This window comes from Chanos chanos, chromosome 1 (genome assembly GCF_902362185.1).
Source record: "Chanos chanos chromosome 1, fChaCha1.1, whole genome shotgun sequence".
NCBI classification, from domain to species: domain Eukaryota; kingdom Metazoa; phylum Chordata; class Actinopteri; order Gonorynchiformes; family Chanidae; genus Chanos; species Chanos chanos.
In genome coordinates, this window is record NC_044495.1 from 17,231,871 (window position 1) to 17,303,671 (window position 71,801).

The 71,801-nt window shown below is 39.5% G+C and overlaps 5 protein-coding genes across 7 annotated transcripts in view; 2 read left to right on the forward strand and 3 right to left on the reverse strand.

Annotated features, from left to right (window-relative positions):
- The window catches only part of napepld (N-acyl phosphatidylethanolamine phospholipase D), a 7,742-nt gene extending 5,086 nt beyond the window's left edge, over window positions 1–2,656 (reverse strand). The window contains exons 1-2 of one of the 3 annotated variants that reach the window (XM_030770024.1): window positions 2,129–2,464; window positions 1,854–2,003 (exon numbers count right to left, since the gene is read on the reverse strand). Coding sequence is in view for 1 of the 3 variants with exons in the window: in XM_030770009.1 (XP_030625869.1) it covers window positions 2,476–2,615 (140 nt within the window). In the remaining 2 variants the exon portion in view is untranslated. The other 2 variants (XM_030770009.1, XM_030770016.1) reach the window with 2 other exon arrangements.
- Window positions 2,657–6,025: 3,369 nt separating this feature from the next.
- stk38l (serine/threonine kinase 38 like) lies at window positions 6,026–16,981 on the forward strand. The gene is made up of 14 exons (XM_030773119.1): window positions 6,026–6,187; window positions 10,341–10,480; window positions 10,840–10,891; window positions 11,023–11,145; window positions 11,414–11,497; window positions 11,605–11,728; window positions 12,218–12,372; window positions 12,755–12,857; window positions 13,166–13,227; window positions 13,553–13,670; window positions 13,993–14,116; window positions 14,328–14,423; window positions 14,716–14,807; window positions 15,832–16,981. The coding sequence occupies exons 2-14, from the start codon at window positions 10,347–10,349 to the stop codon at window positions 15,957–15,959; spliced, it is 1,395 nt and encodes a 464-aa protein (XP_030628979.1). The 5' UTR covers window positions 6,026–6,187; window positions 10,341–10,346; the 3' UTR covers window positions 15,960–16,981.
- A 4,743-nt stretch (window positions 16,982–21,724) lies between these two features.
- LOC115805840 (aryl hydrocarbon receptor nuclear translocator-like protein 2) lies at window positions 21,725–34,861 on the forward strand. The gene is made up of 17 exons (XM_030766571.1): window positions 21,725–21,782; window positions 27,098–27,293; window positions 27,639–27,677; window positions 27,816–27,857; window positions 27,951–28,108; window positions 28,363–28,442; window positions 28,934–29,026; window positions 29,659–29,776; window positions 31,548–31,688; window positions 32,116–32,353; window positions 32,438–32,544; window positions 32,714–32,864; window positions 33,114–33,181; window positions 33,659–33,773; window positions 34,035–34,077; window positions 34,374–34,455; window positions 34,696–34,861. Exons 1-17 carry the CDS (start codon window positions 21,725–21,727, stop codon window positions 34,848–34,850), a joined length of 1,884 nt encoding a protein of 627 aa, XP_030622431.1. The 3' UTR covers window positions 34,851–34,861.
- Window positions 34,862–36,560: 1,699 nt separating this feature from the next.
- On the reverse strand, window positions 36,561–46,426 carry pkp2 (plakophilin 2). The gene is made up of 13 exons (XM_030776499.1): window positions 46,231–46,426; window positions 45,548–45,609; window positions 44,165–45,150; window positions 43,795–43,939; window positions 42,724–42,931; window positions 42,327–42,504; window positions 39,585–39,702; window positions 39,145–39,303; window positions 38,531–38,707; window positions 38,071–38,224; window positions 37,584–37,776; window positions 37,254–37,341; window positions 36,561–36,767 (listed from the first exon to the last, which is right to left on the reverse strand). Exons 1-13 carry the CDS (start codon window positions 46,424–46,426, stop codon window positions 36,699–36,701), a joined length of 2,733 nt encoding a protein of 910 aa, XP_030632359.1. The 3' UTR covers window positions 36,561–36,698.
- A 7,358-nt stretch (window positions 46,427–53,784) lies between these two features.
- Window positions 53,785–57,509, reverse strand: bmf1 (BCL2 modifying factor 1). The gene is made up of 3 exons (XM_030789645.1): window positions 57,337–57,509; window positions 56,543–56,724; window positions 53,785–53,901 (listed from the first exon to the last, which is right to left on the reverse strand). The coding sequence occupies exons 1-3, from the start codon at window positions 57,506–57,508 to the stop codon at window positions 53,785–53,787; spliced, it is 471 nt and encodes a 156-aa protein (XP_030645505.1). The 5' UTR covers window position 57,509.
- Between the last annotated feature and the right edge of the window lie 14,292 nt (window positions 57,510–71,801).

Here is a 71,801-nt window from a genome sequence, read left to right on the forward strand (position 1 = left end):
TGTGAAAAGAGCCCCATTCACTCTATCAAGCCCCTAATATCAAACATCTGATATGCAGTGTAGTATGATGATATGATATCTCATTGGCAGGAAACTTAGTTTACACTCAGTGGCCAATTTATTGGGTACCTCACTGTGTGAATGACAATGAATCACTCCCAAAGACAATGAGAGACATGGCCAAAGCTTGCTGTACGTGAACATGATGCGATGTGACGTGATGTGACAGGACATGATACAGGCAGAGAGGCATTGGGGGGCTCACTTACTGCTCAGCTGAAGAGCAGAAAAACATCAGCTGATTCAGTGGCTCAAGGAATCCCTGTTTTATTGAGTCATGCTGATGCCAGGTGTTAGCAGTAGAGGAATAAATGATCTCCTAATAAATGATCTCCTAACACACCAGCTGAGCAAAACTTGAACACCACAGCACATCTGAACATTGTTACTGATCAGCTACATCAGTTCATAGCTAGAGTTTACCCCTTTTCACATGGATACTTCCTGCAGGATAATGTGCTATATGGAATATATGCCTCAAAGCACATTTTAGAAAAGTTCCAGGAACATAACAATGAATTCACTTTATTGGATCAGCCTATACAATCCCCAGGCAGCAACCAAATACAGCATCTTTGGGATGAGATGGCTGTCTGCAGCATGAATGAACCACCATGTAATCTGCACAAACTGTGTGACACAATCACATTAGCATCAACCAACATCCCGATGGAACACTTCAGACGCGTTACAGCCTCAAATAACTCAGGCCATTCTGGTGCCATAATGAGTTCTAACATGGTAATGGACAGATGAAGCCAGTAAACTGGTCATTGATTGGCAGTTTTCTACTGAACTCTTAATCTCTGGAGAGTAAAAATGAGATGCTAATATTGAGGATTAATATCATGGCCACTGATGAAACACCTGGATCAGTGGTATACTCCTATGGCAAAAGACAGGGAAAACTGGCACTAAGACTACCTCATTACTGGGACAATAAACAGCACATTGTGATCAGATATAATGGCCTAAATCGTATTTAACAATAAGGCAGCTGTTTCAGTCTTTGATGTCACTATTATTTGTCAGTGATAGAGAAGGAACACGATCCCTCTTATCAGTAAAACCAAATCTAATGTTAACACCGGTCAGCAGGGTCAAGAGATAGTGCATCTTTGAACATTTTAATAGTCAGGCATTTGGAAACCTTCCTTCATCACAGCAACAGAGCCAAGGTTCAAAATAATTGGACTCTTAAAATTATTCTTAGAGATACATTTTTTAAATCTATTTTTGGCATGGATGTAGAATGATTTGCGGAATCGGAAAGCACTGAGATAGAAGATAAAAATCTCACGTCATTCCATGCCATTCCATTCACAAACAAATGACATTCATTCTTTCAATGTATATCTACACTTAATTTGTTTGGTGACATATCCGAAACATGACGAATTAGGTAGCAGTAAATGTCTTTAAATATTCCAGCCGTCTGGGCAGTAGCCTGTTTGCCAGATCTTGCGTTGCCCTTCATGTCATTTAGAAGTCAAACTAAGAGGCGCATATTGTGAACTCAAACCACGGAAGTTGCCGAAAGAAACATACAAACATACTCTGTCGCAGAACGCAAAAAACCACACCCTGCAGGTATTTTGAACAGCTGATACCAGCCAGAAGCTGACAAAGGAGATCGATGGCAAACAGAAATTTGGACGTAACGTCTCGAAGTCTACTGATTTAACCACCGATATCATTCCTAAGAAGCTGAGTCGCGGCAAACTCATATAAACATATTAAACATTCAGCAGTTAAACATATTAATAAAACAATACAACAATACAAACAAATACCTGTCTGTAAGGGAAAAAATGTAATCCTCTACTCCGTAGGGATAATGAAACTTTTCACTCGCGAGCCATTTTCGGAGGGTTTATCTTCTCGTTTGCGCCGCAGCCGTTGAAGCCAACAACATCAACGCTGGTTGTGGTATGACGTCAGACCTGTATCATGTGACTGTGCCAGATTAGGACAGTCTAGTAATGGTTCATGGAATTCCCTACGAAAGAGTGCTCAAATCTAGCCTTCACTCGAAAACTGTTTATTTGTCAGAAAAAGAACAACAAACCTCGAGCACAGTATTTGCCGTAATCATCCCAACCATAATGAACCTGCCTCACACAATCCCAACGCTGCAGTGCATAACCGTCAAAATCAGATTCCTGACCTATGGAATGAGGGCGAACTTTGAATAAATTTAGTTCTCTCTAACAATGCTATGTATTTAAACATGGGTGCTGAGTATTCTTTGGGGGTACATGCTATTTTTTTTAATTCCTTTGCAACACGCAGTAATGTTTAATTTAGCATACCGAACAACTTTGTACACGTGTATGTTACAGTACCCTACTCACATGCATCAGTGCATTTCAATAAAACTGCCTGTCAGCTGTGCGTGCGTGTATGTTCCATTACCTTACAGAGTTCTTTCTTTCGTAACTCGTGTATTTGTAGAAAGATGACATCAGAGGACAAAATCGCGTTTTATTTGAAACGCCGAACAGCCCGTCACCTGTACGAGACACCTGTATCACCGGGATGCGAGACGACCACATGATTTAGCTATGCTCTTTATCATTACAGTGGGTAGACCCGTTACTCATGTTTAATCCCTGATATAGATAAACAAATGTAGTGTACTTTCTGCTGTTTGGTGGAACACGGACCACTGAACTTCTTTGGCACTTCCGCGATTATATGACTAGGGCATGTTCAAGGCCATTATAGATGCGCAGGCGCTATGCTCCTTTCTAGGTCGAATTTACGCCAAAACCCAGCCATACCAGCTTGGTTTGATGGTTTCCAAACGAACAGTCATTTCACATGTGCCCAGAGGCATAAAAGAACGCTCTGCACGTTTTATGTGAAAACACCCGAAATTCAGCATTTTAATCACAAAACTTCTGCATGCCATTACCGCGTACCTTTTCCCAACAGGAGTGAATAAAATGTCTGTCAGCCGCTGCTTTGATGAATGGTTTGGTGTAGAGAGACGCTATTCAAATTCATTTTCATGAGTAAGCACTGCAAATAATGAACATTATATTTTTTGCAACCGGCCCAAATCATGGCAAACCAGCCCAAATGTTGTCCACCCGCTCGAGCTAACCAAAAGCACACCATCTGGCCGAAAAATAGACCAATCGATTCACGCCTTCTCCATGGACATATGGAGTTATGCCCTATGTGGATCGCTGTAGCTCTAGTTAAATTCATCGTATTTAATTGCTTGAAAGTACTCAAATCCTGAAAACAAACAAAGGTTTGTCTGGGTTGTGGGTGGGAGGTTTTAAGTTAATTAAAAATCAGTTTTATTCGGATATTCCTGTTTGCAGCTAAAATAGTCACAGAGCAGCTTTACAGTGTACTGGGCCTGAGAGCCACAATAAACCAAACTAATGCGACAGTGGCTTACTGTAGACAGCATTCTGTGTCATAGTCAGGCAGCAGTCTTATAGGGTGTTCAAATGCACTGGAAATAGACAATATCAAATCCAAACGTCCAATTTCAAAAACCTTACATGACAATATGAAAATCTAACGTCAGTTTTTTCAAATTTTGAAATAAAGTGGCAAAAAAAAAAACCTAGGCCGAACTTAAGCATATCAAATGAAGAACAAAATTTAAAAACACAGTATCACATTTTGTATGTTTTATTCTATGAAAAAGAGATTCAGCTCTCATGACCACTTTTCATGTCCAGTTTAGACATAAGCAGTAGGGTGATCTGTTATTTTTTAACGGGGGGGGGGGGGGGGGATGGCCCAATGGTCACTGACACCACTCTATAAAGTATATAGGGGTATGGCAGGTTAACAAGGGGGGTGCGTTTTGGTCATTTTGCTAACAATGGGGATGGTGTCCCCCCTCATCCCTCTACAAATTGCCTGCTGGACATCAATGCCTGTGCCTTAGAAAAGTATGTTTCACAAACAAATTAACAAACAGTCTCTGTATTTATACACAGTTCATACATCTGAATATATTTATTTAAAATATATATATTTATTGATCTCTGCATTTCCTCCTTTGTTTTTAATTAATTCATAACAATGAGTTTACAAGGAATTTTTAGACAAAATTGAAATACACACTTTTACCAGTAGAGGACAGCAATGTGTTGCAGATGAATGCATGTAACATCGCAAGGCCTGGAGGTGTATGTGCCAGGGATCACATCATATTTATTTTCCAACAATAGCCTCGTTCAGTGTATATTGTCCAGTTCATTCTTATTCTGTATCTACCATCCTCTTCTTTTACCATCATCTTTGGTACTCTTCTGTTCTGCATATTGCTATGTCAGCCATCTAGTGAATAGTTTGATTCCCAGCATTGTGGATCCAAACACCCCCCTTGCTCATTCATAAACTGATTTCTGTAACATCTTTTCAGTTTACAATGGCAAACACCAGCAGGTTGCCTATTTTTAATTTATATTTGAATGGTTAATTTATGTAATAACGATATTCAAAACATTAAATAAATTATTATAAAGAATTTCATGGATTATGGACTGTGTATACTGGGCTAACTATCTAGCCAGAGTTCACATGGATTATAATATAATTATGTGTAACACCAGTTTACCGGTGATTAAACTAAAATAGTGACTACTCACTGACCTGTCAGCAAAACCATGGAGTAAGGATATTTATCATTGTGTTTAGTCAATGGAAACCCATGCCTTCACTTAGCTGATCAAGCCCTTGATAATTTGTCTCAGATGATTGATTTTTCATGTTAGTGCTGGGTGAGAATAAAAGGAGGAAATTAGATACATGGGTTAAACAGTTTTCCTGCCATCTTGATATCTTTGGAGAGTAAACTTGAAAAAAAGAAAAAACATTTAGCCAGATAAGGAATTTTAAAAATCTACAGTGCAAGCAGGGGAATTTTTAAATACATGCTATGGCTCTACATATCATATTTTTTGTCTGTTCTATTCCCAAGTGCCTCATCATTTAATCTCAAGAAACGAATGAAAAAAAAATCCTTCTTAACCCCAATCAGACCAGTGAGCTTCATCTGTTTCTAAAAATACCACGTGAGTCACTGTCGCTGCCTTCTCCTGTAAATGGCGCATGAATTGACCATTATTCACCAAAAGAGGGAACACCCTTATACATGAGCTAGAACCACACCCTGGCAGAATGATCTCACAGTCCTTAACTGGATTCTCCAAGCAATGGACTAGACCATACAAGGACAGAATGAGCCCTAGATGTAATGTCTGGCCAAGCATGCCATAGGAAACAGAATAAATTTGAGACACCCAAAAACAGGCCTTTATGTCAATGTTGCTTATGGTACGCCTCCTCCTCCTCCACCAAATTGAATAAACAGACCTGCATAACATAATATCCTACATGTACCGTGTGTGCTTTGTGTGCGATCCAAAAAAATCGTAGAGTATGTTTCCTAAATTTTTCTTCAGAAAACATGCTCATCATAATTAAACGTGATACATTTCTTTTTATCGTTTAATGGTCTACATTATGCCCGGAGAACTGTGAGAACGTCTTACATGTTGTAACACTACATTACAATAAAAAGGAAAGAAAAGAATGCTCCGTCTGACGACAGACCGCTATTTGATGAATCACGTTTGTACACTGAGGACAAATACAGCAGTTGTCAGTACTTACGGCGTTCTCAAACCTTTAGGATAAATCATATTGGCTGTGCCTGATTGGTTGAAAGACATATTACGTCTACCCGTTTCTTCATTGGTGATTGGTACAAATAATGTGTCGTTATTAAATTTTCCTGGCCATTGGCTTTCGTTTCTGTCAATAATGCACGATGGCTGACGTAATAGGAGTATTATGCCTGTGCAACCAGGAAATTTGGTTGTATTATGTTTTACCAGGTCGCCTTGAGGGTGCTTGACACTTTGAATAAGCGTTCGTGTATAGACGAGTATAAATGCATATTTGTAAATTTAAGAGCTGCTCCTGACAGTCATGTGAAACATTTGAGGACTGGAGAGAGTGGCCACCAAGCTGTCATCTTCCTCCTGAACTGACGGGCTATTAATTATTATTATTTGTAGATTTTTCATTTCTCCTGTGAGGAACGCTAGGTAGCTAGCGTGCTATTTGAAGACTGGAGCAGGACGCAGAGGTATGTATAGCAAAATAGTGCCGCTTTCTGTCAAGGTTGCACACCTCTTGCGCGCAGGCTAATGTGTTCGCACGGATTTTGACTTGGCTTTATTTTTGGAATTGCTATTAAAATCCCCGACAAACGTCATATACGTGAAAATAGTAAGTGACATGGCGCATAACTAATTTTAGAATAAATATCACCATTCTGCATGCTGCGCGAACGGTGCACATATTTTTATCGAGGCATTTTACCAGTCAAATCCTAGATTGGTGTTACATGTACGCTATCGCTAGCTGCTTTGAATAGGGAACGAAGGCCTGGGTGTCCCGTTAATACGTTGGTCTATCACCAACAAGTAAACAGAGATTCTTTAAAACCCGTCAAGCTGCATGTTTACGTCCGGAAGGTCACTGTCAAAACAGTGCGCATGTGGCAAATGACGTAGAGTATTGCACTGTGATTATAATTTGCTTTATGCTAGTCCGTGCACTGAATCGCAATTATTTAGGAAGAGCGAGTATAAAAGTGGCTTTTCCCACTTAATGTTTGATCTCTGAATTATCGCTACCTCTACAGACTGCCACTCAGCGTGTTCAGACGCACACAGTGTTGTATTTGCCTTCGCGGTACCACATTTTTGATAAGTTCCTGCACTGACATCTCCATGTGAACTGTCAAGGGCTTGGTTATAAATAGGCGAGTTGAATGGGGTGCGTTACTGCTTGCTTATTAAAACAATAATAACAACAACAACAAATACAAAAACAAGAACAAAAAACAAAAACAAAAACAAAACAAACAAACAAACCAAAAAAAAAGGAGGGGGTTGTTCAGGGCTATGGCAAAGAGCATTTCTCTTTGACAAGAACTCCCTTTACTGGGCACTTCAGGAAAGGTGTTTGTTACTTATGTAGATTCTTGAAAGTTTGACAAAACTGCGTGTATTTCACAGATTTAAGGAAATGCCACATATGTCCTCTGAGGGGATTGTTAGGCAGACTTGATTTTGCATTGGAGATTAGAAGCCATAACCGTGAACTAAAAACAGCCGTTCTAGGATGAGTAGTGGTGTTTGCATTAGTCCAAAAAAATTCTGTAGTGTCAGCCATGTGATTTTGTGATGTTTGACCACTGCCACTCAATGGTCTACTATAGTAAGAGCAACTCCTACTCAGGGACGTATTACATATCTGAGCATTTGTGCGTTGATAGATTTGTGTCTTTCCATGTCATCCTGTCTTTGGTACCATTCTGAGAGAGATGGGCATAGATGCAGACAGTGTTGTGGTGACACCACTCAGCTCAGAGCATGTGTGGTGTCATGTGTTATGAGCCTTTGTGCTGATCACTCTGTAAAGAAGAGTAGGAACTGGATGTGTCCTTTCATTGTAGCTGAGCACAGTGCTGGTCGAGCATTTAGCCCTGCCAGGCATACGGTGGTAATACTGACACTACTTAGCTGGAGAGTCTTATAAACTACACCAGAGATACAGTACCTGAAAGGTAACCTTTCCCCCTCAGAATGTTATTTTTCTTCTGGACTGTTGAGAATAATGAACATGGAGATGAGACAGTTATGTGCTAATTTGCGTAGTTCTGTTCTTGGCCCTGCTGTGTTTCTGGCTCCCACTTAATTTTTTTGAACGGAATGATATTCAGATGTTAAGATTCTAGCTTTCATATTTAGCCTACGTGCTGCTGGTATTTAGGCATTTATATTGCTGTATTGTAATGGTCTGTTATGAGAGCCGTTCTGACCCCTCTCCCCTGCGTATGTGATGCATGTTTTCTCCTCCCTTCCTTCTCCTCAGAAGATGAAGGACAAGTCTGTAAGAAGAAGAGGGCGCGGTGTTGTGTGTGTTTCTTGGCCTGTTTAGCTCACCCCTCATTCTTTACCTCCTTCATACCTCCCTTTCGTCCTGACTGGGTTCTTTTACTGATTTTTTTTCACTCTGGTGGGGAGCAGTTTCCTGTCTGGCAGCAGGGGCAGGGTGGAGGCTGGTGGATCCAGTTTACTGAGTCTCAAACTCCACTAATGGAACATTCACACTGTTGTCCTGTTATATACCAACCTTTACTTAAGAGCTCTTGTAAATACTAAGCACTGCTTTTCTCAAGACCTCTGTTGTACTCCAAACATACTCAAGAGCTCTGATACATTACAAAGGCCAGGTTTACTCATATTTACTAACTAATAGAACACTACCTGTAAAAGTGGTGGTTTAGTAGTTAGGACTGTTTTAAAGGTACAGTGTGTTAGTTAAGTCTGCTTTAAAAGTAAAGGTGTATTAGAAGTCGCTTTTTAAGAGCAGGGGAGTATTAGTTAGGACTGTTTTAAAGCAGAATTGTCTTGAAAGAGTTAGTGAGGTATGTCAAGGATGGTATTTGTATATTACTGAGATCGCTGAATTGAAGGAGATGCAGAAGTGAAAATGTTATTTATACACACTGCACTCAAACACAGACAATGAGACTTATCTTGGCCAGGGGTTTTGGCCAACAAATAGTTTTCTCCACCTGCTTCAGAGGTGTTGATTTCACTGCCACCCATTATTGTTCTCTCTTTAAGTACAACCACAGACCCCCATACAGATAGCAAAGGAATCCTGTCTGGGCTTACAGCATTCTCCTAAAACTACCTCTCAAACGGTCAGAGGATTTTCTCCCCATTCTTGACAAAATACATTTTCAGTCATTCTAGAAAAAGAATTCATTCGCAGTTTGCCTCTAAGCTCAAGGTGCTGAATCTACCAAGAATACATAGAAGTGTTTTACTGGTATGTTTGTGTGCTCTGTTTTCAGTCGATCAGTATGGGGTTTTCAAGGGCAGATACCAGTACAGATTATTAGTAATCAAGGACACTGATAACTGATATTGGGGGACAGTGTTCATTTGCAATATGTATGAAAATGTTACTTTCAAATTTTACAGTGATACAAACTCTAGCACAAAATATCCTTTAAACATATGTGTAATGAAATACTCAGAAAAACTTCTGAAGATTTTTGAACATTTAAACATTGTCTTCACGAAAACAAAAAATGGAGCACACAGAGCTCCCAGAAGGTACAAAAATGTGTAAAAAGGTAAGAAGAACATGCTAAATTTGCAGAACTCATGCAGTAACGGGTGAAAAGAGCATACTAAAGTTACAAAAATCACCTGGTAAGCAGACTTTGCTCGTGCTCTCTTACATCTTATTCACACATACGCAACCATTCCACATTCGTTACAGTCAGAATGACAGTTGGACAGCTATGACCCCCCCCCCCCCCCCCTTTTAACCATCACTACGGGAATGGTTTAAGGTAGGAACACTGTCATTTGAAGACTGTTGAATCATAAACCCAGGCTGAAGGAATGATTTGGAAATTTTCAGCTGATCTGCAGACACAGTACTGTTCAGACGGAATATAAACTAGCCTTCGCTCTACTCACTGAAATGTCATTCTGTGGTTGGGTATTATTGGTGATACCATGATAAAGATAATAAGGAACACTTAGGCAGAGACTGAGAAATAGGTTGTTCTCACCTTTATGGTCAGCAGAGAGAAAGACAGTCCGACCAGCCGTCTGGGAAACTCTGGACGTTGTACCTATCGACAGTCAGTTAGTGTTGATTTTGTATAAGTTGTCATCGTAGTTACTTTGCATTTATTTCTTTGACCGTGGAAAGTGCAGGAGAGCATTCCTGAGAAGAGTTGGCTTGTAACTCTGATTGTCAGGTTATCAGATACAGAAGTCAGTACTGGTTTGTAGAATGTAATCCAAATAGTTGTTATTGTGGTTCAGCTTAAAGTGGACACTTAGCCCTCTATGGTTGAAAATCAACCAACCAATTTGTGGTGTGTAACATTAGGTTAATATATTTTGTGTTCGCACTGAAAATTTGTGGGATGCATTCGGTTTTACATTTTTTAGAAATAGTTTTTGTGACAATTTTCATCTCAAGTTAGCACATATCAGAAGTGTACAACAACAACACTGTAAACAGGTAGAATTGTAATTTGTTTGGTGTTTGTTGGAAATTAAGGGATTTTTGTAGATTTAAATTTAGTTCTGAATAATTACCTGAATCTTAAGGTCAGTGAATAGCATGACCATGACTGGATTTGAATGGGACCATCTGTGTGTGGGCTCACGTGCCTGTGTCTGGTGGCTCTATAGGATAGTATGGCCATGACTGGAGGGATGGCAGCGCCCCTCCCCATGAGTAACCACACCCGCGAGAGGGTGACGGTGGCCAAGCTTACACTGGAGAACTTCTACAGCACGCTGCTTACCCAGCATGAGGAGCGGGAGATGAGGTACGTGTGAAAGTGCCGGGACTTGAAGAAACAAAAAATTCTCTTACTTGGTGGAATAGATGTTATTAACATATAAGACTTAATACTGGGATAAAAGTATTGATTGTCATAACAACTGACACATGCAGTATGAGTTATATTAAGTGTGATACAGACATCTGCTTTCTGCTAGGACTAAGTTAACAGCCCTGTCAGCTACTAACACAGACGGGCTGGTCTTTCTTTGGGCAGGAATACTCACTACTACCATCTAACATCTGAGACTGAAATAAATCAATCTTGCAGTAGTGGGTTCCCTTCTGTTTTTGTGCACGTATTAATGCAGGTCTGTGCTGTGTTATGTGTTTGTGTGTGTGCAGACAGAAGAAGCTGGAGAAAGTGATGGAAGAGGAAGGGTTGCCAGACGAGGAGGTGAGAAGCCGTGCTGTCATGCATTCGTCCTGTGGGTTCTAATTATAAAAAACTTGAGCCCCTCAAAAGGCTACCTTTTTTTTTTTTTCTGATCTCCCTGTCTTTCCATCTGTCTGATACGCATATTGTAGAAAGTCATGCGACGTTCTCAGCATGCCCGCAAAGAGACAGAGTTCCTGCGACTCAAGAGGACTCGACTGGGACTGGATGACTTTGAGTCTCTCAAAGTTATCGGCAGGGGTGCCTTTGGAGAGGTACCTGTGTGATTGATTATGTTCAAATTATCGTCCGTTTTTTTTCTTTAGAAGCTTGATCAAGACATAGACAGCATTGGTGCGTAGAAACTCTCCTGGAATAAAAGTTAAAAAAAAAAAAAAAGACAATTTTTGTGTTTGGTGTCTGCCATCCACTTTCTCGATGTCACAAGTACCCTCTGTAGGCTCAGGCTCTATGTTACGCTCTTCAGTGACCCCTAGTGGTGAGAATGACTGATAGCAGCATGATTTGACCTGCTGTTCTCAGGTACGTCTTGTACAGAAAAAGGACACTGGACACATTTATGCCATGAAGATCCTGAGGAAAGCTGATATGTTGGAGAAAGAGCAGGTCAGTGTGGGTCCCTGTGGGGTCTTTTTCTCTGTGTGTGTGTGTGTATGCTTGTTTTTGTTTGTCTGTGGGCTGTTTTTTAATTCCTTTATCCCTCATATGGTCAGGTGGCTCATATTCGTGCAGAACGGGATATTCTGGTGGAAGCTGATGGAGCTTGGGTGGTGAAGATGTTTTACAGCTTCCAGGATAAGAGGAATCTTTACCTCATCATGGAGTTCCTGCCTGGAGGTCCGAACAGCAGTGTTTTCCCATCAGAGGGTCTCAGCAGCTCTCAGAGCTCTGCTGTTTTATAGTAATAGAGGAGAGGATGAGGAATTCAGCAACCAGATGGTGGTTTAGGAGACATCTGTGTTTTCTATAATTCTTATTACAGTTTGTAATCTGTCTGTACTAATGGGCTATCTAGTCTCTCAGCACATGGCTCATGTCTATGACAGAATTATTATGATTAGTTTTATTATTATTATTATTATTATTATTGTTATTATTATTATTGCTGTTGATGTATCTTGGCCTTACTTGGGTAAAGCAGAGAGGCAGACAAACTGACTGAGTTAAAACTGTTGAGTTGTTTAGTAAAAGCTTGTGTTTAGGGGCAGCTGTCTTTCTCCTTTGATCCAAACAGATCATAAACCACAAACTAGATGTGTGGAGGTCTCCCCAGACTGTCTGAAAGTAAAGAAGGATGAATCTGACAGTGTCTTTCTGTGTGTGTAGGAGATATGATGACGTTGTTGATGAAGAAGGACACGCTGTCTGAAGAGGCAACACAGTTCTATATTGCTGAGACAGTCCTTGCCATAGACTCTATTCACCAGCTGGGCTTCATTCACAGAGACATCAAACCAGACAATTTATTACTAGACTCACGGGTGAGTCATGGAAACAAGCGCACGCACAACTTCTCAATTTCATGGTCGCTCAACAACACACACACACATGCACACACAAACAAACAATCGCTTGGTCACATACAGTTTCTCACACACACGCATACAAACTCTTGTAGGGGTGTCCACATTTCATTAGAAGTATCTGCATCAATACTATTTCCAGTACTCTCCAGTTTTCCAGTGCTCTTTTTTCCACAAATGGTGAGATGCAGCAGAGTGAGAATGTGAAGACGCTGATGGCTAAAGGCTCATTGTGTGGTGGCTAAAAGATGAGCTGTAACAAGCAGAGTTCAATATCTACATTTATGAGACTTCACTGAGGTCCTCTTAACTGACTCTAAATGGTATTTTGGATTCTCAGGGGCATGTCAAACTGTCAGACTTTGGCCTGTGCACTGGCCTGAAGAAGGCCCACCGGACTGAATTTTATAGGAACCTCACACACAACCCTCCCAGTGACTTTTGTGAGTAATGTGCTTCCACACACGTGACATTTGTAAGATACATTGAAGAGTATGTCTGTGATTTGAGCATGCTGAGTATCTATTTGTGTGATTATGCATAATGGACACATACACACAGGCTTGGACATTTTGGCTGGGTCCATGAACAGTGAACACTGTGGACTGAGCACCTTCAACTCACTCTCCTCTGTTGTCTCCCTAAAATGGAGGGTCTGCTAAGTGAATGATTATGCCAGGGTTGTAGAACAGTTTACTAATGGTGAGGATTCCTAGATGGATAATTCATAATACTCTGTCTTTTCCAATAGCATTTCAAAACATGAACTCAAAAAGGAAAGCAGAGACGTGGAAGAAGAACCGGAGACAGCTGGTATGTGTGTGTGTGTGTGTGTGTGTGTGTGTGCAAGTGTGATTATGTTTTTGGTCTTGTTTTTGTTTTTGGTGGCATACACTTCACAGTTCTCAAGAGCCCAAAACACAACACACTACAATACAGTACAATACAGCACAATAATCGGAATTTTAAACATCACACATTACAAAAACCACATTTGCTCAGAAATGTACCATTCACTATAGTGACATGTTGACCAGAGACAGATCCCATGGTATCTGATCAGTCCTGCTGAACATGAGAGTCTACTACATGGTCACTGGGGAATTTGGTTTGTCAGCTCTCGCTCTGTGTCTCCCAGGCATATTCCACAGTTGGTACACCAGACTACATTGCTCCAGAAGTGTTCATGCAGACTGGATATAACAAGCTTTGTGATTGGTGGTCACTTGGAGTCATTATGTATGAGATGTTGATAGGTATGTACATGGTGAGGAGGAATTACAAACACAATGGGAATGCTGTAGGAATGCTATAGGAATGCTGTTGGAATGTTGAATTATTAAAGATGTCAGTAGGAAGGATGACCCCAACAAAAGGAGTAAAAAACACATACGACAAAAGAAATAAAGATAAAGCAAATTAACAAGTTTAGTAATACATTTTTCTGTGATTATGTTCTCAAACTATTGAAAGCTAGCTAGATTAACTTACCCTTATACCCCAGTCATTTTATGTAAAGAGTCAGTACTGTATGATGTAGCTGCAGTCAGTCTGTTTGACCTGTACTGTGTGTTCCAGGCTATCCACCATTCTGCTCGGAGACCCCACAGGAGACGTACAGAAAGGTGATGAACTGGAAGGAGACACTTGTGTTCCCTCCTGAGGTGCCCATTTCAGAGAAAGCCAAGGATCTTATCCTCAGGTTAGTACACACACAATTACAGAAGATGCAACCTGATCCTTGGGTGAGATCAGTTTTATACAGAATAGGGCAGTTTGGACTGGTATGTCCTGGTGGTGGAGGATCAGGAAAGTTCTTTTGCTGTTTATGCAACTTTACAACTGCCCTGTGTTCTCACAGCTCACACGTGTGTCCAGTGCTCATACTGATTTTATGTGTGTGTGTTTATTAGGTACTGTACTGATGCTGAAAACCGTATTGGTGCAGTCAGTGTGGAGGAGATAAAAAGCCATCCATTCTTTGAGTCTGTAGACTGGGAACACATCAGGCATGTAGATCTCTCCTCACTGCTTATTCTCTATCCACCACTAGTTTTGTTGGTACAAACATATTAATGTCTAATCATGTATGTCCAGCTGTGTGTATTTTAATGTGTCGTGCCTGACTTTGTTGGGGTGTGTGTGTGAGCGTGGGTGTGAGCGTGGGTGTGAGCGTGGGGGTGAGCGTGGGGGTGAGCGTGGGGGTGAGCGTGGGGGTGAGCGTGGGTGTGAGTGTGGGGGTGAGTGTGTGAGAGAGAGAGAGAGACAGTGAATCTGATTGCACGTATTGCTGACTCACAGAGAGAGACCTGCTGCCATCTCTATTGAAATCAAAAGCATTGATGACACATCCAACTTTGATGACTTCCCCGAGTCAGACATTTTACAGCCAGGTGAGGAAGATTTCTCATCTCTTCAGGAATCAGATCAAATATCTGTAAACACTGAGGTGTGCTCCACACAGAATAAAATGGAGTTGATAGAGCCCAGTCGCATTTGAGGCACATGCATGTTGAATAGTAATTTGAATTATTTAACAGACAAGGAAATTAATGGAAGGAACTATGCGTAACAACAGTCAAAACAGTTACGGGTTGGTGATAATAAAATCTCTATTTAAGAACGGATTTAAAAAGAGACAAACTGTAAGCGTTTTAACAAGGAAATACAGTTATACATCAGGGTTTTTTTTTAATCTTGCAAATATTATTTGAGGATTAAAGAAACCGATGGTTACCAGTGCTTTTTAGTCACAAACATAATTTGCTAGAGGGCTGTAATATTTTAAGACAGCTACTCATTTTGACCAGTAGATGGCACCATGTAGACTGAGTTAGAGATGAGATATTCTAGCTGTGAGAGGTCATTTACATTATACAATTTCAGGAGCCATCAGGGACCATTGTCAAAACAGAGAGGTGAGATTTTGGAACAGATTTATGGTGTGGTTCTTCTCAGGGAGAGAGGATAGATTTGGAATACATTTATTATTTGGTTCTTCTCAGGGAGAGAGGATAGATTTGGAATACATTTATTATTTGGTTCTCAGAGAGAGAGGATAGATTTGGAATACATTTATTATTTGGTTCTTCTCAGAGAGAGAGGATAGATTTGGAATACATTTATTATTTGGTTCTTCTCAGAGAGAGAGGATAGATTTGGAATACATTTATTATTTGGTTCTTCTCAGAGAGAGAGAATAGATTTGGAATACATTTATTATTTGGTTCTTCTCAGAGAGAGAGAATAGATTTGGAATACATTTATTATTTGGTTCTTCTCAGAGAGAGAGAATAGATTTGGAATACATTTATTCCAAATAGACAGAGTGGTGAGATTTTGGAATAGATTTTTTATGTGGCTCTTCTCGGTGAGAGATACTTTAATTTGACTGACAAGACTCTCCTCTTATTGCAGTGACAAATGTAACAGAGCCTGATTTCAAGTCCAAGGACTGGGTCTTCCTCAACTATACCTACAAGCGATTTGAGGGACTGACACAGCGTGGCACCATCCCCACCTACATGAAGACGGGCAAAGCCTGAGACAGACAGCTGCTCCAGCCAATGGAGCAGGTAGTTTGGAAGATGAAGGCAGGGTTGCTGTTTGAGTGACAACTTGAATATAATTGTCGACTCATTGCTGCTGGACTAAACTCAGATGCTCCGCCTCTCTGCCTGCTCCTTTAACAGCCCACATAGATCTGTCAGGCAGGTTTAAACAGGGTGCTGTTACTCCAGTGAGTTGTTGTTAACATGGCCACTGCTTAATTAGATCTTTAGCCAGTGGTGTGGTCACCAATGGAAAAAAAATGCTCGCTTACATACTTTAGAGATTGTCCTCCATCCTGCTAATGTTGTTCGGGTACGGCATGGACAACAAAGCGCACACTTGCATGTAGTTCAAACACTGTTCCACAGGGTCACAAACACTGTATTCATTCACAGGGTCACAAAATATGAGGGATTCCAGGAAGCTAAATTCCTTCAAGCCGCCTTATGTATATAAACAGATAACAGGTTAAAGGATGTACTGTGTTCTTTCCACTTTTTTGAACTTTTTAAGGTAAAGTCAATTAGAAAGTTGTGTGAACTGTAGATAATGGTGCTTTAGCGATCCTAAAAAGTTGTTTTATCCAACAGTGCACCTCAAACCAGGTGGAAGGAGGCTTTTACCTGCCAGACAAAGTTCTGAGTTTAACAGAATGAAACAGAGAGGAGACACATACTCTCAAGTCATGCTTGAGGATCTCCTCAGTCAAAATGCATCATCTTTTTTTGGATAGCGGACAGCTACATCAATATTTGTGGAACACATATTTATGAAGAATCTGACTTTCTTACTGAATCTGAGAAAACAACAGACATCCCTCTGTGCCTCGCTCGCTCACAGCAGGACTGGGCACTGCTCCCTCTGCAGAGCTCTAGTGTATGCAATCTTTGGCTCCAACACCATTTAAACATAGAAAAGATGGGAGATACTGCTTCATCGCCAAAGTTATTTTACTTCATAGACAAGCACTGGTTCATGTGGATGCCTTTATGTAAACACCGTTTTATTGTACAAACTTGTGTGAGGTTGTCCGTTAAGAGTGTTCCACAGTCAAAGTTCATCTCTTTTCGTCTGTCTTTCACCTCTATTTCTGAGGTGCTTCAGTGATTCAGTGTACATTGTCATGCATGACCACTGCCCATTTCCCCCATTACAAAAACACAGATCATACCGCGCCACAAAACTCAACAAACACTGTAACCAGAGCGTTTCAGTTTATTATGTGTGTAGGCTTTAAGAGAGTTGGTGGGAATAAATTAATATATTGACTGTAGGACTAAGTGGTCTCTCCTGTATGTGCAAATCTGGTGGTGAAAAATTAAACTTATAAAATGCCACAGACTGTGATTTTATAAAATGAGTTGTTCAGTCTCCTTGCAGACACATGAATTTAATTTACTGATAATTGCTAAAATGGGTCTTTCGTCACTTTTTAGTAGCTTGTTGTTTAGTCGTAAGTACTCTTCCCACGGACCATAATTAGTAAGGGATTTAAGGATAATTCTGCTGCGAGTTACTCCACAACAAAAACCTTTGCATTGCCTTCACAAGAGCAGACACCAAGGCATTGTGCACATGAAAAGGAAATAACTGCTGAAGTGTTTGTGATGAAAGCGATGTCTTAACAGGATAGTTTTGCTGGACAGTTAAATTGTCTGTAAACAGCCAGTTTCTTACCATTTATCAGCATTCATGCTTTCTCTTATGCCTCTCTTTTTGCCGTTTGCAAGATGGGGTCATTGGTAAACTGGGGAAGTTAAATGACCCGTGGCTTACTGGCAAGTCCTTCACTGAGCTGGTGGTTTGTATGAAATTTCCTTGTCAGAGTCTTACTTCCAATCATTCTCACATCACAACTTCTACTTCTTAAAAACAGGTTCTGCCTGCCTTCGTCAAACATCACTCAACCGTGCTTCTATGAGTTTTAATCAGACAGCATATAAGATATGCATCATGAATTTATCTCATGTTGAACTTGGCTTCTGGCAATATCGAAGACTTATTCAAACAGGCTATGAAAAAAGTGAATTAGTAGTTTCCTGCTCGATGTTTAGGGTGGAGCACGAACAGGGAATTGTACTGGAAGTTGTGACCTTTGGCTAGACACACACACGCAGACAAACACTCCTTAAGTTAATTTTGAATGGAGCTCAGGCTCCACCTTAACAATGACGCAAATTACAGCAGGTATAATAAGCTCAACATAGCAGTTACTGCAAGAGGTCAGTGATAAATTGGGAGTGGATTCAGGTCATTCATGTCACAACAAGAGCTAGTTAGGGAAAGATGAATGGGCCAAAAACCACATTAGAAAGAAGCTTTTGGTTTTATGGTTTTATCATAAATGCTCTCTATGCCTCCTCTTCATTATCATCCATTACTACTACTACCACCACCAGATCTGTACTGTGGACAAAAGAATGCGATAGAAGACTCAGACAGAGTGTTCACACCACAAAACCAAATATGTTCTAGGCTACACATTTTAATCAAGTTTACTGCGAGAAACACTATGGCATCACTGGGTGAAATTTCAAGTTTTTTCAATATATGACATCAAAGAGGATAGTTTCCTTGTTATTTAGTGTCTTGCACATCTCCATAAGCTGCTGGACTTAGAGTTAAACAGAACTGAATATCAACAGGCATGACGTCATGGTGACAGAAAACAAGCCTGTATAAAATGTGATCCAGTAAGCCATGTAATCATAAGAATGTCCAAACTCTGTCAAGCATTTCAATAGTCCTAAAAACAAGTACCATGTGACACTAATCTAACATCAGAAAAACTAGGATTCATTGTTTTTCTCCTTGTTTGATTTTATAAGGCAACCATCATACAAAGTGCTTTGCCTTTGATATGGAAACTGAAACAGGGTCAATGACATCTTACAAAAATAACCTTAAAAAAAGGTCAACAAAATTCAAGTTTGAATCTGTTAACATGTCAAATACTTTAAATGTTCAAAGCCTGCATGACAGTTTATTGTATCTGCCATTAAACAGCCTTCCATCAGAGGACTGTAAAACCATAGACAGACAGTGCATTAATCATCGGTTTTGTATTCATTATGCATTGCTCAGTTATATAGCCTATGTAGGGGATCATTTAAAGTCAGAACCTTTGTTTCCATTGTTTGTGAGGCCTGTTGTCGCAGGTCTACTGGATTAAACATTTTGACAATAGGTGTGATGCAAACATGAGATATCGGTAACATTTTCTTAAGACACATCTGTTCTCAAAGAGCTACAGACCGTCTCAGTTAACTCTAATGTATTTTACTGTCTATATGTTACTGATATGAAACTCGAAACAAAGTATTCCAAAGTCATCTTAAATCTTTTTAAGCACAACTGTGTGAACACAGTGCTTTTGAGTGTGAATCAAAGACAAATGATTATGACCAATCTTGCTTCATTTTGTCTTATTGCTGCAAACAGGTTGCTGCTCTCCCATATCAGAGTAACAAAGCACAAAGCACAAGAAAGCATATGACTGTTGATATGAGGTCATATCTTTCAACCCGCTGAACAAAGTGGTAGTACACAAAATAGTGATCTGGTGAACCAATGATTTAGGGACACTTGACACATCATGTGATCTTCCATATTTTGGACAACTTCAAAAGTGACATGAAATACTATAATGTTCCTGTGCTACTTAGTCCCCAAGACAACACACATAAGCTTTCCAGTTAAACTCCTCTTTACAACTGGACTATCTTTCCTGATATTGGCAGTCTCCCAGTCTTAGGAAAGCTCCCCCCTACAATATATACAGGCGTTCTCTTCCTGAAAGTATAATGGCGCTATAAAAGTACTGAAAGCATTAAATAAGTTTATGTTTTTAAACAGAACAAAGAAGATGATGTGTTAATGAATGAATCATATATATTATACTGCTCTCTCAGCCTCCATGAGAACTCTATGTCCCTTATTAGCATAACATGCAGCACCTGTTGCCTGCACTGAGGGAGTCAGATCAGCAAAGAAATTAATTTCTATCAGGTGATTTCAATTTCTTTTAACTGATTAACCAAAAGTGTAAAAACAATGGAATTATATCATTTTCCATAATTAATTTTCAACAGTTAGCTCAGTTATGTTGACAGTGGGCTTGGATCCTGTCATCAGTACTATATCGCAAAACTCTTTGACTCCATCCACTAGCCATTTTCCCAGGGATAAAGTAGGTAAGACATGCAGAATCTCCCAATCCCTCATCATAAAGTGTACAATTAATGTAAAATACCAAATTCATTGTAAAGCGTGATGTTGGTATGGGGCACAGTTTTAGATACCTAATAAGACTACTACAACCTTACATAATTTTGGCCCGTTAAGCTCCCTATAATGAGTCGTCTGTTTAAAATAGTTCTCTGAGTATACAGCATGACTAATGTGTGTGGACTGCAGTTTCCTAAGAAGCAAAACCACACTACAGACAGCCAGCGGTCATATTTTAATTTTTTTTGACAAATCTCGAAAAGATACACTGTCCCATCAGATTAAAGTGTACAAAATATGCCGTACTTTTGTGAATATACCATGTATCTGTATAGGAAAAGGCTCTGCATTCACCGCTGTCTGTATTGTATATTTTTGTATTTGTACTCCTGCATCGCAACTTAAAGTGAAATACATTTCATGAATGTTCTCTTGGTCACTTCTCAGACCACCTTAAACGACTACGTGTTTTTTAAATGTTCCCATCAGACTACACAATATTTTCCTGGCACACCTCTCAGTTGTATGTCGCAATTTGTCAAGAAAAAAACCCCTCAAATACTGTCCTTACGTCACGTCGGGCTAAAAATGGGTTAATGAGCCGGCAGCCGCACGTGACGGTGGGTTATATAATATATAGGTCAAACTAGAGCACGTTTCTTTTGGGCACGTGCACCATCGCGCTTACGTAAAGTGCCGTACCATGGTGTTACATTACACAGCACAGGTAGAACACACACGTGAGTCACTAAAGGTGGAAGGGAACTTAGGGAAATGTCGCCTCACCCCGCGCACATCTGCAAAGGGTGTTCAAAGGAGCGACAAAATTATGTTGCTCATCAATATTTTAAGAAATAAGACTGGTCAGCAGAACAGATGTTACCGTTACAACTAGTACCTTAACTGCTACTGCTATTACCACTGCTTCCGATGGATGATGATGAATATTATTATTATTTCAGGATGTTTATTCTTTTAAGAGAAATTGACTTCACTAACAATAGGGCTAACTACCGCATTCACTTGATTCTTCTGTGGGAATAAATACGTGTTTCCTTTCAAGACTTTATGTAAAACTTCCATAAGCTATACATGACTACACGTTATACGTCGAGACTGGGAACTCAGACTACTGCCACTGGTCTCCTAGTATTCAGCAACGTTTACTCTACTTCGGCTAACCGTTAAAAGGCATGAATAGCTGAGCAGACATGGCACGTGAGATTTCAATGAATGAAGAGAATCTTTTGCAACGCGCGGTAGGAGGAGACACCGTAGGCATACCATCTGTGTCTCCCTGGGTTCAGTTGAGACCTTGTCCTCATCACTGTCTCTGCACGTTTCTGTTTCGTCGGTACACCCCCACCCTCTTACTCCAGCCTCCCCCCTTGTCAGAGAAAAGAGGAATAAAGTCAACTTATTCAACGCCCCTAATTCCCCGCCTCTTCTCTCTATGTCTCCCACCTTACCATCTAACTCTGCTTGCCATTAATGCACGGTGGTTTGGGGCACCGGTACACCGGCTCTGGCCATGTCGGCGGGGAGGGCAGTGGCCGACGATGATGACGGAGCGGCGCGAGGCCATACAGGTATTCTATTTGTGCTTGTCGTTGTCGAGCTGGAACCGGCGCCTTCCACTCATGTCCGGTGGTTGTACCGGCGCAAGACTATAAGTGTTATACTTCGGTCGGTGGAGTGGGGAGCTGTTGGCAGCTTGTCGTTTTCCTGACTTTCTGTTCTGCCAGAAATTGGGTCAGTAGTTCAGTAGAGCAAACTCACTTTACCGATCTCTTGAAATATCACAGAAAGGTACTCGGAGCAGTGTTGGCGTGTAGTTGAAAACATTGCCTTTACCGTGGCTCTGTAATGTAAAACTTCACGAAAACGTATCGCTTGTTTAGAAGTGCGAAAAATTATTTTGTGAAGGTGGGCACCAGCGGAATGAATGATCTTCAGATTGTTCTGCTTGCTTGTTTTAGAACAGTTTGATACATGTTAAACACACACACACACCTGCACAGAATTAACTCCATGTGCACCTGTTGAATATTTTTGTATTTATCCCTTTTCTTGCAGAAGGCAAGGTTTACCATATTTTAGGCAACTTTTAGCACGTGGATTACACCTAACGGAAGATTTAATTGTGTTGAGGTTAACTTGCTGATTGTCCTCACACTCCGTCCAGTTTTACGAGAATGTTTTGTAATGACTTATTTGTGAAATGATTAATTAGTACCCTGTTGTTTACTGTTTTGTGTTATTTTAAATCTGTATCTTATATTTTGTCTTCAATATTTCAACATTACAATATTCATATTTTGTTTTAAATCTTCCCCTAGCTGTGGGCTGCTAAGTCCATTTAACAGCTATGAAAACGTACGTTTCCAGATAAATGTTGATAAAATTAGTCCAGAACATTTGTTTAACACCGAAGGGTTTATGTGTGTAATTTTAGTATTTCTGTGATTTATTTGGATGTGGGTATGGGGAAGGGGGATGATAATGACTGACAATTATAATTGTGTGGAATTAAGTGACTACCCGATACTGGTCGTACCATTTACCTTTTTATGAACGTTTTGTATCCAGTTGTTAATATAATGAGTATATTTGTGTAATTAACATTGTAGCATATCAATTCATTCTTATAATGCTTTAGTGATTAGTTGATAAGTTTAATTTGTGGTGTCAATACTGAGCTAGATGAGAAATGTACAGTCTTGTGTGTTTGAAAAGTATAATTAGAAAATACTTGGTTCGATAATGAAATATGGCTGATAGTGTGATGTTTGGTTCAGAGAGCTGAGATTAAAATATGTTAACTTTTGAGCAGGGTAATGTAAAGTTTGTTGAGCTCAGGGTAGGACTGCAAAGACCTTGTCTGGGACTCTGTAGTGTAACACTGGTTTATTCTGGGTTTGAGATCTGGTGTTCAATTACGTTGGCTGGGGTCTAACAAGACCAAAATTGTTTAGCCATGAATGCACAGATTGCCAGCTCTGCCTTGCAGTTTGGTGGTACAATATGAATGAATTTACCAGAAACTTTAATTTCCAGGTCTGGTGTATGTTTGTATGTATGGTAAATTGACCATATGCAGTAGTAGTTGAGACCATGCACGCTGTTTGTTTGAATGATCATTCATCAATAAGTCTGACTGAAAGCCTGACCGTCATTATAGCAGACAACCTTTGCTGACAGCTGTTGACTGTCTTTAGTGTACCTACTGTTATCCCTTGTTGGAGAATGCTGGGCTCATTGGGGTTTCCAGAGCAAGGCCTGATGGTGTTGCGTAATTGATTTTGGCTAAAAGTGGGTCAGCTGAATAGGGTGTGTTCAAGCTGTGCGTTTGTTGATTATGTAACCATGGCAATGTTTACTCTGATTAACCATGGCAGTGTTGTTTTTTATTAACTGTGTTTCTCCTTTTTGGATTGGCGTTAACTCTATGGCAATGTCGACCTGTATTATCTGTGTTTGACTATGATAGTTTGGGCTCTACCACATCAGATGTATCCATCTTCTAATTAATCCGTGTTAAGTTGTCCTCACACTGAGTTTTGTTTGGTTAATTTTATGATTTATAACAGACTGGAAAAAGTATGGCATGTTGCACTGATTGTCACTTAACATACCCAATAAAAGACCAGTAGAACTACCCCGACGTCATAAAGTCTTCAGGACAGATCGGTACGATGTTGAACAAAGAACATTAAAGTGAAATTAGTGCCCTTTAAGTGAACTAACTGTTCACAAACTTACCCAAATATGTAGAAATCTTTTTGTAGAGGTACCAAAAGTAGTCTGCTTAAAAATCTGAAGCACTTAATCAAAATATTTTGTGTGAAATTTGTGAAACACGATGCAGTACTTGCATGCTGAAATATATCTATATATAGAACATGGCACCTTTAAATAATTAAATGCATTAGTTTGCAGAGAGCGAGGGACTACTGACATAAACTGAAAGCTCAATCAGTTGAATAAGGTGTGTTGATGTATGGTTGCAGTTACAACTGTAGCTATCAAAGCATGTTATTTACAAAACCTCAAAAATCTGGCCTCTTGATGTTATTTGAGATGAAGGGGATTTTTTTGTGTATCTTTATGAAATTAATAAATATATGATGATCCTGACAGGGCAGTCTCCCTCTGTTTTTGTGTTTCATGTTTCGGAATAATACGTGTTTTGAAGTTGCTCATCCACATGATCTGGAAATGTGTGCACTGTCCATTTTAGGCTTTGTTTGAGCTGATCTTGCTATGGTATGTCAGTTCATATATGATTCATATATATACATACAGATAGATAGATAGATAGATAGATAGATAGATAGATGTGTGTCTGTGTGTGTGTGAAGATTCAGTATAACAAACATGACATACCAGCTGAGATTCTATATTTAGGTCTATTTAACATTAACATTTAACACTCTTTACCTCTCCTATTCATTAGGTTGTACTGAAACAGTCCTCAAGCTGCCTAACGTCTGTTTATCTCTTTGGCGTCTGGTCAGTCACAAATCTGAGTTAGTACTTCTCAGTCAGAGCAACTGTGTGTCTGCCTCCACACAGAGTGAGCTTAGCCTCATCCTCTGGATGATCCAGACAGATGTCCTGAAGTTTAGATCTCTCTGCCTTGCCTTTCTGTTTGTACTGTTTTGTATTTTTTTTTAAGTGCACAAAAGGTATGTGACTCAAGTCAATGACAAATATGTTTACATTTTATAAGTCTTTGTATGTACATAAGTACCAGTTACATCCATTTGGAACCAAAATCACTTCTCTCAAAGATAAGTGTGCAAACAAAGAAAGCATTCTAACAATTATGGTAACCTTATTCAAAAGGCCGCGTTTATTGAACACAGATGAAATTAATGTAAATACCTTTGTTACATATTTATTATTTGTAATCCATAACGGTCCTACAAATCAAAGTTATCTACTATTGTAACATCAGCAAATAACTGCAGAAAGACTGATTTACACGTGTTTCTCTCTCATTAGTGCAGAGCATTCTAAGATCTGGTATGTAAAGTAGGCTAGTATATTTCTGCCGCGACACAGTTACAGTTGCATTTTAATAGTAGAGTTGACAATCACTTCTGCTTCAAAACCACCTAAATTTTCAGTATAATTCGCAGCTGAATGATGTCCATGCTGTACCGCAGTATTCTAAAGGGCATTCACGGATTCCACACAATATAGGTCAGTGCGACAATTCAAAATATCTCTTCCGTTCTCTCTTTCCCCCCTCTTCAAATGAATGTCAAGGTTTAAAGTATGATCAGACTCGTGTGCAGGATGTAGGTCAGTGTTACAGCGTTATATAAGTGCTTAGGTAAGGCAATAGCTGCTACTCATTACTCTCACGTGCCGCTCTCCCAGTGAAAAAAAGCCCACTGCATAGTTTAGCTGCCCCAGTTCAGACTCTGTCTGAACAGAACCACAGTCCACATAACTACCTACACTTTCACGGGCAACTCTATAATCAGCATTTTCTAGGTCTGGCTTCAGCATACCCTCTGGACAGACTGGATAAATTTCTTCTACAGTTTCATTATGCTTCGTGGTAGCATTAACTAGAGTTTTACGTGAAGGGTATATTAGGCTATTCCACGAACTCGAGTCTAAAACCACTATTCAGATACCATTCCAGAAGTTTAGATGCGGGGCAAAAAGTTCGCCTCGCTGATAAGAAGCCTTGAATTCTGACCTTTAAACACACTTACTACAAATCCTTTTAACTATGCTACACCGAAAGAGTAAAGCTGCGCAAAACATTAACAAACTAAACCTACTCACCGTATCCTAAAACTAAAGGTCGTTCATATTAAGCAAATATGAGAGATATTTTCCATCCATCATAATGATTTTATGTACCCTATTATCCAGTTTGGGAACTGTATAAAGAAATGAACGCCGGGTTTACATTTGGATAAACGACATTCTTAGAAAAATTTATTCAACAAAGAACGGATGAAACTGCCTACGCAGTGTTGCCAGGGGGTAGTAATAGCTATTCGTAAAACATTTTTCAACTTCCTGTAAGTGTGGAAACAAGTCAAACGCGGCGCTTGCGCCACCATCGGGATAACGTAAAGAGGTTCTATATTAATAGTTCTTCCTTTTTATCCTATGGGATAAGGGAAGAAATAATTGTGTCCCTTTTTCGCGCGACCACATTCCACCTCAGAAAATCAGTTCTTTCAATGCTGACGTCTTTTAAGATTCAATCGCGTGATATTAAATTGCTGATTTCGTATGCATTGTGTCTTGCCGACGTGCGTTAATATTTTTTCTATTGCACATGTGTCCTTTTTGCGAAGCCAAAATTACAAATAAAAGTCTGTTACTCTTAATCATTCTGTTCATTTCGGAAAACGTCGTCCGAAATAATGGTATACCTGTCATCGTGTGTATGTGGAGGGTGTACAGTAAAAATAAGATCATGCTGCACATTCTGTTCTAAATCAGCAGACATGTTAGAAAGTGCATATTTAGAAGCATTTATTGAAGGTGTTATATCAACTGACAGTTATGTTCAGTGACACTTGATAAGCTAATGTTTAGTACAATTCCTCTTCTAAAGTACAGTTTAATTGATAGGGCATGTTTGACATAATGCTATCAAATTTATATCAAATGATCCTTCGTGATCTTTACTGTAGAGTTATCAGCACTACACAATATTTTTTAAGTTTCATGCAGTGCATTTTCATCAAATTTCAGTGTAAATTACTAACATTCAGCTTAATGCATTGTTTTATGAAGGTAATGAATGTAGTTTACCTAAGTGTGATGGAACTGAGTTTATAGAAATCATATTCAATATTGGTTATCTAAAGTGGCCCATGGACAGTAACATTTAAATATTCATGTGTGTGCTATGTTTGTACCTCAGGAGCTGAGCGCAGTACCAGAAACATCTCTGTCTCTCCCCCCGATCTTATGATGACTGGGTCCAGTCACAGCCTAGAGTCCATCAACCCAGGCCCCAGCCAAGACTCTGGCCTGCAATCTTCTCATGGCTCTAACCCCAGACCCCTGCTACCTGGCATGGATGTCCATAGGAAGAGAAAGGGCAGCACAGAACATCCGTGAGTCCTGAACACATTCAGCTACTAAGTACTCATCACAGACTGCCATGGAGTATTCACAGCCAGTTACTAAGTTCCCAACAGAGTCAGCCAGAGTTGGTCTTTTATCTGAACCTCATTGAAAAACAGTGTGAACTGAGCATATTCACACTTTATGAGGTATTGTGGTCACTGTGTTTGATGGAGGATTTTGAAATGACGTTGCATGTTTATTTTAGAATAAATAAATTAATTTATTTATTTTTGTTATTGTTGTAGAAAAGTAGTAGCACATGACATCCTGACAAACACTGACTTTTTCTGTATCATATTTCTCCCTGAGCTGCGTTTTTTTGTTTCTTGTAGGGAAAGCTCAGGTGCTGTCATGGAGGATTCGGCCAAAAGGTAAAGTTTTGGAGCAGTGTTTTAGACATGTACGCACACAGTCTTCAGCTCAAATTTGATGAAGACTGTGATGCTGTGGTGATTTATGTGGAGCGTTTTCGATGTTCCACCTTGATAACTCTCCCTCTCACTCCATAGGACTGAAGGAGATGAGCAGCAAGCCAAAATCAAATGTCTCAGGTACCTTCACGGTCTGTTAAGAAAGCAAGGGAATATGAGTTCTGTTGTTCACAACTTGTAAGTAATATTTTTATTTGATAATCTTGCTGACAGGGAGCCTCACAGCCAAATAGAAAAGAGGAGGCGAGACAAGATGAATAATTTGATTGACGAGCTGTCAGCCATGATTCCTTCCTGTAATCCACTAGGCCGTAAACTGGACAGGCTGACAGTGCTAAGAAAGGCTGTGCAACACCTCAAATCCCTTAAAGGTACTATGAATTTCCTCTCAGATCAGCGTCATTCTCCTCACACCTGTACCCAGAATATCACAGTTGTGTTTTATTTGACACTGGTAAGTCAAACTTAGGCAGAAGAGTAGCATAAGTTTGAAAATTGACATAATTTTCATTCTGTATCCCAGATGCCTCTTAAAGCAGTATTTGTTCTGAATATACTTTGATTTGGTTTCATGTCCACTGTTGGTTTTAAGGCCAATGATCATGTTATAGTATTCTCTTGCCAGGGACGACCAGCTCTCTCACTGAAGCAGCTCGCAGGCCTTCATTTCTCCCTGAAGACGAACTTAGGCACCTGTTGCTGCGCGTAGGTCCTGAGTATACTGCTCCAGCTCTGAGTTTAGGATAGGCCACAGCAAACTATACAATTAAGTATTTAATATGAACGAGAGACAGAGAAGGTCCAATGATCTGGCAAGTGTCGTTGAGATAGTTTGGGATTTTTTAGTTTAATAGCTTTGCTCTGTGGTGACACAGTATGTTCATTGTCCGTGAAAAATTATTCTTCAACAATGTAAGTTTCCTGTTGTATAATGTTGTATAAGTGACAGTTGAATGAGAATGCTGACACACATGCTGGAGAAAAAATGACTAGAAAAATGATTTTTTTTGGAGCAGTGTCAGCCTGTACTTCTCTCCTCCCAACACTTAAGTCCGGTCAACATAATGAAGAGTTTAGGAAATGCTGCTGATATTGGATGACCATATCCGTGTCCTGATTACTATATGTCTATATCCTGTAGTTTTGGTACTCATGCAGTTTATTTCATTAATATTGCGCTCATCTCTGTGTGGTAGGCAGCTGACGGTTTCCTCTTCGTTGTGAGCTGTGACCGAGGAAAGATTCTCTTTGTTTCTGACTCCATTTCGAAGATTCTACACTACAATCGGGTGAGAGAGTTGGACTGCACACTTCTGGGCTCTCTGAGCATCTAGCTAGGGATTTCTTGGCCTGTTCATACCGGTCATTTTAATGGACTTGATCAAATTTTCTCACAGTTTGAAATGGCCAAATATTCATGCCCGTGATTCTCTCTCAAAACACTGTACAATTTTACACTGCTAGTCAGTGGTGTCAGTGCAAAGAGCAACATAGTGCAAAGAACTTTTACCTAGCCTGCTTGATTGACAGCGAGTGATATAGCAACAATAGCTCTTCCTGAGTATTCTTGGCCAGAGTCAGGATTCTAGCGCTAATTCCTGTGTACACCTGCACTGTGTGGCAGTGCCTTAGGAGTCAAGGTGCATGTCTGGAGACATATTTTACTTAATAGATGGATTAATATGCTGTATAAATTCTCACACTAATGAAGTATACTAACTTTGCACACAATTTACAGAAAGCTATGACTGCTGTGTCAGTTAAGTGTGGGACAAAAGGTTGCCAAGACACCAGTCAGAGTTCAGTGGTCTTGCAAGTGCACTGAACAGAGTGAGTGTGCCATATGTCACGGGAAAAAATGAGAAGAATTCTGATTAGTATATCTTGTATATTGATTGTAGTGTTGTTTTTTTTCCCTCAGCTGGACCTGATTGGACAGAGTGTGTTTGATTACATACACCCAAAGGACATTACTAAAGTGAAAGAGCAGCTTTCAAGCTCTGAGCTCTTTCCTCAAGAGCAGCACACTGATACCAAAAGTAAGAAAAAAAAGCTTTTAACTTGCCACAGTGTATTTGTGCTCCATTTGTCCCAGTAGATGGTACTTTCAGGACATAGCTCTGTGGTAGTGTGTGTTGGTACGTACTGTATATGTTAATCTGTGCCCATGTGTGTGACACCTGTGGACACTATTCCGGTTTATTTTCTGTGGTGTGTTTTCAATTTTGACTTGTCGGTCCACAATTAGGTTCACCTCCTCTAAGTGGTCTTTTCCTGTGTTGATTCCAAGTGAGCCCGCAACAGTGTGTGTGTCGTGTATTTGTACATAGCTTAGTAGCAGTGTGCTTGTGTACCTTTTTGTGTGCCTTTGTTGTGTACCTTTGTCACTGTATAGGTGTGTGTTACCATGTGTGCATGAGCTCTTTGTACTTGTACACTTCTGTGAGCATACAGGGGTTGGACAAAATAATGGAAACACCTTGTTAAATAGCAGTTTTATTATTTAATATCGAGTTGGTCCTCCTTTGGCAGCAATAACTGCTTCAATACGTCGAGGAATAGATTCATACAACTTTTGGACAGTGGCTAAGGGAATTTTAATCCATCCCTGAAGCAAAACCTGTTCCAGCTCTTTCAGAGATGGTGGTGGAGAGAAGTGGTTCCTTACTTGCTGCTCCAAAATGTACCAGAGATTTTCGATTATGTTAAGATCTGGTGATCTTGTGGGGGCCAATCCAAGTGTTCAACTTCACCTCTGTGCTCTTCATGCCAGTCTTTAACGATTTTAGCAGAGTGAATTGGCACATTATTGTCTTGAAAGATGGCACCACCGTTTGGAAAGAGTGTTTGGACCGCTGGGTGAATTTGGTTACCCAGAATTGACAAAAACTCTTGGGAGGTAACCCTACCATGCAGTGCTAACAGAGGACCAAGAGAATCCCATGATATTGCGGCCCAAACCATCACAGAACCGCTTCCATGCTTAATGGTTGTGGTCAAGCAATCGAAATCAAGGGCTTCTTTTGGCTTCCTCCATACATAAATTCGTCCTGAACAAGGAAAAAGCGTGAGGGATGATTCATCAGAGAAGATGACATTTTTCCACTGGTCCATTTTCCACTTCTGATGGTCTTTGCACCATTTTAGGCGTTTTCGAACATCGATTGGGGAAAGAAAAGGTTTGGCAATGGCATCCCTTCCATGGTATCTAGCTGCACTGAGCTCTCGAAGAACCTTTTTGGTTGATACTGGGTTAGCAAGATGTTGGTTTAGCTCTGCAGTCACATTAGTAGCTGTGGTTCTGTGATTTTTTTGACTCAGTGCGTTTTAGTGCCCTGCAGTCACGTTCACAGAGTTTTGGCTTCCGCCCAGAGTTGCACCTCCCAGAACTAGTTTTCCCTGGTTTTTGCTATGCCATCATGACTATGCCAGAATCAGTTCCTCTTGATGCTTTGAACAACTCAGCAGTTTTTGTTACTGAAGTGCCAGCCATTTGCGCTCCAGCAATTTACCCTCTTTGGAAGTCTGAAAGGTCACGCATTTTTGACTTGTACGAATACGCAGACCTCTACAGAAAGAAAAATCTTGAGTAATACATAAAACACAGGATGTCTGCAGTGCATATACATAAAATTTACATATCACTGGGAATCGTATTAACGTCTAAACGTCAGCAAATTTATAGGTCTTGAAATACCACGTGTTTCCATTATTTTGTCCAACCCCTGTATGCATGCTTTACACTCTGCATGGAGGCTCTGTGTATGTGGCTGCTTTACTGCATGTGGTACTGCTTATGTGTGTGTGTAGGTGGGTCACAGATGCAGGGAGATCTCCCTCATGGTGGAGCTCAACTGTGTACTGGTGCACGTCGCTCCTTTTTCTGCCGTATGAAACAGAATCGCATGAAGAGTGAGACTCTGACGCAACCATCCACCTCCAAGAGGAAAGGTCAGAATTTCCTATCCCTATCCACCCATATTCAACCACTGTTAAAAACCGCACATTTGCCAGGAAGGAGGAAATACCAAAGCCATGATGAATATTTTGTTGCCGTTAATGAATTCTGTTTGTACTTAAATCCAGCTGTAATTAACATGTGAATTGACACCAGTACCGAGGGAAGGGAAGTAAACAAGAGAAAAGTCACATTTTTACACATAAATACTGACCACTCTCTGTGAACTGACTCCAAATGAGTAATTACAACATAATCATGAGTACATTTGATCGGGGAAAAAGCAATGCACAGTTAACACTGCATAATAACAATTATTGATAATAATTTGAGATTAATCTGCAAATTATGTGTACTTTCAGCATCATCTGTGCATGTAATGGTGATGGTGAACAGTCTGTGATATGTTTAATCTGTCAGACTGGCAGAGGTACTGTACAGTCCATTGTACTGGCTACATGCGCAGCTGGGACACCAGTCAGCTTGACACCGAGAGTGAGGACCTGGACAAACACACCTCACAGTTTAACTGTTTGGTAGCGATTGGCCGCATCCACTCCCACTCTGTTCAAGCAGACAGCAGCGAGGTCAACGTCAAACCTGCCCAGTTCGTCACACGCTATACCATAGATGGGAAATTCACCTTTGTTGACCAACGGTAAACCTTCAGTGAAGCTGAGCTGAAGTCATTAACCAGAGGAAAACATGAACATCACTCTCAACTTTTTGTCCTCTCTTCCAGAGCCACCACAGTTTTAGGATATCTACCCCAGGAGCTACTGGGGACATCCTGTTATGAGTATTTTCATCAGGACAACTTGCCACATCTCGCTGACAAACATAGAAAAGGTCTGATACTGTTTTTGCACCTTTGCTCTGATTTGCTGATAGTCATTAATACGTTAAATACTTTAGTTTTATGGTGTAAATATTTTGTGTGAAAACTATTACAGGGTATTTTCGTCCAGTGAGTGAGGCTAAGGTGTGGTGTCACTTTTATCTCCATTTTATCCTGCAGTTTTACACAGCACAGAGAAGATTGAGACTGACTGCTACAGATTCAGGACCAAACAGGGCTCTTTCATTACTCTCCAGAGTCAGTGGTTTAGTTTCAGAAATCCCTGGACCAAAGAGGTAGAGTTTATCGTCTCCACCAACACGGTGGTGTCGTAAGTACATAATGCCTCATTGGAAAATGTTTTTGACCGAGATACTGTTAATGAGTAACTCTCAGGATTGACAGATAAAAAAGAATGATGAATATGTTGAAGTCCATAGCGGACAACGTGAATGAATGATAATGACTGTTTATAAAATGTTAATAATTAACGTACCTGGATGCCATAAAGGACACATTTTCGGTAATATTGTCATTTCCAGTAACTTAACATTTGATTGTTGTTTTATTTTAAATACAGGGGCCACAGTCATACCACAGGGGAAGGCACTTCAGCAAAAAGACCTGAACATTATGGCATGAACGAAGGTAAAGAATATCAACGTGTTAGACGCCAAATGGAAATCACACTAATTTTCCCTCATGTACAGTCTGTGTGGTATTGTTGGTCCTTATGCTGTGTTTCCTGTAGTTACTTGCCTCAAGAGATTGATGTCAAATGTCAAGTCTTGAGCAGTAGTAACTTAGACAAGAAAACAGAGCCAGCAACTAGAGGATTACAGGTTTGATTCCCCACATTACTGAAAAAATAACTGGAGTGGAGCAGGTTAAGATTCCCCACTCTTCCAGTATATCCTTGAAAGGAATGTTGACCAGAGGTGTATAGGGGCGCATGTTATTGCTCTATGATGATAAATAACTGATTAAAATGCAATAAAGGTGTTACACGTTTATTGCAATTTAAATAAAACCATGGAGATCAGCTGAATTTAAAAAGTTAGGTTTTAGAGAAAAAGACGTTAGACAGCAGACAGTGACACCGGGCTGGGTTTGTCTTCTGTGCAGATAAAGCAAAGCCATCTCCTTCCATTATTCCAACTATGAGGAGCACAACGGGCACCATGATCTATGCCAGCAACATTGGGACACAAATTGCCAATGAGCTACTGGATTTCAACAGGTGTGTGTGTGTGTGTGTGTGTGTGTAGATGATCCACAACTAGACAATAAATCACAAGAAAAACTGTCTTCTTTTGTGGTCAGCAGATACTGAATTACAGGGCACTAATTCAACAAGTATGATTTAGTTAGTCATATTTACTCATAGCTGGAGTGATCTATTATTATGGCTGAAAACAATGGATATGATTCTGTATATTCCACTTAACGGTTACTTAACTACTCTCTCTCTCTTTCTCACTTTCTGTTTCTCTCTCTGTAGGATAACTTCACCCCCATCCAGCAGTCCTCCCACTGCCCTACAGGTTAGATCTTGTTCACATTTACATTGTGTTTACATTGTGAAATATACAATGGTACTGAACACTAGTCATTAACTGCACTGACCAGAATGAAGGCATGACATTTTCAACACAAGCACACACTGCTCCCCTCCACTACATCTGAAGCACCATAACCCAGTCAGGCATTTTTATTCTAAACAAATCCATGACTTATTGGAAATTAACAGTCGTGTCTTTTTTTTCTCAATCGCTTGATTTTCTTCTTTCCTCTCCAACCACACATCTCCCTTTATTTCCCAATGTCGTGAACTTTAAAGGGAGAGGTGGAGGAGCACGTGGAGCAACAGGACCAGCAGCAGGCCCACCTCACATCAGGTATGGATGGAAATCTCATTCAAGGTATGTTCATTTCATGAATGTCATCATCCCAAACATCACACCAGCCATCTTCTGCATCCTTTGCGTACTGGTAAAAAAAACATACTCTTTTATAAAATAAAACTACACACACTGAAGGCTTGGATCAATTAGGGCAGCTTTCTCTTCACAAAGGCAACCATTAGCCTACAATGAACTGGTAATTAGCATATAAAGCAGCTCTATAAATAGCCCATAAACATGTCCTGTTCTTGTCCCCAGATGAAAGCTCCCATTTGGACCTGGAGAGATTGGTGAGCTCAGGCCTCAGCAACGATGAGGCTGCGATGGCTGTTATTATGAGCTTCTTGGAGACGGATTCTAACCTGAGCCAGACTTCGGTGACCGACCTCGGGGACATGCACTGGCCTCTATAGAGATACAGGCACACTCTGGTCTCTGGTGTAAAGACCCAGCAGGAGAGCGTGTGTCATTGTGCCCATATTTTTTTTTTAAGCTTTGTGTGCAAAATGACCATGCAGACAATGAAAGCCACCTGTCCATAACCACTCACCCATCAAAGCCTGGGAAGCCATTCTAGAGTACCCCCCACTGTCAGCAACACTGTGTAACAGAACTGCTGAAGAGGAAACGCTACCGCCTCAGCACACGGACGTGAGGTGAAGTAAATGCCATTTATGTGGAGCCATTTAAGATCATTTAATTGTGAAGAGTTTGCTGCTATACAGTACATTTTGGAGTTATATTCCTCTTCATTATGAAAATGGTGAATTTGTGGTGACTTGAACAGTTTGAGCATTTTTTTTTGTTTGTGTTAATGTGCACAGAACAGTTCAGTGAGGGGATCTTAACACGGTTACTGTGTATTAAAACAAAAAAAACTAAGAGTGGGCAATTACGTTTACTGGTGCTTAGAAGAAATAAGAGGAATGTTCTAAAAATGAAAGGTTTGGCTCTGAGCGCCTTCTCCATTGTAAAGACCACTAGGTGGAGCAGAGAGAAGCCAAATACAAGTCATACCAGGGAGAATCCTGTTCCACAGAGGAGAAACAGTGGTCCAATCAGTGTTGCTTAGTAAAACATATTGCTGTTGTCGTTTAACTGGCTGGAATTGCACTAAAACTTGACCATGACAAAGGAAATCTATTCACAGATTCATAGATTTGCCTCTGTTCATAGATTTCCTAAGCATAATCTTTTCAGTCTTTCGGTATATAGAACGCAGTGTGGAATGTCTTCAAAAAAATGTTTGGCATTCCTGCCTCCTTTTGAACTTCAGAAGGTCTTCAATGAACATGATTCATGTCATCTACATGGTTAATTCCTTTGTCTCTCATAGTGACTTTTAAGTGGATTCATTTTCCTTTGCCCCCCCCCCCCTCCTTACACTGTTTTAGCGCTAACTTGTTGCAACTATGCATCCCAACCATTAAGAGAAATCAGTCCACGGTTGTTAGGTTAGTTTATTAAATAGTGTTTGAACTGGTTGACAGGGCTTAAATAGTGATGTAGCATTATGTGAGATATCTGTTTCAGTTCTACTGAAGAGGTGCAGTGTGCAGATGCACATTCGAGAACATTTCAACATATAATTTGATGTTTAAATTTGAAAGATTTAAATGGCCCTGGAAAACAGATCATACATGATGTGATGATACATGATGTGGACTCTGAATATATATATATATATATATATATATATATATATATATATATATATATATATATATATATATATACATATTCCACTATTGGGAACAGATTGTAAACCTCCAGTATATGGCTGCACCCACTCCTTAAGTCACAGCAGCAAATCGCATCAAGCCATGGCCACATCATCTTCTCATGCCTTTACTGTGCCTTAGAACTCCTCTTCCCAAACTAGGATATTGGGATAGTATTGCTCTGTTGTGTTGGCATTTACTAAGGTATTAGGGTCTAAACACTCCAGTGTACTACAAATGGGATTCAGAGGGTTGTGTATTTTTTCCACTGTTATTTGTTTAAATGTTGTCATAAAAAAAATGTGCCCTGCATTTGTGACAGAACTGAAAATGTGAAATACTCTAAACAGACACACACAACACTCAATATTGATATGGACTTGGCAGATGCCTTTTTAAATGCCTGAGGTACTTCAGGGAAAGAGGACCCAAACCTGCTCCCAGACAGAAATGTGACCGTTGTCCTTATCTCTGTCTCAGTGTACCCACTTAAAGATGGACAGCCTTGTTTCTCAGTCTATCAATAGTATTGTTCCATCTTCAGTCATGAGCAGAGTTCACTGCCTTCACTGTCCTGCTGTTAATGAAGTCTGCTTTCCTGTATCCAGCCTGCCACAGATGGGAGTAAAGCATCAGTCCTTCTGCTTGCACTTTGGATGATTATTACTTGAAGTGCTCAGCAAGAGCAAATGCATATATACGCAGACAATACAGCATACTTACTGTACTGCTTGCAACTGGCACAATAAAAAAGAGGTTTTATATGCAAGGTCAGAGTTATTCTGTTTGAGGAAGGTTAGGAAGATTTTCACTGCTCATGAACGCTAGTGTGACATTGATTACTTGATTCAAATAAATGTTTCAGTTGAAAATTTGCCACATCAAAGTTTTTACGCTTGATGCAACTTTTTTCAAGGATATGCAGGTAAATGACTGAGATCCACACAAACGCATTGTTTCAGATAATCCAGAGTGGTGATAGAATACACTGATAAGCTGATGTGTGATGTTTTGGAGCCTGCATTTAAGTGTATTCTGATCTCAAAGATCTAATATCACATTTTTATAACATGCACTTAAGCAGTGGTATCTCACCTTCCTGTATGCCCCATGAAGCTCTGAATGTTTCCAAAATGTGTGTAACAGCACAGAAGCAGCCTGGGCCGTACGTGTGGGCCCAAACCTGCACAGCAGAACAGCTCACAATATTACTGTCACAACTAACTGTTGGCTCGCAAAGCCCTTAACACATGTACTTCAGCTGAAAGTGAAACATTACGAAAAACCTCAACGTTCCTCATAGCTTGCTCATACCTTTTTCATGTTATTTCTCTTAAAATGAAAGAAAAATGCTATCTGTTTTAAATTTCTGTATTTTCATTTCCATTGGACGGGCGATTGAAAACATTGATGAGACTGACTTACCCGTTGTCTTTGGTGCTTATATCGATGATTTTGGGCAGAGCGCCATGGTTTACAATGGCACGTACATTCTGACTGGATGTGTGACTGAGATTCATCAGAATGTGACAGAGCGAGATCGAAACCTCAGAGGGCAGATCTGAGTCCTGCACACAATACGATAACATGGCAACTAGCTCTGGCAGCACCTGTTTCACTAGAGAGGGGTCAAAAAGGGAAAAAAAACAAGGTGAAATGCATAATTTCTATGTGTAGTGTGGTGTTACTATGGATACAGCCTAGAGTATGGTATGTGGATCGAGTTACAATGTTTGCCTTCTGATATACTGCGGAAAGAACAGTGTAATCACTGACCTCACAGAACAGTTATTAAAAAATGCATTTATAAAACAGAGGACACAGCTCTGTTAACTTGAAGTAACTGTAGGTTTCTTTTGCTCGTTTGTTTGTTTGTTTGTAAGAAAGTGAATGGCAGAGTACTATGACTTACCAATGTCACTGTGAAGCTCTCTGAAGCGAGAGATGTTCCTCAGAAGAGAGACTGAGGTTCTCCTCACACCCGGTTCTCCCTCCTGCAGCATGCGCTTGACCTGCAGCAGTCCACCCTCTTTCCGCACTACTGTGTGTGCAATGGCTCGAGATATCTGATAGAGTAACAATCAGGCCAAGTTTAGGGACTGAAAATCTAACATGACAGAGACAAGCCTTGTGTCTTAAAGTCTTATCTTATCTTATCTTATCTTATAAGACGTGTTTTAGTAAAGTGGACTGCATCCATTGCCTAGAGGTGATGCACTGCCTCAAGATTCAAGCAAATTACTTCTTTATTTGCCACACTAGCCATGATGATATTAGGTGCTTAAAACTGAGCTCCCATTTTTGAAGAGAGACTTAATCAATGTTAATTTACTTGGCTGATTGACTGATGATATTACGTCATAGATAATTACCACTCCACTCCCTGCAGTGAGATTCTGTAAGGCACCAATAGATGCTTCCTGGGTGTGTGGACGGCTGCTTCGGACGATAAGAGACAGGTACATGCGAACAGCAATTGCACTCCATAGCCATTCAATGCCATGAGGGTTCCCTTTCTCCTCCAGCATAGGACACTCTGACTGCAAATACTGGGAAAACACCCAGACAACCATCTTCAAATCAATTTTAAAACTCAATAAGACAATCGGCAATGCATTAGAGCATAATGCTGTAGCTACACGATTATCATGTATTATACTCTAACTACATTAGTCATTATATATGCATTAATTATTATCTAGTGTACTCTAACTACATTAAATCTTACCTAGACATTAATTATTATGTTGTATACCCTAACTAGGGCACAAACTACACAATCAACCACTGTTAAGTACAACCTATTATCTGATATCTACAAATTATTATCTCTGATTACAAGACTAATCTGAAGATAGACTTGTAATAAAACAATGTTGATTTATGATAAGCAATTTGGCTACCAGACCACACTGTACAACAGCAATGTTCTGGGCTCACCATGATCAACAAGGAAACTCCTGTGTTAAAAGATCTGAGATTCTACCTCTGATAATTTTGCACTCCTGACACTAAAGCAGCCAGTTGTGTTGACCGTTGCTGGGTTGTCTCTGGATTCCTGCTGCGTGGGTGTCTGTTCCTGGGGAAGCTCGGAGCTGATCTCATAGGACAGGTTATGCAGGATACATACACAGTTTTCTGAGGTCTATGGCAAAAGAGACACCGTGAATACACTACCTGTATGACTACTTCTGTCTGACTCAATCAGAGCAGTTGTGCATAATAACTCAACTGAACACATGGAAAAGGTTTAACAGTTCCTCATTAATGGATCACACTTAAGCATTTCTGTAGACAGAAGAATCAGTCAGAAATATATTTAATTCTTGTTTACGGAGTGAAATGAGGTCAGGGAAATCCTTAGGAATGGCCTGGGGGAAAAAATGAAGTGGGAAAACAAGTTTTGAAGAATATTTGGCTCAGTACCATGTCATCTGGATTGTAGTCTGCGATGGTCCCCCTGACATAGTAGACAAGAGAATCAATAAGCCCCTCACAATCCCGCAATGCCTTTCGGCCATCAGGGCCAGTGGAACTGATGTTTCTATAAACCAACGCAACAATCATAGTTTAGACTGGACATATTCAGTCTCATAAAAGCAATTTAAGAGGTTTAAGCATTAAAGAAATCGTGAAGCCCACACTGACTGTAGTGCTGGTCTGTATCCTAGTCTGTGCAGATCACATGTACTCAAAGTTAATGATATTTAAACAAATATAATGTATACTAATACAATTATTTCAATAAGCGTAGAACTCTTCCCCACATCCAACAGATGCTCAAACCAAATATTTGCTGATGTTAGTTGTTTAGTAAGCTTTTCCCCGGAGGACGGACAATCAGATAACCTTGGTGGTTCCTATTTATAGAACTCAAGAATAAAATGACTCTGTGCTAAGTGTATACCTTCACATTGTTTGTGTGTAAGTAAATCATTGATAGCCATGTCAGTCCTGTGAAACCTAAACTTCATGAATGTTCCATTGAACCTTTCTCTACACTGTACCATTATGGAAACACTAAGGGCTCTATTTTAACAATCTAAGCGCATAGTCTAAAGTGCATGGTGTAAGTTCATTTAGACCATGTCCAAATCCACTTGCCAGTGTAACGGCAGATAATTTCAGCACAAAGTAAGGCGCGAGGCACAAGGCACAAAGGGGTTGTACTTAGTCTCTTAATTAATTGTAGGTGTGTTTTGGGCGTAACATGAAATAAACCAATCAGAGTGTCAGCTACCATTCCCTTTAAAAGCCACCTGTGCTGGCACCTTTGACGGATTGCTGTTACAATGGAGGACTTATCACCTGGACGAAAAGAACCATTCGCTGCCTCTGCCGTCTCCCAATCCTCTGTCCAATCAGGTACTCCATTTTTCAATGAAACAACTGTGACATTACTTTAGACTAGGTTTCTGTTGGTCTAAGCACAGAGGCTTTCGGTTGCATTCAAAATGGCAACGCGCCCGCAATGTGACTGACCACACCTAATTTCAAGACCAACCGCCCAGATGGACGCAAGTTCATTTGCTATTTAAACAACGTGGGCGCTGGATGGGAAAATGACAATTGCGTCGGTCTGAAACTAGCAAAGACATTTGCATTTCAGTTTGCACCACGTTGCGCTGGTGTAAGAAAGAGCCCTTTACCTCCAACATGTGACCAGCAAGACATATTCCAACCTGATACCATTTTCATAATCATGTCACTCTCTCACTACAGATTTCTCTCTCACTACAGACACACCAACCCATCCCCAGTCTGCCTTTATTTCTCAATGCAACAGTACATTCATATGTAAGAGTGTTTGGACTTCAAATACATTTAAGTAGAGAACTAGCTCTGAGAACTGTCTACAAGGTTTTTCTTGTGTTTTCCATGTCTATGACATTGGCACTCTGTATGTGTGATGGGCATTGAGCCACATGACCCTGAGACTCCCGTGGGATGTGCCCTGGTGTTAGAGTGACACACTCTGAAAAGCCTTGGCAACTAATCCAGGAAAATTAATTATTTAGACTGTGGCCTTGAACTGTTGGGGTGTGTTACTATGGTGACACTGAGGTAGTGGAACGTGTTTATCTTGGCTGTGGGACAAATCTCTAACCTGGGAGCTCCCCTGCTTCAGTGACTCTGCAGGGTGTGCCTGACTACTACACCACTGCAAAACAATACCAGCATAAACACTAAAAAAAACATTACTGGAGTCAAGACAATTGCTAAAATACAGGAAACACTAGGAAAGAATTTGAGCCGGGCCTTCCCCACCACAAGCAGCCAGGTTGGCTTCAGCACTGCTGTGGAGTAGATTCTATAGGTGTCTAGAAAGCTTATGAAGGGAGGCAGCACCACTGTTCCACAAGAAACTCCATCATGTGGAGCTCCAGTGCTGGTAATGAAAAAATCAATGTTTCAGGTGCAGCTCCAGAATCTTCCATAACGGTTCAACTGAAATGACAGCTTGTGACTGAGATGTCAAAGGCATGCTCATTGAGCAATTCATTGACCTCTGGAATAGAAAATCTCTTCTTAACCGCTGACCCTATATTATGTACATTTGCACAAACAAGCATTGCTTTTGGAACCCACGCTAAGGGTCCTGGATTTTGTAAAATCCTTAATGGCAGTGTCATGTCTTGTAAGGGACATAAAAAATTCAGACAGAGCTTTACTGACCAGCGCAGTTAAAAAGCATTGTCATCTAGCACCCCTGCCCCACCCTGTCATCGTTAGGCCCTTGTGTAGGCCATGGTAACATTTTTCTCACATTTTGTAACAGTGCCCTTGAGGACAGCGAACAGCAGCACACACTTGAGAAAATCTGGACAGTGGTGAGGTATTGTGGACTGAAGTGAGACTCAGGGAACACAGTGTTCCATCATGCTAAAACAACAATCAGTCTGCATAGTGTCACTGTAATGCACTCTGGTCAGTGTATCAGATTTAATCAAAAATGCTTCCATTAGAGTAAAAGGATAATGTGGATTACAGCTAATGTGGTTACAGATGTGCCTCAGGTGTTGCAGATTGTTAACTGGAGCTAGAGGTGAACCTTGGGCTGTGAAACTGGAGCACAGAGTCACAGGTATACCTCAGTTAGGCTACACTAATGTAGAACAGAGTTATAGCTGAGCCCTGTAGTGTACTAGAATAGAACTACAGGTGTACCTCAGACATCCTGTGGCATTGTAGAAGACTTCAGGATCGGCTAATAACTCATCCTTAGGGTTCTCTCCCTCTGAAAAGCCTGAACATGGTACCACCACCACATCAGTCAGGGGTTTCACAGCTTCTCTGGCCAAAAGCTCCTTCAGAAGGTCATGAGAAGAAAGATTCCACAGCAGACCTAGAGCATGCACACATACACACACAAAACACTAATACCTCTCATTACATTCAAATTCTAACACCCGCCCCCCACTGAACTCAAGCCTTTTGATATGCATACATACTGACAGAAACCTGACAAACTAAAATATTTTCCAAAATGGTTGAATAGTTTTCAACAAGGTGCATGAACACAGGCAAGTGTAATATTTAATCGTGTGATTCTCTGTACACTAACCAGTTAGCTGCCGCCGAGTCTCTATGTCCTGGCTTCTCTTGAGTAGATTTAGGATGATTGGAACTCCCTCACAGTCCTTTATCTCCATTTTATTCTCGCTGCTTTCAAATACAACATTGCGGAGGGCACAAGCCCCTGCCTGTTGGACTTCCTCACTGTCACTTTGCAGAAGTTTCAGAAGCTTAGGGATCCCATGAAGATAAAACATCTGGTAACAAGCACATCACAGAAAAAAAACATGATACACAGACTTCTTTAAAAACCAGGAAACAAACAGTAATTATATACCTTCAGACAGACCCTGTTCATACTGTTCGTTACTTTTTTTGCTATTTTATTGCTATTTTATCTTATTCATTGTTCTATTTTACCTTATTTATTGTTTTTTATAGCATTGAGTATAGACGTTGCAAACTTAATCTTGTTGTACTTGTGCAATGACAATAAAGATATTCTATTCTATTCTACTAAGAGGCCAAGAAGAGCCTGATATTGTATTCTGCATTTTAGAAGCACCCAACATACTTCTCTTACTCTTCAGACATATGCTCACATACTGTGAAACAAAAGTATCCAGAGATTCAGATTGGAATATGCATCTTTCACTGAAGAGCGCAAAGTCCATGGTTTTTCAGGTGTTGGGTTTGAGTTAAAACCTCTTCTAAAGATCAGTGTGTCTTTTATTGGTACATCAAACAAAAACAAAATGCAGCTGAGGACATTGTAACCTGTTTCCAGCAGAGATGAGGAAGCAGAAGACTGAGGAACCTTGTCACAAAAATGAGTTTTCCATTCAAAATGACAATGGCAGAAAAACAAGTGACAAAAGCTTGAGCTAAGAATGAACTACCATACAACGAATTACAAGTAACTGAATTACTCATAATAAATGAAACATCAGCACAGTCAGTCTTTTTCAATTTACCCAAAATATATTACCATAGTCTATAATAAGGCCTCTGATACCATGTTCATTAGAAAATGGAACTGATCTTTGGTCCTCAGACTTCCACACCATCAGTAGTATTTGCATGTCATGCCCACTCCAAAGCTCCAAAAACTCATGTGTACCATCTTTTTTGCATCAGCACTGCTGAAGCATTGCGTCTGAATGAAACGTGCTGAGGAGGCTTGTGTATCCTCATTGTCGTGTGTAAGGAGGTTCACCGCCCTCTCTAATGTCATCTCACTCACTGTCACATCCAACTTGCTCATCCTGACACAAAGAGAGACATTTTTTAGAGAATGGACATGTAGTCTTCTCCCAGTCTGATATTAATATATCCTTCTCAGCTTTTTTTTTCACAACAGCGACAGCACTGGTGTGTCTTTTTACTATTTAGATATTATTAAAAGCACCAGCATGTCTCACTTACAATAAAAAAGGACATTTCCAGTACTATTTAATATGAACATAAAGGAAACTGTGACTCAGTCTTACTTTTCAGTCACCATAGCACTTGTTTGCTGGATCTCTTCCTCTTCAGCCTGCTTCCTGCATTCGGTGTCCACCTCCACACTGACTTCTGAGTGAGGGAGCGAGGCTTCTCTGACTACTCCAGCTCGCTGACTCTCCCTAGTGACTACTCCAGCTCGCTGACTCTCCCCAGTGACTACTCCAGCTCGCTGACTCTCCCCAGTGACTACTCCAGCTCGCTGACTCTCCCCAGTGACTACTCCAGCTCGCTGACTCTCCCCAGTGACTACTCCAGCTCGCTGACTCTCCCCAGTGACTACTCCAGCTCGCTGACTCTCCCCAGTGACTACTCCAGCTCGCTGACTCTCCCCCCTAACTACTCCAGCTCGCTGACTCTCCCCAGTGACTACTCCAGCTCGCTGACTCTCCCCCTTGACTACTCCAGCTCGCTGACTCTCCCCCCTAACTACTCCAGCTCGCTGACTCTCCCCAGTGACTACTCCAGCTCGCTGACTCTCCCCAGTGACTACTCCAGCTCGCTGACTCTCCCCCCTGACATGGCACAACCAGACTGCTTCCCCAACCCCCTGTGCGGTCTGGTTGCTCGCCACCTGTGCCATCTGCTTTACTGGCATGTAGGAGACATGTTGTGGACTGCTAGGTAAGAACACATCGTCACTGGGGGATGACTGTCGGGGCGGAGGGAGGGAGAGGCCTGGGGGTTTTATGGAGGCTTTATGGAAAGAGGGATAGGATCTGCTGCTGCGCATGATCTGTGACCGGGCGCAGTGTTGTGACATTGCGGTTCTGTGAAGGCGTACTTTGGTTGGTACAGTCCGTCCAGCTGGAAGGGTTTGAAACCTAGTTCCCCAGCGACAACCCTCTGAAAAGGTGCTGCATCTGGGCCAACCGTAGCTCCTATGAGCCTGTCGGAATTCTGGGCTTGGAGACCTCGAAACATCCACTCTTCGCGAGGGCCGGCAGGCCGCTGAAATACTGGCATAGTCAGTCTGCAATAGAATGAAAGCATCTTTATTCTGCTGTAGAGATAATGCTGAAAACAATGACAGTGAATCACATCCTTAGGACACAACATCCAGTGCCAAAATGTTCTGGTGTCTAAAAGGTTAATACCCATCAATGTTTAGTCATGTTTTTTTTGTCTAAAATAAAGTCTGCTATATTTATTTATTGACTGGCTGGCTGATTACAGGACAACACATTAAATGACATTTCATTTGAAGATAAATGCAGTTAATAAAATGCTTTTATATTTTTTGTCCCAAGATTTATTCATGTCTGTTTTAAAATCTGAGCTAAACCTCCTGCACAATGCAATTATGATAAACAGAAAACCCTCTGAGTGACAAAATGAAAAATTAACAGAGGACCACGAAAAGGTCTTACCTTAATTTCTCCATTTCTCACATCAGTGCAACTTCTTGAAGTAAAGCCATGGGGTAAAGTCCCTGAAATAAACACAATTCTACCATGCTTTATTCCCCGCACACTTTAAATCGACTTCGTCTTTTGCTGAGTAAGTTCTATGGGGACTATTAGTAATGCGTTGATAAGCCTGCTTTTTCTATGCAAAATTCTTGGCATCCACTACAGCACTGCACAGCCCTGCCCTCCGACAGGAAGCAGTGATAGCGCCACAGATTTATTTTGTGTGAACAGACAGTGCCGCAAACAAACTACACTAAAGCCAGTCTTTTTTAGAATAAACTAAAACCCACCCTGTATAAAGCTTACAAAAAAGCTGTTCACAGGCAAGAGCACTAGACATATTGGGACAGAGGAATGAACTTGTGGTCGCACAGGTCCCATTCGAGAACTAGTGCTGAATAATATTCAAATAAATCCAGAGACATGACTATTGCTGAACAAATATTTCCTCGTTTGATAAATGAAGGAAATTATAGCCGAACCATCGCTGCTGGGTTACGGTAACAGGTTTTGGAGAATGTAAGAGGCTACATGCATTAACGATGAGAGCAAATTTGGGTAAAACGATTTGAAACAGACGTACATATTGTGACACATGTATAAACATATATAGGTTATTGACTGAAGACACAGTAATCTACCATTCCGTATTGTCCTCTTCCCTTTTCTGGAGAGAGTGAGTTGCACCTGTTGTCGAACGCGAATACTTCTGTCTTTCAGCTGGTTGGTGGGATGTGTGATTTTGTCCTTAGAGGGTAAAGCCAAACTTGTGTTGGTTTCAAACGCCTCTTGCGCGGGTAAGACGGTCTTAATGAAATGCCGCGCCTCAAAAGACATTCTGTAAATGACTGAGAATATTAACCGAATGTCACTTCAATTAATTCAACGTTTTGTTTTTTGTCCATGTCAAAATATAAGATGTACGCCAACTTTATACCTTGATCGCCAGGGTGTAGATTAACACACCCATACTTTATGACTTGGTTCTGTAGGGCTGTTATCAAAGGTGTGGTTTTAGTATCGTCACCTGAGTATCGGTTTACCTAGCAGGAAGTGTAGTGTAGTGTAGTGTAGTGTAGTGTGCATTATAGCTACCGGTTTCACGAGCATTCACGAGCTTTACACTTTTAACAGCGTGGGAGGAATGGTTGCACACTGTCTATCCTCATGTAACTTAGTTTATTTTTGTTTTTGTTTTCTGTTTTGTTTTTTATGTAAGTCTATGTAGCTTGGTTTCTCATTGTTTAAGTTTTGAGGGATCAAAATCAATAGATTTTCAACGTGAAAGGAGCGTTTATATTTCATCCTGTGCCACCAGAGGGCAGAGCATACGTGGGCATTCCTGATCAAACGTTTTGGAGAGGGAAAATTAAAAAGATGAGTAAGTACATTGTGTTTAATTAATTAATTTTTGAATTTCGGGATGTGTTTTTTTTACGTAATTAATCACTAAACTTTGAACGTTTTGAATATTTGTTTCACGGTAGCATTAGTGGGGATTTTGAAACCTCCAATGTCTTAGTTCATATTTGTACAACATCTTCAAACCTGTATTACAGTGACATTTCGGTGTGAATCTTCCATCCACTAACTACTTGATGAACTGTAATAGATGTAACAGATCGCTTGTGATAGAAAAAGAGTTGCTACCAAAGTAATCTGGTTACTTTGTATGTATTACGAGTTAAAGTAGGAAACTTTTTAGAATGGCTGGTAAAAAAAACCTTTTTGTCAAAAAGAAGAGTGAAAAGAAAATTCATTGGTTACTGACAGTGTTGAAGTGGTGTCATCTCATTAAGTGTCAATAATATCAACACACTGATTATTCCCCACCTAAACAGCTATTGCAGACAATCATTTCTTTCTGAAATTACACAGCATAATGTCCTTGATTACACTTAGTGACAGAAAACAATGCAAACAAATGCTAGATATGTGTAAAACAAAACAAAACAAAACTGAAAGACGGGTGAAAAGGGACAATTGTTCCCTAAAAATCCTGTAGACACAATCAAGAAAGTGCCATCAAAATAAATTGCAGATGTGTAGTCATCTGAATCACTGTATTAATTCATGTGTTCTTAGAAAATTGTGAGCACTGGCAGAAGCTGATACTAGAAATGTTCATACACAACTGTCCACTAAGCCCACTAATTCATTATTAGTCATGCACCTGTAATGCACTGGACTCTGGAGGCCATCAGATGGCCAACATGTAACCAAATTTCTGTGTTCTAAGATTTGAACAGAGAAGTTGAGAGAGAACCACTTAGTGTTTAAGTGAAACAAGTCAACCTAGATGACTTAAGCTAGATAAACAGAAAGCAATGTTCAGGGCCTACTCTGACAACATAGACAATTATGGACTTATACTACAACACACTTGGTAACAGATGCCGCTGTCTGCACAGCTGTCAAACAACCCGTGTGGCCATTCATCCCAGTCAAGATGACTATTTGGTCTGTGCCTTTGGTTGGGTCACTATAGTCACAGAGAACTAAACATCAAATCAAACAAGGATGTCATTTTAAAACATCTTGTGGACTTTATTGTCAGCTGGCATTTATACATAACACAGAGAAGTCAGACAACTCTGGTGGAAATGAACATAGTTGAGCATGCTAATCACATAATCAGACATGTGGCATAAATGCATAAAGGATTTATAATGCTGTGGAGCTTAGAGAAGGAGAGAGGGGGAAAGCCTCTCCCTCTGACTGAGATAGCTGTCATGTGAGGTGGAGAGACAGTGGACAATTGAACAGTTGAAATGAGGAGAAGAATGGAAGAGTACCCCAAAACAATACTAAAACAAGTAAACAAACAAGACAAATAAATCTGCATACAGAATATTGCACAATGTCAAACGTCTTAACTTTCACAGTTAATGACCAAACAGAAAACAGTAACAGTTCAAGTCAATAAGCACATTGCAGTCATGCTGTCACACACTGTCACCGTTTGCTAAAATGCCACATTTCGGCTGGGTCTAATTTCTGGGCAGACAGAGAATGTGTGAGTCTCAGAACTTTTGAATGTGCATGTACTACGAGACATCTTCAAATACCTTTGCGATGAAATATAACTAAGACAATAAAGATACACCAGATAAAAGGCTACGTTGAGTTCTGAGGTCACTACAAAAGCCAATGTAATATCTCAGATTTCCTATAATGGATTTGTTGGGGTCTTTTTGCTAGAAGCTGCTGAATGAAGCCTGCCCACTATCTGAGATCTTCACCTTCAAAAAGACAGGAACCAGTCCCAAAACATGTTTTATAAATCGAAAGATTCTGTTTTGCATTGGAAATAGAAGCTATTTCCTAAAAGATATACAGAAAAATATCCTGCAGTTGAATGGAATAATCTTAAATTCCAATGATGCTGCGTTCCCAATTCTTGATGTGTTAACGTTATTGCAGTTCGCTAGGGAAATGTGAATTACTCTTTTACAACAGTAATTTGCGCTGACTCGGTGGGGGCGACTACAGAATATAGCTTTTCAGTAATGTGTAGTAAATGAAACGACTTTCGACTGTTTTTTATGGAGGAAATTAACACATACAGCTAAAAACTACAGGCTGCGGGGGTAAACCAGCTGCCACACCAGGCTTTTGTCTCGCTAGCTCCCGCACTCGGAGGGGGCGACAACAGGCTAAGCGGTCTCTTTCCAATAACATGTAGTAAATGGAACGAAAAGTTAGTGAACTCAGAGTCCTGTGTTGCAAACAGAATGGGCATTCTTGTCTTTTGGCCATCCACAATGATATGAATCGATTTGAAGAAACATAATGGCTGACGCACAGACATGCAATTATGTTTTTTTCCGCCCGAATAATAACACGCAACTTCGGGTAGAAGAAATATGTTTCCATCGTGTTATTTGTGCTTTCCCGAATAAACGTATTCGGGTACATCCCTACTCTCCACTAACCACATCGTTTTACAGTTCTGCACTACAACTACAGCGAATGGTGTGAAAAACGCTGCTGGCCTTACTAGCCCAAATGAAAGGATTTATCATGAAAGAGGAAAAATGACACTAACTGACCATCTGAAATTGGGCAAAATGGGAAAACAGCTCAGCTAATCAAAGACCAAAAAGGAGTGCAGAAGTTAACAAGCCTTTCATTTACAAAAGCTAGAAGTCACAAATGTTACAGCATGTTTTCAAGCACAGATTTAACTTCTTGAAATTCTAATTGAAAAACAGCCACTAAACTAAATTTGAGTCATGTCTGGTTTTGATCCCTAGTCAGTTCGAAAAACAGCAAGGCTCAAACATCCTTTTCGCACAAAATCTCCACATCCAAATGATACTAATGGATGGTTTGCTTCACTTTCCCAGTAATTTAAAGACCTGATTTTCTCAACTCAGTGGTTATGTTCCATAAACCTTATATTTCCTACACTATTACATGTCAATTACACTCTCCAAAAATGGTTACCCTAACAGTTTTACCAATCTTTGACACATTACCAATGAACCGTAACTCAGTGCCGATGCTTAACCAATGCTTTGGCTTTCCACAACCAATGTTAAATGTCCATTCAGTTTTCCTCCTCCGCCTTATTCAATAGTGTTATTTTAGTATTTTGCTCATGATACTTCTTCAGTAAATTTCACTGGCAGTTGTTTGTGAGGCAATGAAGAAAGGCATGAGATGACTAATGACTAACTGCACATTCCTGGAATGTATAAAAGTATATATGATCTGGACAAAAATAATTAATTATTCAGTTGAAGGGTTATGACCTCTCAGTCAAAAGAACAAGTGTAGACATAAGTGCCTTTCAGCACAATGGTTGGACTTCCTTGGTTTAAGAGTTTCAACTTGAAAAAAAACTCATGGCAGCTCCTGCTATGTGAAACTGAAATTTTGAAATTTTACTTTGAAAACGAAGTTTTACTCTGATTTCACACACATCCATAAGATTTCTCATAAGCCATACAGTATTTATACAGAGTTGTGATCAAAAATGTCAGTACCCCTGGCATGTTTCAACAAATCTCCAAGGATGATCTAAGCTCTGCATAATACAAGATCAGATATGATACCTTTCTACAGATTTTCCTCCATAATTATGGTGTATTAACATACACCTTTGTGTCACTTCTATTTGATTCTTAATTGTTGCTTTAAAAGGAAATCGCAAAGACCCAGAGAAGTTTATTGTCTTAAGACAGCTTTAGTTAGTCAAATGATTGCAATTCCAAGATTGAAATATTATTCCATAGCAACTTCACAACGTATGTGATAGTTCTATCTGGCTTCAGCAACTACCAGTTCTGGGCAAAGGCCCATTTCTACTTGAATTTTGGCACACATAATCACTTTACTATTTTGAATACAAAAAAATATGTTGAATATGAAAAGATTAACTGAAACATACACTTTAGACCGGAATACCCGACCATTTGCATTCACCCGTGTTAAATTAACTAAGGATAATTATAGTGTACCACTCAGGCATAAAATTGGAAAATCAACATGTAACTCCTTACAGTAGCAAGTACAGTAATAGTGTTTCCAAGTAAGATAATGGTGAACAAAAAAGCTGTATCAAATAAACAACAGAGGTATTGATTCATAATGGATGCTCAAAATATTTTAATTATAATTCAAATGTTTACATGAAAAAAGTTTTTTTTATCATTTTTTAAAAGATGGGTATCAAAATTATTGGAATCCCTAAAGCAGTAAACCTGCCTGGAAGATAATGCATTGAGACTGTCTGTGAAAAACCAAACAAATAAAACAACAAATAAAGAGAATTACAGAATCTGGTTGCATCTCAGGGTTATAAAAGCCTTGGAGGGATTGTCTTTACTGAGAGCAACTACCCAGTGCAAGGACCTGGCATCTGCTAAATGGCAATGACACTTGGATTTAATAAGTTTCTATGGTGAGATGAGACAAAAATAGTGCTCTATGGCCACATCCCCCAGAAGAATATGTGCCACAGGAGGAACAATGCAGAGAAGCAGCTACGACTCTAAAAAATCGTGGCATCACGGGTGGTTTGCGTCCAATGGTCGTGGTTCCCGTGTTGAGGTCAACAACATCATGAGCTGTGCTGAAGTAACAGGAAATTTTAGCCAAAAACCAAGTTGCCTGAAACTTGGCCACACGAAAATCTTCCAGCAAGACAATGACCGGAAGCACATATCAAAATCCACATGGAAATGATAACTTGATCATAAAATCAACAACCTGTGATGGCTATCTCAGTCTCTTAAATTAGAACGTTTGACTTAGAGATGGTGGTACATGAAAGTAAAGGACAACAAAGGTCAGGGAAAGTTTTTTTTCTTTGTTATGAAAAAATGGTCCCAATGGAAGTGCTCCAGTCTCAAAACAAATTACAGAAAAATATCCATGCAACTGAAGATGCAAGACGGACATGCAAGGGTGCCAGTAATTCTGAATTTTTAAAAAAATGAAGGTAATTTTCTATTCCAGTGAATCATTATTAGAGTAAAATATAAAACATATGCTAAACACTTACAATATACCTCAAATTCCAATCATACTTGATCTGAATGCACTCTAAAAATAATAAGAAACAGAAAAAGATCATTTTAAAAGTCTGTGTCCTGCTGGATGAAGTGGACTTTAAATGGTTTAAGTCCCAGGAAGCAGGAAACTACAATTACTGGCTTGGCATTCACAGTGCTTCCAAAACATTTTTGTAATGTATGTAATTACAATGTTTCCAAAAGTAGTTTCTATTTCCTGGTTTAAATCTACAAGTGGTAGTAATGTAAAACTTCAAAAGTAGCCTCTGTTTCCTAGTTTAAATCATTGGACAAATCAGTGGGAAGACCTTGAAGCTGACCACAACATTAGCATTGTACTTTTGGACCTACAACATGCACTTTAATGTCAGTTAGTTGTGCATAAGACTATAGCCATTATTTGCTATTATTCCTACCAAGCACTTCTACACAGAACTTTGATCAATGTCACTAAGTTATATGAATGTTTTTAGTTCAATATGCTACATATTAACATAACACCCATTTCATCTAACAGTCCTGGCTGTAACAGGACTGCCAGTAGAAAGTTGTAAACAGTCACAGAGTTCCTTGACAAATACATTATTCCTTTATGATACAACAAAGGTCAAAGAAAGAACAGCAAATGAAACAATGAAAAAAAAGAAGACAACAAAACACAAAACGAACCTTGTGGCCCTGTGTCCTCAAAATATGACATCTTATTCAGAGAGTAGTGGTCATACATATCCAACAGGTCACACTAATGAAAATACTTGAATATAACACATATTTTTATATACATACAAAAACAAAAAGCAAAAAAATATAAAACACAGTATATCCTGAGAAAAGAGGTGCTGTCACTTCATCTTTGTTTACACAGTACAGTTTACACTGTACTCAGTACAGTCTCATTGCAGTAAAACAGGGGACCTGGAATCTCACTCGACAGTTAAGAAAGCCACACCTCAAAAATCAAACAAAATTATTTCCAAACAGTTCAAAATGAAAAACAACAACAACAACATCAACAACAAAAATCCAAGTGTAAAATCAATAAGAACACTTATTGTGTTAAATTTAAGCAATAAAATCCAGTGTCCCAGTTCATATATTTTCATCAGTTGCAACCTTCATTTGACTTTTTACATGCTACCATATTACCAACCAGGGGATGCACAAAACATCATTAGTTGGTTGTCAAGATGACTGGTCTCCAAGAGGATCTCAGAAAAAAGGAAACACCTTGAACCAGCTTGTTTTTTGTCTTTCTAAGCACCTCTTACTCCACTCATATTCCGAACAGTGTTTCTTCAAAGGTGCAAAATAGTAAGGCATTTCTGAGACTACTGCAGGTCAATCAAATGCATACATTAGGTGCAGACAAATTAAACAAGAGTGATGAGGTGGGCTGAACACCTTGACAGCTTTTTTAGGGATATGTTCTTCTTTAAGAATCTTGTGAACAACATGGCATCTTCTTTTAAATAAGACTTTGGGTAAAAAAAAAGAAACAAAAAACAAAACAAATAAACAAACAAATAAACAAAGCAGTGTCCCTGTCCTGCAGAGACATGTTCTCTCTTTTGTCTTGTTTTTCCCCCAAAACCCTTGTAAAAAAAAATATGCCAGTATTGCTACATATCTGCATGAGGTTCAGGACAAAGACGGTAGTTCCTTGCAAGTGTTTTCTCATCTCTGGTCATTCCTTCCTCCATGGAATACAAACTCCTGCTCAAATAGATGTGAGTATATTGCTAAGGCCAGTTGTAACCAAAGTGGCTGCTGGTTCCTTTGGTTTTGCTGATACTGCTGAAACAAGACAAAGAGAATTGAATCACAATTGGACCAGTGTGCACAATACTATTCAGAAGGCTACACAAAACAGTTACATTTCTTTGTATCAGTGGAGATGTGTTCACATTCACATTAGCTTTTATATAAGCACACATAGAAAATCAGTCATTTTTTACTTTTTTTTTTTACCTGTAAATACCTTTGTGGGTGAGTACATTGAAAAAAAATAATATCTGTTCCATGAAGAAGTAGCCCATGTCTTGTCACACAAAGATTTTAGTCACGCATTATCACCACCTTCATTTAAACAGTGTAATAATGCACAATAGTAGATTATAGTGAAATATGCACTTTAAATTGAAAATGAGCGCAGTCTCTGATTAAGCCACACTTATATCTTCAACCCAAAATAAAAGCAGACATTAACGTGTATACATAAGGCTGGGAATACTGTCATTGGTTTCCTGTAATAAAGATGCACATTACACAGCATTGCATAAACTCCTGCTTACTCCTTACAGACTAATTCCTGTATCTGATTTCTAAGCATCACCACAAAACCTAAACACTACAGTATAAGGTGCTTTACAGTTCAGTAAAGATCTCTAAAGTTAGTGATGTCCCAGTTTGTGCACACTACACTGATGTAGTGCACAGTATGTCCACAAATCTCTGGATGAGTATAATCCATACCATGCCTATGGTGGCTTCGAGAGCAAAGGCACAACATACATTTCCAAGGTTAAGTATTTTGACAAACAATTAAGAGTGACCTACGCCAAATATTCTACATCCTCCTTGTAAAAGAACATCCAGAGATATTTTCATAAGCTAGTTTAATAAACAAATGAGCAAATAAAGAAAAACCTTAATTGTGAATGTCTTTACAATCACACTGGAGCACTGGAGTATCATAAGCCTGTTATAGCTTGGTTTATATGAACCACTTTGATAAACAGTTCTGATGTTTTCAGAGTCAAGGAAAAGGCAACATCAGCAAAATAAAAAGTCACTTATCTGCTCTGCAGCCCTGCAGGCAAGACTTTCTACATGTAATGGCTGCTCTGTCCTAGTTTTTTTTGTTGTTGTTGTTGTTTTTTGGGTTTTTTTTTTTTAGCGTGTGTGCATGTGTATGCATGTACAAGTGTGTCTATAAATGCAGGAAGAGTTGAGAGCTATTAGGATATGTGCGTGTGTATATGAGTACCTGTATGGCGTGGAATGTTAATAGGTTCCTTTTTCTATTTCCTCAGTTCTTGTAAAACTCTTTCAAAATGTATTCATGAAGAGCATCCAGCACCCAGGCAGCAGCCCATACAACATAATTAATGACTCCTGATGTGAAGAGGAGGCATCACAGGAATGTGCTATTGTTTTCGGATCAAAGGCCACAATAAAGCTTAAAGGTCTTAGTCACAACTGCACTCTTTGTTCTATCGCCCAAAGAGTATGGATGAAACCTCAGGCACATTATAACTACAAACTACATATTCGGTACACCTGTGTGCACTCAGCTGAATCACACATAAGTAATTATGTCACTCTGATGAGTGCCTGTTACGCCTTCTCAGAGCTGCCATGACGGCAGTGTCACAGGCACCACGTTAACACACAGAGGAGGAAAAAAGGGTAATAAACAGGAAGCCATGGCACTAGTGAGTGTCATGGTGGAGGCTGGTGAGGAGGAGGGAGTGGGGATAGTCTTGCCTCACATTAATCTGTAGAGTAAAACAGGAAGTCATAATGCTTGGTTTTGGTGAGGAAACAGTGACTAAAATAACCCAGAACATGGAAATGATCTTGTTTATGTGGATGAGCACAAATGTTGCTGAAATACACATGCTCTTTAAGGTTCAGTAGAGGAAGGCAAACCCAGTTAGACAGGACTGTAGGGCTTACTCCTGATACAGGTGTTACCATAGCTTTTACTGGTTTGAGTGAAATCAGAACACACTTTTACTAGAGGCCTGTAGGAGTGTTCTGCTTGATTACTTGTTTAATCACCAAATAATGTTCCATAAAAATACATGATCTTGCCATTTCATTGAGACAACATTTCAACTGTGTATGGAAGAACTCAAAATATCATCTCATGAGTATCACATGCTCCCAAGGCTTTAAAGATCACATCAAGTATTATGGTGTACTGTGAATGCTCCTTAATGCATCGTACATGCAGACTGCAGCTTAGGTAGATCAAAACAAGGACATTTGAGCTGGTTCCAGAATACTAAGAAATAAACTTTTGCATACTTCAACCCTGCCACATGAAGGCTTTAAAGTTACATAGAGTTGATGAATTTTGTTGGAATTCACATCTTTCTTAAAGAACAAAAGGACTTGAACTGCAGTAAGCTAGGGCTCCTCAGTATAGAGTGTTCATGGAACTGAGCCTCACTGAGCCTGAGTGCACAGAGGCAGTATTTCACATAATAATCCAGAACCAAGGCCTCTGCAAGCAGGAGACAGGTAATAGTTCATATAACTAATGTCGTTCATACTACTACTTAAAGCTCTTCAATCTGATTTGCAAAACATTAAGCCAATAAAGACAGAAACATTATGTGATTACTAGTCACATTTAAAGATGTAAAACTACACCCAAGGAGAGCCAGCAAGTCTGTAGTGTTCCAGAAATGGTACATTATCTCACCAGCATGTGCTCTTGGTGAAACTGGTCTCCAATCATCTGAAGTTTCTGTCCAATCTGGGCCTCCATAGCTAGAGCAGGCTCCTGATCTGGTTGTTCCATCCTCCAGGGTTCCTCCTCTAACACAGCCTCACCCCTTGGCCTCAGGGACAGTCCAGGTGAACACAGTAGTAGTGCTGCACGACCTGATTGAGAGAGACAGATGGATAGACAGATAGAGAGAGAGAGACAGAAAAACAAACAAACAGACAGACAGACAGATAGATAAATAGATAGATAAAAAAGACAGACATCTTATTTTAACCACTCAAATGCTGAACTTATCTGTGACATTGAACCTTGTAAAGTAAAGACATCAATGACATCACTTCCTTGTTTTTCCCTATAAAAATGAAAATATCTGAACATCCCCTCAAAAACTGCATGACTGACATAATTGATGCTAATTTTCTAAGTAACCTAAATTGAAATAAATTTTGAGACACACATTTCTACATTAGACCACAAAGCTGTCAGCCTGACTTCAAAGATAATCAATCTGTCTGGAATTCATAGTTTTTGTAAAGTAACCACGACTTATACAAATGACCTGTTTTCATTAAACGATTCATACAACCTAAGTGAAAAATTCTTCACATCTTAAGCTCTTGCAAAGATTTGGAGATACCACAGCAGCTAAGATGAAAGGAGAATGACTGTATACACTCTATACACTGATGTGTGGAGAAATCCCAGGCTCAGACTCCTCCCTCCCAAACTCTCCCCCCTCCCTCGAGTTGTGTGCAGGATACCCTTACCATAGAAGAGTCGTCTGGGGTCTTCCCTCACGCCGCAGGGCAGCATGCTGTTACACTGTGCCTGTGAGTGGCTGGGTGTCTGAGTCGCTTTGTCTTCCTGCTTTACCTGTCTAAAGGAGGATCGCCAACAGTATGAACTATTACCAAACACATCGTCCTCATCATCATCCATGAGGGGCATCCCAGGAGGAATTCACCTGAAACAACAGAAGACCCCTTAGAAATATGGAAATTCTACTTTGGATTTATTGAATTTATTTTGTATTAAATTTTGTACTTACTAAATTTAGACTGTTTCAAATGAGAATTGAGAGTAGGGTTAGCCAGCACTCATGAACACTGCCAATTGTGTTAATGTGGATGCCTGACCAAGCTTGATGCACCGCTACTGGGAATCAAACCAGAGAAATGAACATTTTAGCGGTGAATATTTGTCTGTTGACCGAACCCTTAGAAACAAACAAACAAACAAAAAATCCTTAAACTGGGGGGTATTCCAGAGAGCAGGTTTAGTGAAAACACTGAGTTACTTAATTCAGAGTAAGTAGTAAACCTCCTCATAGAAGAGCCCTATGGTTTCATTCTCCTAGCAAAAAAAAAAAGCCATAGGGCTCTTCTATTAGAAGGTTTACTACTTGCTCTGAGTTAACTAACTCAGAGTTTTCATTAAACCTGCATTCTGGAATAACCCCCTGGTGTTTAGAGATGTTGCTGAATGAGGTCTTCGAGGATCTCAAGATATTTTTGAATTTCCTGAATTATTTGAGACACTTCATTGAACAGCAGTAAATCATGTTGCCTAGAACAACACTGATATTATCAGAAATCCCAGAAAATTCATTAACTGTGGCAAAAGATCAGTTTAGCAGCTGAAGCTGCATGTTCGTAGGTCTTACGGCTTATAAGATGTTTTTAAATGACTCACTAGGGTTACAAGGTATGAAAATTGTTCAACACTGAGTCTGGAATGCAACATGTATATTAGGAAAAAAACAGTCTGAACAATGGGCTGCATTCATGAATCTGTTCAGTGTAGTATCCCTCCCCAGCTAAACTGCACACATCTTGAACATGGATACGTTAGAGGCAGAACGGTCTGAAGGGTTTCCCTGTTGAATACATACTAAAACAGAATACATACACTGTTTAAAAGCAGTTTTGTCACTTTACAATCTGAACTTCAGCTATGTTCAGATATCTAAAAAAAAATACTGCTTTAGAGTATATATTCTCCTGTTGTCTAAAAACGCATGATACACAAGATACATTCAAAGTAATTTGAATTACTGTGTCTTTTATACTCCTTTTACAAACATGACGTGCAGATCTATTTCCAGATCAGGGCTTGCAATATGGTGAATAGGCTTTTTTTTGCCATAGCAATTTCTTTACAATTCAAAACCAATTGTGTCCCATTGGCAGGGCCAGCTGGCCCTAAAACCCCATATGACATACTGGAATTGCCATAATGAGACAGCAAACATGCTCATTTTCATCAGTAACAAGCATGATAGAAGAAGGAAGGATCTCTACAAAAAGAGAGAGTCTCAAAAATTCACCTGAAACCTGCCCTTTAATGTGTAAGTTATTTCCAACTGGGGACATAATGCTATCTGGAATGCAACATTCAGTTAGCGTCATCTAAGAGAGAAGTGGTGTCTAGTTGTCCAAAACTGTTTTCATCCCTGTTACCGGGAATAGGGCATTGAACCAACGCTATGATTGCAACAACACTAGCACCTTTTTTTCAAACTGTATGCTAATTAAAACAACTTGATACTAGAGATCAATATCTTTCTGAAGGGTAATTCGTTTTTTTTAATGTTAGGGTTTATCCTGCTGTGACACTTTCACTCAGTGTGTCCTTCAACCAAATCAACAATAACAAGGAAACAGTAGCTTAAGTTGGGGGTGGGTAATGTTCTCCTTTAACATCTAGCGACAAACTATACGCGCTTAACACCTTTCAATTTTTTTTAATGATAAAGGATTAAGATCGCTACAGTTTAACAAAGGACGAAAACACAACGAAGTACATGCGTAACAGAAAACATTTACAATTTGCATGTCTTCACTCCATTTGATCAAGTCCCGGAAGGTAGCTGATATGCTAAGGCGGCTTCAAAAACAAAGCTGACCTAGTGTTAGTTTTGTTTAGGAGTGTTTATACCGTACCTTTCCTTCACTTGCTAAAACGCCGCCCACCCTAACACAAGAGTTTTTCTCCTATATTTAGCAACACTGAAGACAACGCGAACAGTGTGTACATGTAGAATATTTGTTATCTTGCTGAAGTCACCATTTTTAATATCACCAATTCCCTCTTCGGTGTAATTGACTTCACGCGTCTTACCTCTGTTCCGTGCTCCAAGAGTCTGTACTGCCTTCGCTTAACACAGTAACTTGTTCAGTGACTTGTTTTTCTTTACAAAGTCCTTTCTCTCTCCACTCGCAATTGGCATTCTTCGGGGTTTCAGTACATGGGCTGTTATCTTTTTCATCTACTTCTGTATCAAATTACTCCTCCCTTTAAAATCACATCACGTAAAGCGACTGAATAAATCGCAATTAAAGGTACAGTCCAAGATTTTAACTCTTGGCTGGAAGCAAGCCAGCACCGTCGGATTGCTGATCATCATTTTTTTTACACATCATAACTGTCAGCTGACCACATTATTTACTCTTGCCATGACTTTTTGCATGTTAAGAAGATGACAATTAACAGGTACTGTTGACAGAATTTACAGATCCCAATTAGATAGTCATTTGAGAAATGTAGGGGGAAGAAAAGGAGGAAAAAGTTATCACCTGTTAATCTGTCTAGACAAAATACCAGTATCTCGCAGGAAAAACGATTATCTCATGGCTAGTTAGGAATACACAAACCAAACAAAAATGGTTTGTTTGGAGCAAAATTAGGCTTGACTGCACCTTTAAGATTACGCTACGGCATAAAGAGAAACCAATCAGGTCGTTTGTTATGATCCCGCCTTGTTTCTGTGTAGTCAGACACGTGGAAGGGAAATTCCTATACTTCGGAAGTTACGTAGACACTCTCGGTTAGCAACATACTGCGTGTGGAGAAAAACACGTACTCTCTGTTAAACGAAGAAGGTGGATGAAAGTGCAGCCGACAGTGTTATTCTGATTTTGATTCTTCTATTGTTCTCTCGATGAGCTCATTCGAGAGTGTCCATAAAGATTATTATTTACAAAATGTAAACTGGATGCTACATCAAACAGGTTCATTCTGTAATGAACACTGGTTAAAACGTAAAAACAATTTTCGAACGGCAAAGAAAACTCAACCAAATGTTGAATTTCTTCGACTGATGTTTCATAAATATGCAATTGTTTTAAGTCGACACTTGGCAGAGAAGGTAAAAATTGGTATACTGGCACTTGGCATGCAAGATGACATCCTTCAAATCATACCCACTTGATGATGTCAGTGTATATTTTAGTTTGCTAATGGTTCACGCAGAGCCTTTTTACTGTGTGTATAACCAAATGATCAGTTGTGTAGTCATTCAAGTTTTTAGGTTGATGCGCAGTCATCACAGAGGATAAGCGAGCTTGCATGATCTTCAGGCATTTTCACAAACAGCATTGTCCTGCTTGGTCTTGGTTGAGAATTAATAAATTTCCATTCGTTTCACACAAGTACAGATCTCCAGGGCAGAGTCTCACTGACTTAGTGTGCTTTCCCCTCTTACTGCCTGCTTTTTCATATCTATATTGTGTAGTGTTGTGCTGCAAGGCCAGGGGAAAGTATTACTTGTAATTTGTGTGATGTTAGTGGGACAAAAACATTCCTACATGGTTACATCAGTGAATCATACATATGCGAAGTTTCACAATTAACTGCACGAAGTGGCATGACCAAAAACAAACAAACAAACAAACAAAAGCCGTGCTGCTGTAGTATAGTTTATATCTAGATGACTATTTAAATACAAATGTCGGAAAATGTGTGATTGAGATATGAGTTTTTAAAATGTTGAACATGGCCTATAGGCAGTAGGTGATTTGTTATTTTTTAATAGGGGGGATGGCCCAGTGGTCACTAACACTACTCTATAGAGTATATAGAGGGATAGCAGGTTAACAAGGGGCATGCATTTTGATCATTTCGCTAACAAGGGGGATGGCATCCCCCCTCATCCCCTTACAAATTGCCTACTGCCCATAGGTGACACTGAGAAAAGGTACAGAGACTTGCCATAATGGTAAGAGATCAAGGAGTACTATGCTTGTAAATTTTCATCATCATCAACCAGCCCATTAAACAGAAAGGGCTTTTTTCCCATATGGTATGTTCACTGCCGATATTTACTGCAGAAAATATTGTCATCAAAGAAACCCAGTGTCACTGCAGTCTAATTCCAGGTAAATGTTTAGTCTTTTAAATGTAAATGAAAGGTTGACTGAGAGTATGAGTTTGTAATTTGTCAGGCTGACCTACAGATAGTGCTAGAGAGTAAGAGAAAAGCCCTGCCTCTGTGATCGTCAAGCAATGGATAATGCCTGTGAAGCTTCATTGTCATCATTTCATGCATTAAGCAGGTATGGCTCAGTTCTTAACACAGAGTGAATTATATGGCTTCATACTTTGTAAATTAATAAATGAGAATGTACTGCAGGAAGGTGATGTTCTAAACAAGGACAATTTACCTTGTGTACCAGAGAAAACTGCAGAGAATATTGTATAGGTTGTTGTTTCTGGCCAGTATATGTAAAATTATAAATGCAATCAATACAGTTAGAAATGTAGGTATGTTTGCCTCGTACATCACTAGACTGTATTGAATTAATGTTATTTGCAGGAATCTTGTTATTTCCAGCTGGTGTAAATTTAAGCAGCACCCTGTTTCATTTAACCCTGCCTATGGGATATATGCAGTATCTGGTTTGTCTTTTCCAGTTTAATTACGAACAACTGGTATATAACATATATAATATACTGCATATAATAACTGTAATTAGAGTATACAGTTGTCTCAGAGACATGTTTTGAGGTTGTTGTTTTTTTCTCAGAGAGGAACCAAAGTTGAACTGTCAACTTTGAAAATCCATCCAGCTCCAGGGTGAAACTCTTCAAAACTCTGATAATCAAATTGAAAAAATAAAAATTCATTTACAGTTCCTTTCAATAACGTGTTTACCCATGCAGACTATGTGGTGGCAGAGTGGAGAACAATACCTTAGGTGATTAGGGGCACGGGAAGCATAAATGTAGAAAACTATGTTTCTATGGAAACTGTGAGTGGGTGGGGGTTTGGTGGTAGGAGGTACAAATGGGAAAGGGGGCAAAGCAAACAATCCTGTGCTGACTTTTCCTTCTCAGATGGCAACAGAGCTGTCATTGGCTCGCACATCTTCACATGAGGGAGTGAAAACATAAACGTATGTTTTTTTCTGAGCAGGTATTGGATATGTAGAAAAGTCCCTGCCTGTCTAAGATGACCAATGCAGCACTGGCTTTTCAATAAGAGACCGTCCTTTTAAATGTACAAAACCTACTCACCACATTTTATGCATGTCTATACATCTTGAACTCATTCTACACTCATACCGTAGAATCTGTCTATAAGTAATCAGAGAGAAGTAAGAGAGACAGTCCTCAGACCCTTGTGTATCATCTCAGGTGAAAACAGCTGAATTATTTATTTGACAGTGGGAGGGGGAATAGGGTCTCACCTCTGTCTCTGTCAGACTCAGAGACAGCTGCAGCCTCTTAACAGGAAGACGGTTATTGAATTAAGGTTTTGGCTAAGTTAATTTATTAGCATAGTATGCTGATATTGTAATAAAACCTTATCCACATTACTCCTGTCCTGGCTTCTCTTCACTGGCTCTAAATTCACGACAGGGCTGATTTTAAGGTCCTCCTATTAACATATTAAATTCTACATGGGCTTGTGCTGGCCTACCTATCTGACTTAATCACATTCTATAACCCCCCCCCCCACCACCACCACCACCCTCCACCAGCCCACCCCCCCCTCTTCTTTTCATCCATCCCTGTCATCTTTCCATTGTCATCCCCTCGTCCTCGCGGCTACTGCAGATTCATGGCTGGTCATCTTCCTGCGCTGCTGTGGCTGTGTCGCCTACCTCTGTTGAGCCCCCTTGCTGCTTTTGTTATCTTTATTCTGTCTACTAATATGTTTTCATTTAGATTATTTATATATTGTTTGCAATTTGCCCACTGGGTTGGCACCTATTGCACATCTCTCTGGCCATGAAGGGGTCTCTTCTGGATGTGGTCCTTCTCAAGATTTCTCCCGTTTTTGCCCATTTGGTTTTTTGGAGAGTTTTTTCTTGCCCGCTGTGAGGATTAAGACAGGGGGTGCCACCCGGCTTTGTTTGCTGTAAACCTGTGGGCACATAAAGCCTTCTGAGACTGTAAACTGTGATACTGGGCTTTAAATAAACTAGAACTTGAACTTAAATGATTGCGTATTGAGATTTCACTCAAAATTGGGCTTTTAATCTCAGAAGTTTGACTTTAATCTTGACATTTTGACTTTACTCTCCAAATACAATTGCGACTTTATGCTGAAAACTTGGATTTGAAATTTCAGTTTTAATCTCAAAATTCCAAGTTCTTGAAATTACATTTCAACTTTATTCTCGAAATTCAGCTTTAATTTTATTCTTGAAATCTCTTGAAGCACAGTCTCGACTTTATTCTCATGATTCAGTTTCGACTTTACTCTCGTATGCGGAGGAGTGTTGGGGCCACCGAGAGAGATAGAGAGAAACAAATGATGCTTGTATGTCAAAATTTAATTCGAAATTTTGCTTTTATTCTCGAACTTTTGAGTCAAATCTCAAAGTTAATTCTATGAATAAACTCAAAATCTAAATTCAAAATTTTGAGAATAAAGTCGAAACATCAAGAAAAAAGTTGAAATACAATCATTTTTATTTCTCTTTAGGTTCCCCGAATATTCCTCTGTAGTAATAATACCCCATGTGAATGTAGTTTTAAGGTTTGTTCACATGCACTGTAGCAAGATACTGGTGGGGACATCTCCCTCCCATTCTTCATGCAATCTATGTCTGTAACCAGTATTACTCTATGATATTAGAGGGGTTGGACTGTTAATAAGTGTTCTTAGCATTACCCACCATGTTTGTTTTGGGGCCGTTGGTTCCTGTTGTGTGAGTACTTTGTTGCTCTCTCTGTCAAGTTAGACAGTATTATTATTTTGCAGTTATTAGGGTAAATCTTCAGGAATGGACTCACCAACGGTTAAGTTCTTACGTATAATGTTGTGCTGTTATGGTAATGCTCTGAGTATTTTCTGTAATTGTTTGACCTGTGTTTGTTCAGATCACATTAAAGGAATAATATTATTTTGGATTAAAAGAGTGTATTCTGAATAAAGTCCAATAAATCTGGTATCAAAACAAAAAACTCTCAGGTTTCCCTTTCATTACCCAGTGCTGTAATATTACATTCAGTTGCCTCACAAGTCACAGTTTGAGTGGTCAAGTTCTGCCAACAAGTGGTGGAACGCACTGTTTTTTTCAAATTTCACTGACACCGGTTTGTAAGATCAGTCTCTGCTACATGTGCCCCCTGTTCTCCCTGGCTGCCACAGACTTGCACCTAGCAGAAACCTAATCCTCCTGAAAAATGCAAGAGCTATTCAACAAAAACAGTCTGGTATCCACTTTCAGGTGGCTTCTAAAAGACAGTTATCAAGTCTTCCTCTAATTGTCAGAGCAAGATAAGTATGTGTGCACTGTTTTTTCCCCATAAACATTGAGTACAAGGAGTAAATGATGACTGGCACTTTTAAGTGGTGTGAGTTGAGGTAAGACAATCACTTAATCATGTCACACTGATTTAAACTACAGTAATTTCCTTCCTGTGTGAAAATGGGTACAATTCATATTTCACAATACTTTGAATAGCTCATAGCATTTAATATGCAGGATATATCCAGTCATTTCCTTCACAGATTTGAATGCTTTTATTTTGCCTTACTAGGTTATACAACAACATGACTTCACACAGATATGTTTTGGACCATTTTGTGTCCTATGGGAGTTATCCAAGCTTGTATAATTGGGACACTACAACCAGAACATGTTTTCAGACTGTGACTTAAGACAAAACTAGCTCCCATTTCATATCATACCACCGTTGCCCCCAAAGTTTCCAGAGGCTGTACATTGCTTGACAGAAAGTCATTCCCACCATTCCCACAATTCCCACAATTCATATCCACCAGCCTGACCAATGCTGTACATTAAGTTGTTCCGAGCGATAGCAACACGATGCTTTTAAAGCAAAGTCAGCGTCTTTCATTCTTTCTCTATCAAATAATGGATATTTTATCATGGACAAAAATCAGAGTCAGTCCTGCAATAAACACATGATTCAGTAACTGTAATGAATATGTGTCACAAGTTATAATACTAAATACTTTATGAGTAAGTGGAGTCATTGTAACAATAGAAAAACATTCAATCTTGTTCAGATCCAGACTGTGTTGAAATATTATCTAGGAGAGACCTTCATACATCAACACACAAATGCCCTTTAATGTATGTTCCATTAAATATTTACAATTTGTTGAGAAGTAGGGCAGCCAATCCAAGGTGCGTAGACTGGGTGGTGCTAAAGTATTCTCTTGCGGTGCTGACCTCTTACTTTGTGTCCAGGCTCAAGGCATAGGGGAGTATATTGCACTTTTTTATTGAGGTCACTCCATCCACTGTCTGTCTGGAGCAGAAAGTGCTCACACTTACCCCCTACTTGTGACAACAAATAGGAGTGGGGGTCACTGGTACTGACTGACCTCTAGCCTTGGTTATGTGAAGCCATTTGTGGCAGATGGTGAAGTCAGATTTTCTAATACACAGAAAACAATGTACCTGTCAATCAGTCTTCAGCAGACAGTTCAACAACACTGGAGAATTCTGCTTAGCCTCCCCTTGCATGCCAACATTACACTAGTACTTCCAAAAAATGTGATAACCATTCAGAGCGATGCAGCATACTATGATGTGGGTCAAATTAATATGATGTCTATGATGGGAAGAATTTTGTACCGTTTTGCATTTAGGGAGATATTGATCATATACAGAACTTTGGTCAGATGGGTTCTGGCTCCTCTTTATAGTTACTTGCCTCAAAACTTAAGTCAGTTCATCACTGGAGTGAATCAGTTCAACAATGACCTATGGTGTTTATGGATATAATACTGCTGACGAAGAGCACACATTAAAACAGTCTAAGTTTAATGGTTATTCAGCAAGCATACATGGGATATATGTCCACTGACCTGCCCTAGCTTGTGGATGAGAAGATGTTGTGTTTAGTTGGTCCAATCACCACAAATAGAAGGACGAAGTAGCTTTTTTTACCAGGTTTTTGATCATGGCCAGGTTGTGCTGACAAAATGGTGGATAGTCATGCCCCTCAAACCTAACCCAACCGCGTTATTGAGGATTCTTGAGGGGCATGACTATCCACCATTTTGTCACAACTGATTGTACTGCATTCCCACAACTTTCAGAGATAAAATCTCTGCTTACACCATTAAACTTGTAAAATCAAATAATTTCAATAGCAACAGGCTGTCTGAACCAGCTGCCCCGTGAGTGGGTGGCCACTTCATGATGTTCATTCAATAGAATTTTCCTTACTCAGTGTATTCAGTATGGTCTCATGATAAGATGCTAATATTTATAAGGATGAGGACAAGCATTAATATTCATCATCTATTCAAATATTCACAGTATTCAAATAATTTTCTCACAGATATGCACTGGTCATGTTCAGTTTTATGGGTATTTGTTGCTGAGAAGCTGACGTTTGCATCAAACCTCTATGTTGAGGAATCATGTTCGAAAACCAGTACATTATGCACTTTTTTGCAAATGAAACAAGTGGAACAAGATGGCACAAATGTTGATGTAGCTTTTTTTTTTTTTTTTTACAAATAAAGTCAAAATTGAATCAAATTACACTCCTTCTGTAGCACAAAAAACTCCAGAAAAACCAGCAAAATGAGACAAACGAAAAATAAAGCTTTCTTTTCTACAGGCTACCTTTCCACTTTAACCTAAAGTAGATTCATACCTATTCTAAAATAAACGACAAAGGAACCTAAACTAGAATATAGAGAACAAAAAGAGAGCACAAAAAGATAAGGGCTCACCAGAAGTCTCTTGCCCCTTTTTGGTCTCTCCCGCTCTGTCTGGTGCAGCGACATCCTCTTTATCCAGTATCAGGTGTGCCCAAGATTACTCAGCAGTGGCACTCAGGTGGCTGAGCCATAGAAACAGGTAACATGCAGATGCTAGTGGGGAGGACCTGTCACGCACACACATGAATCAAGTGAAATGCACAGAGTGTGGTGTATTATAGTGATGTAAAGAGTGACTTCAGTCAAATTACTTGGACACGAGTGATGAATGGGGAAGGAACCATGAAGTTAACTAAACACATTTTTATTGTAAACATGTGTAAGGGAACTAACTTAGAAAGAAAAATGTGCCATTCCTCAACAAAGTCACACAGAATAATCATCGAAATAATTAATTTTATGTACGCCTTTGAGATATTTACAGAGCATCTGTGGTCATACGCTCAATGAACAGTTAAATAACAACATATGATATAACACAGTTAAAAGCTATCAAATTGTGATGTTTATCAATACAAGTGTATTTGAAGTTCTACAGCAAGACATAAGACACATTAGACACAGCAGAACTCCATATATTGATCTGTAGCCCTTCACTACCTCCCTATACCTCTCAATAACCATGGGTCAGATTGGAGCAGGATATAAATTGCTTAAGCACTCACATGTACATAGAATCAGGACTACAGCTGTGTCTTTTGCAACAACAGGAATTTGTTGGATTTGGATTTGGATTGTCTGATCAAAATGTTTCGTTATTTTCATAAATATCAAAAATAATTTTCTCCCATGATTATATCAATCTGTTTCTCAGACGTAAGGTGGGTGACATTTCAGGTAATGATTTGAAGTGAGTTCAGACTTTCTCAAAGAAATATGACAACATCAGAATCTTCTATATTGAAGCGTTACCTACATTTACATTGCAGTATAAATCTTACAAATGCATGGTCTGAGATGACTGGTTAATTGTTATGTGTAACATATTTGTCATAACAGAATAGCTTTTAAGAAAGTAATCACTCTGAGAGGATGAGACATTGAGGGATGAAAAAAAGGAAAATTCCTTTCTTGACAAATTTTGCACTTTCAAACAAGAGCAAAGTCACTCAAATATTCTAATAGCTATCCATACAAAATGTTCTATTGCGGCAAAATGTAAAATGCATCATAAAAGAGAAACTGGTCAGCATTGTGCCCAATATATGTTACTTGCAAAGACAAAGCATAAGCCCTACTTAGTGTTGCTTACATCAGCCAGCTGCTTTATTTACTTATTTATTTATTTATTTATTACTTTTTTTTCTTTTGTTTTTTTTCTGTGGTGCTTGGTAATGTCATGAGATGGTAATGGTAATGAGAGGCAAAGAATTGTAAAGTTCTTCTCACTGGAAACTGCAAAACTACACACTCTTGCCAACCATATAATAATTCTATAAACTCCATATACTGCTGCTCAGGATTGAGAATAACCAGGTGCTCTAGACATGTACTCTAGTGCTCACATAGGCAGACAGCTTATTATGCATGTCTGAATAAAGTTAAAACGACATACAGTTCATTGAATTCCAACCACAAACAAGAAATAACTTTCAGGTGTATTTCATTTTCTGTGCATGCAAATTAGCTCCCTTATTTTGCATTCTAGTTAATCTGGCCTACAGTATGACCACTTTTGTCACAATAACTGTCCATCTGCGCAGAGCCTTTCCACTGATGTTGTACTGTGTCTCCTTTGTCCCATACAAATGTTTATTGCACCAATGGACTTTCAGTTTGTTTTATCCAGTATAAAGACTATTATCAAAAACAACCACCACCCCCATTACCCCGTATTGCATCTAGAAATTCAATACATTTAAAGTGTTTTGGAGCATACCTGTGAGCAGAAAATAATAAACAATTTGCCAGTATGCCATGTCACTGCTGACCTGTAATTTCTCTGTTCTCAGCAGTAATAAATATTACAGAAAATGAAATGCAAAAATTAAATATTACATATATTATACATTATATATTAATATTTACACAGTATAAGGATATTGGCAGTCTTATAACAGAAACTGTAATACAACAGTCCTTGGTGCTGTCACTTGATCTCTGTCCAATGATCAATTTGCATTTCCACAGCATGGAATTTCAACAAAGTCCAACTGTTGTGCAAGCGCACACTATTTGCATGTGTAAAACAGAAATCATGCATAAACTGCACCCTTCACTATTGCTGAGCGGAAATAAATCAATCAGGCTAGTGCACAATTTCTAAGTTGTCTCTACCTCTTTTGTCATGTTAGGATAACAGCAAAGAAAGCAGTTTCACTGTTTAAGTACTGTAAATGCGTAACTGAACCCCTTCAATCCATATTTATTCACATCAGGACATAATCTTTAGCAGTGTAAGGAGACATAAGCAGTCCATATGTTGAAAAAGATCACCATGGCAGTACTTTGCTGACAGCGGTGTCAACATCAGCATCATCTGGAGTAGGGGAGACTGAGGATAGTACATCGAAGCCATATTTTCAAATCAAATTTGTAAACTTCGGTGTTCAGCACACAAATGCGACCATTTCGTGGACCCAACACAAAACAATGAGTATCAACATTCAAAACTTTTCAAATTATGGATTTACATGATCACTGTAAAGACCAAAATAAGTCTAATTTGCAAGCCAAATAGAAAGGTGACAAGGACATGAAGACTGAGCTACTATCATACACATATTCAGTGGACTCTCTTCAGGTAAGTGTCTCCATCTCTCTCGATCACTCACACATCACTCAAACTTAAGTCCTCCATCAGGCCTTTTGTCATTAAAAGTGACAGAAACATTTTTACTACAGTATTATTATAATTTTTCATAGGTGAAAGAGGCTAGGTTTTGTTCTGCAGACCACAGGAACAGAGACGATGCGGTGGAGCCACCATCTTTTTTCTTGGCTTACAAACCTGTTTTCGTTTCTCACCATCTGCCATGTATGCCAGGGCATGACACGTAAGTTTAGGTCTGACTAGTTATTGATCAGGTGCAATATGAAACCACACTCAATGTGAAAACATTGAGAGGTCACTTTGCTTGTTCTTTGTGAAATATTATTAATGCATTCTCCTAAAATTAGACTTTGATTCAGCCATTGTCAAAGATTAATCTGGTGTCATTCCATTGAAAAGATAACAAAAAAATTATTAAAGTATCATTTTGAGAATATGTGGTTTGTCTTGTGTTGTTATCACTGGAAATATTAGAAAGATTAAATGTTTAATATGATTGGTCAAATCAAATTTTATTTAAAATACTGCATTGATTCAAACAATCATGTATTAACGTCAAGCCAAGAACCACCTTCTATCTGTAAATGTTCTCTCTAGTGGGTTATAGAGGCCACCGTGAAAATGTAACCATAATTTACTTAACTGAGAAAACAACACAAGTTGAAGATAGCATCACATATAGAGGTAAGTTTGAATTGCCCTCATGAGATGGTGATTATGGATTTTAATGGGAAGACACAGATATCACTGATCTTTGTTCTTTTGTCAGGACCAGAGGTATATCTTCCAAAGTGTGGTGATTATACGTATGCTATATATGTAGGAACAGAACAATATACAGGTACCTGAATGCTAACTTCAGTGTTGTCTAATTTTGTATGGTAAATATCTTTTTGATTAAATTGGTAAAAGGATGTTATCTTTTTTGCTATTCTAGAATATTGTCATGTAGATGCTGACGACCATGAACCGATGCACGACTTCCATGTAATCAAACATGAGATGCCATGTGAAATAATTTTGGGAAGGAAATTTGAAGTGGTGACACTATCAGTCACGTCACATACACCATTTTTACCCTCAACATTCTCTTCGGGTATCAGTAACCAGTGATTTTATATGTTTGCACTGAAAGGATTTGGCAAGGCATAAATTAATCTCTCCTCCTGTACAATACAACACAAGAGGCTCAATGTGAGCAACAGTGCATCCTTGTGGCTAAAATGTACCCTGGGATTTTAAGTTAAACCGCTATTAAATTATTTCAGAGCAGCATTTTTATGCATGTATCTTCTGAATAATTCTAAGGACTGTACTGAGATCATGCATCATTTGGATTAGACTCTTAACAACAAGTTACCCTTGCCTCACACAACAGATTAATCACAGAATCATGCATTACTGCACAGTTACAGTTTATATAGTATACGCATCCCACTCTCTGATTCTGTATAATGAGTGACAACTCTCTTTTGTGATAAATCTTTTAAATCAAAGATTCAGAATTATATTCCCCACCC

Bases quoted from the DNA above. Each gene is read 5' to 3' on its own strand.
- bmf1 (XM_030789645.1), bottom strand. From the start codon at position 57,508: ATGGATGATGATGAGGACGATGTGTTTGGTAATAGTTCATACTGTTGG. The intron at 56,725-57,336 runs GTAAGGGTATCC...TCTCTCAATCAG, and splicing joins CCCCAGACGACTCTTCTATG to GTCGTGCAGCACTACTACTG. The intron at 53,902-56,542 runs GTGAGATAATGT...TTGTTTCAGCAG, and splicing joins TTCACCAAGAGCACATGCTG to TATCAGCAAAACCAAAGGAA.
- pkp2 (XM_030776499.1), bottom strand. From the start codon at position 46,426: ATGTCTTTTGAGGCGCGGCATTTCATTAAGACCGTCTTACCCGCGCAA. The intron at 45,151-45,547 runs GTAAGACCTTTT...ATTCTATTGCAG, and splicing joins TGAGAAATGGAGAAATTAAG to ACTGACTATGCCAGTATTTC. The intron at 42,932-43,794 runs GTACACATGAGT...GCTTGTTACCAG, and splicing joins GTGCTGATGCAAAAAAGATG to ATGTTTTATCTTCATGGGAT.
- LOC115805840 (XM_030766571.1), top strand. From the start codon at position 21,725: ATGTCGGCGGGGAGGGCAGTGGCCGACGATGATGACGGAGCGGCGCGA. The intron at 27,858-27,950 runs GTACCTTCACGG...TCTTGCTGACAG, and splicing joins GCCAAAATCAAATGTCTCAG to GGAGCCTCACAGCCAAATAG. The intron at 29,777-31,547 runs GTAAGAAAAAAA...GTGTGTGTGTAG, and splicing joins GCAGCACACTGATACCAAAA to GTGGGTCACAGATGCAGGGA.
- stk38l (XM_030773119.1), top strand. From the start codon at position 10,347: ATGGCCATGACTGGAGGGATGGCAGCGCCCCTCCCCATGAGTAACCAC. The intron at 10,892-11,022 runs GTGAGAAGCCGT...CGCATATTGTAG, and splicing joins AAGGGTTGCCAGACGAGGAG to AAAGTCATGCGACGTTCTCA. The intron at 14,808-15,831 runs GTGAGGAAGATT...CTCTTATTGCAG, and splicing joins GTCAGACATTTTACAGCCAG to TGACAAATGTAACAGAGCCT.